The 72,089-nt window shown below is 38.4% G+C and overlaps 2 protein-coding genes and 1 long non-coding RNA gene across 8 annotated transcripts; 2 read left to right on the top strand and 1 right to left on the bottom strand.

Annotated features, from left to right (window-relative positions):
* Positions 1–15,779: 15,779 nt before the first annotated feature.
* On the top strand, positions 15,780–18,719 carry LOC107780442 (LOB domain-containing protein 25-like). Its single transcript, XM_075234425.1, has 3 exons — positions 15,780–16,140; positions 16,352–16,391; positions 18,040–18,719. Exon 3 carries the CDS (start codon positions 18,062–18,064, stop codon positions 18,524–18,526), a length of 465 nt encoding a protein of 154 aa, XP_075090526.1. The 5' UTR covers positions 15,780–16,140; positions 16,352–16,391; positions 18,040–18,061; the 3' UTR covers positions 18,527–18,719.
* A 4,961-nt stretch (positions 18,720–23,680) lies between these two features.
* Positions 23,681–35,587, bottom strand: LOC107780441 (uncharacterized). 5 transcript variants are annotated; one of them, XM_016600991.2, is made up of 20 exons: positions 35,411–35,587; positions 35,208–35,277; positions 34,347–34,516; positions 29,474–29,625; positions 28,569–28,882; positions 28,247–28,359; positions 28,036–28,144; positions 27,877–27,941; positions 26,686–26,724; positions 26,288–26,384; positions 26,084–26,171; positions 25,786–25,849; positions 25,623–25,699; positions 25,438–25,519; positions 25,121–25,200; positions 24,877–24,961; positions 24,728–24,796; positions 24,587–24,654; positions 24,463–24,511; positions 23,681–24,305 (listed from the first exon to the last, which is right to left on the bottom strand). In XM_016600991.2, the coding sequence occupies exons 5-20, from the start codon at positions 28,636–28,638 to the stop codon at positions 23,961–23,963; spliced, it is 1,500 nt and encodes a 499-aa protein (XP_016456477.2). In that variant the 5' UTR covers positions 28,639–28,882; positions 29,474–29,625; positions 34,347–34,516; positions 35,208–35,277; positions 35,411–35,587; the 3' UTR covers positions 23,681–23,960. The 5 variants fall into 5 exon arrangements, with proteins under 5 accessions (XP_016456477.2, XP_016456473.2, XP_075090528.1 ...); XM_016600987.2 differs by lacking the exon at positions 34,347–34,516 and having other exon boundaries at positions 29,474–30,029; positions 35,200–35,277; positions 35,411–35,576; XM_075234427.1 differs by lacking the exon at positions 34,347–34,516 and having other exon boundaries at positions 35,200–35,277; positions 35,411–35,569.
* A 166-nt stretch (positions 35,588–35,753) lies between these two features.
* Positions 35,754–49,659, top strand: LOC107829683 (uncharacterized). 2 transcript variants are annotated; one of them, XR_012701269.1, is made up of 4 exons: positions 35,754–36,153; positions 36,706–36,769; positions 48,455–48,511; positions 49,397–49,659. It is a non-coding gene; the product is annotated as an uncharacterized LOC107829683 (long non-coding RNA). The 2 variants fall into 2 exon arrangements; XR_012701268.1 differs by lacking the exon at positions 48,455–48,511 and having other exon boundaries at positions 35,803–35,940.
* Positions 49,660–72,089: the final 22,430 nt, after the last annotated feature.

The raw sequence follows: 72,089 nt of genomic DNA, 5'->3' as shown, positions 1-72,089 counted from the left end.
AAATGAAGAAAATAAATGCTAATTAAACTCATAATCTAAGATTAAAATGATAAAATATGATGTTTATGACCTAAAATAATCACCAACTTCCTAAAGTGGCAAAATATAACGGTTACAGCAGCTCCACCACCCGAAACTGCAGATCGCATTCGGCAGAAACTGAGAGGGAGATGTTCTTCCTCCTCTGAGGATCTGCGGAGGGGACCGAACAGTTATGCCCCAAAATCCCATGAACTGGGGACTGGGGAGGAGGGACATCCTCCTTTCGGACGATTGTGGCCAGTGGAGATGATGTAGCAGTTGGTGGTGGCGAAGGCAAAGTTGGTGAAGAAGGAGATGAAATTGATGGCGTTATAGGTTGGGAAGCAGATGCGGTAAAAGCATTACTAATTATTGGTTGCTCAATAACCGAAGACGTAAGAGGCCCGGTACTCAGCCTCACAGTACCGGGAGTAGCGACTGGGGCTCGAACACGAGAATTGGCATCCTCCACCATATCAAACTCCCCCAGAGCGCTTGGGCATCGTCATTGGTTGGTGTTATTAGCTCAGCAGATTGAGCATTCTGTTGAGCTGATAAAGGTTGTTGTCTTCTATGTAGAGAAGCCCCTTCATCACTGGCTTCCCTACCATTATCGATCACTACAGTGGCTGCAGTAGGCTCCAGCATGGAGCTCTTCGCCTTTTTATTTTTATCCTCGGTCGTAGAGGAACGTCACCTTTTTCTTTGCTTGTTCTACGGCCGAGGACTCCAAGAAGAAACACCTGCACTGGAAGCAATACCCACGACACCCATTTGAGTGAAGGCCTCCTGCAACAACCTCGCCGCATCCATGGGATCAGCCAAAACGTCCTCCTCGGGGATGGTAAGGGAATCCTGTGTAAGACTTGAATTCAACAAAGGGAAACATTAGCCCATTTTCTTATATGTGGGATTAAAACAAGATGAGTTCGAGAATCAACTTACCATAATTTTTGGCCATCCACCCGTCTTTGAGGGCCATTTTTTTCCATCAGTGGGTCTCGGGCGTGGTGACATCCAAAATCCTCTAGACCCACCAATACAAGCCTTCGACCATTGGTGGTGTCCATCGAGCTGCTAAAATAATTAAAAAAAAAAAGAAGGATCAATGATAGCATGGAACAACCTTTAATAGAATAAAGGACTGACGTTGCACTTACGTGTACGATTCTATGATTCAGGTTAGGATAGAGTTGTGACCGGGATGATGTCCCTGGTGGCAATTACAACAAACGCTCCATCCATCCACATTCATTGTCGTCATCCATGCTGGTGAGTAGAGCATGGTGACCACGTTTGCGTAAATTTATCATTCCCCCACGAAAAATCTTGGGGGAATAAAGGTTCGTTAGTCGGGCTAAGGAGAGCTCTTCCCCCGTCTCATGGCATAGACATTGAAGACATGAGACCGTCTGCCACACAGAATGGCTCACCTGTGCTAAACAGACATGGTAACAGAAGCAAAACTCCACGATAACGGAGTCACCCCCCTCCCTCGCTCAATGAGAGGACCCAAAGTGAAGGGGTACGTGTAAACGTACGTAAAACCCTTCTTGGAGAAGGTTACCCGCTCCGCTAGGTCAGGAGCGATGATGTTCAAATCTTGGAAACCACAGCCTTCCTTTACAGCAGGGATGCTAGAAGGACGGATAGAAAAGGATATACACCAACAGCCCATGTCCGGGAGTTAGCAGAATGGAACTTCTTTTCGAAATCCTTAGTTGTAGTAAGTTTTCTGGGGATAATGGAGCTCACCATAAGAGGAGCAGCATCATCATTACTTTCTTTGTTCTTTGAAGAACTAGAGTTTTTGGAAGAAGAAGCCATAGTTAACAAAGGAAAATAAGGGTTTCTCTGAAGAAGAAGGTTGAAAGCAAGAGTGAGTAGAGTAAAGAAAGTTTGAGAGAGTATGAAAAATTATAAAATATAAAAGAAGAAGATTGATGAGTATAAGTAAAGGAATAGGCGGCTAAAATCGTGGCCATGATTACCTCGATAACCGGCGAAAGTATTGTTGAATCATGGGATGACGCGTGTTCGAGGCATTAAATGCAGAGAGACGTGAGTCTAATCAACCGTCAGAAACTTTTCAGAGGGGGTCAGAGAATTTTCCGCCAAGAAAGGTATCTTTACCAACTTCCCAGTAACACAAGGATGCACCACAAGAAAGCAGGAGGACTATCTGTATAGGGAAAAATATGTTCATATTAAATACTCGCAGAATAGAGTGACACGTGGAACCGGAGACATATGAAAAGCAAGGCAAATGGAAATCAAGCCCGGGGGCAGTAATCTCGGTTGTCCCTTAAGGGAATGTTGCTCATAAAAACAAATAAAGATCTACCACCCGAGAACATTCAATGGAGAATATTCTATAGCATTAAGTATGTAGTCCATTACAGAGAATATGACATTCATAGCCTGTTGTTACACATTCTTCAATGGCCCCCATAATTGTCATATAAGAGTGGCTTGATCCTAGGTCCTTGTTCCTTAGGTGCAACTATAAATAGTGAATTCAACAGCCATTGCAAGGAGAGGAATTTTCTGACAAACTTATGCTATATACTGTTCAAAGCTCAATAACATTTTATTTTCTTGCTTCTTAATATCATTATTACTGGCTCCGGAAGCTCTGCTCCCAGAACCAAGATCTCTGTTGTCTTATCTCGAAATCAACGCTAAATCTTACATTCTTATTTAATTTATTTATTATTTTGAGATCAAATCGATTCGCTTGTCTATAAACCACGTATAAATTCAAGTGTACCGTTTTACAGGTAAATACAATTACAACTATAATAGAGTAGACAGAGCATATATATATATGCTAGCAAATCCTCCGCTGCTTGAGTGCATATTAGTGGTGACAAAATGGTTAAAAGAAAACAGTTATACACCCATATTATTCATTAAAAATGGGTTGGTTAATGAACTTTATAAAAACGGGTCAAATATGGATAAGAGCCATATTATCCATTTAGAAAATGGATAACCAATAGGTAACTAATGGATTTAACTTTTACATTTGTAAAGCCTCAAGTTGGGAGTTCCTCAACTTTGGAAGACGAGGAAATCTCCCAAAAGTGATCATATTCAAGAAGCCATGGATAATATGGATAATCATATTATCCGTTGGTTAACCCATTTTTTATCCGTATTAAAAATGGATTGGGTCGGATAATTTATTCATTTTTGTACGATCCATTTTTGACCCGACCCGCTCGTTTGTCACCGCTAGTACAGATGAAGAAATTTGTATGTAATGTGAGTATGTGACGGATAGAATGGGCCCGTACCAATGATACACAGAAGGCTACTCATACAAGAATAATATAATGCAGCTCTATATAATGAACTGATTGTTTATGGGATGAATAACGTAGCAATTGTTATGCTATACATTTCTTTTTTACTAGTGCATTTTTTTTTTTACTTCTCTATACTGGTTCATAGGTGGAGCATGGCTAGCCTTCTGTACGTAAGCGATATAAGGTATCATCGAGAGGCGTACCTAGGATTTTTATAACATGGGTGCACCACTAAAAAAAAAAAGTATTAAGTAGGATTTGATCTCTAATCCTCTAGGCAAATAACTCATCATTCAACCAAGTGCACCATTTAGCCTCTTTGGAGCATGGGTGATAACACATAATACTAGACCAATTCTAAAAATTATGTACATAAAATACATAGTTTGACGGAAAGATCATGGGTTCACGTGCCCCATATATTTGCCTATAAATCCGCCCCTGGTATCATCTATAACATTTTATATGTTAGTATGCATGCAATATGCAATTCATATGCAAAAAGAAAAATAACAATGTATAGCCGTTCTCAAAATAATAGCATATTTTTATATGTTTTGTATATATATACATTCTGTATGTTATATACAAAAATTACATAAATTTTATACACTTTTTCGATTACCGAATATAAATAGTTTCTAGCGCGGGCTAAAAGTGAAAAAAGCCCATTCCTTAATTGAAGAGCAACTAACTGGCTTAGAAAATATTCAACGCCCAAAAAGGTTAATCGACAACGAAATTGGGCCATCGAGTCTCCTAAAGAATTTACCTCGTGGACCAAGTTTGAGGGCTCAATAGAGTTCGGATCAATTTAGCCCATAACCCAGCTCCTTTATCATCAAGGTGTAATTTTTTATGGAAAAATTACGCGGCACATTAAACATATACAACGTTTTATCATTCGTAGTTATACTTTCATCAAATTTACCATTCATAATTATATTTGAATTTTATATCAAATCCATCAAATAAGAGATTAATTATTTGAATTGATATAAGAGAGCAACAAGCTCTCGTAGTTAGTTGGTTAGAACGTTCGCTTAGTTAGCAGAGGTCTTGAATTCAACTCACAGTAAGAGTATTTTATTTTTACGTATTTCTCGGTATTCTTAGCTAATCTAAAACCAGAAATTCAAGTTCAAGTGCTCATGTTGGGACCACAAACTTTACCGAAAGCTTATAGTCAAGCAAGATTAGCTGAACAATCCCTTCAACTACATGATGGACACACTCAAGTATTATTGAAGGGGACAAGAGTGATACTGCTAAACCCCAGTACTACTTGGAATAACAATTCTAGAGCTGATGGTGCTGGAAATCATCATGAGGTCAACAGGAGTGTTGGAAGTAGCAGGGCTAGTCTCCCTTGTAACAAATGAATATTACAAGGTTCTAGGAGATTGCCTGGGGATGAAATGGATGAGAAGAGGGCTAAAGGTCTTTGTTATTGGTATAATAAGATGTATACACCTTACCACAGGTGCACTAAGAGGAAATCATTGTTCATCATTGAGGTAGATGAGAATGAGGAAGGTTGGGAAATAGATGACTGTTTGGAGGAGAAAGAATGTGCATAAGATTCTCCTATGAATCCTCAAGTTTCTATCCACGCTTTAGATGGAACTTCTGACTCTAGAACTATAAGGGTCAAGGGAGGTTTGAAAGGAAAAATAATTCATGTGTTGATTGATTCAGACTCCACACACAACTTTGTGGATCTTAATGTGGCTAAAATTTGGGGTGTAAACTGAAAACTATTCACACATTCTCTATAGCAGTGGCCAATGGAAGCATGATACATAGTTCATTTATTAGTAGGGGAGTGTCATGGAAGATGCAGGGAGTTGAATTCAAGGCAGACATGTTAGTCATGCCTTTATGTGGTAATGATGTAGTCCTTGGTATTCAATGGCTTATCATCTTAGGTGACATAAGGTGGAACTTCAAACTGTTAAAAATAGAATTCACAATTGGTAGCAAGAAGGTGTCATTGAGAGGGAGCCAGCCAGGGAAATTCAAAGTTATTGGTGATGTTCACATGAGTAGGATGCTTAGCCAGCCCAAACAACTAAACATGGTGACTGTCACTTTTGTACAAACAGTACTTATGGGGAATGTTACCATAAATTCTGACACTAAGGAGGATATGCAGCAGTTGTTGGACAAATACTCCGACCTTTTGGTTGTTCCTACTAGCTTACCACCACATAGGGACCATGATCATAGAATCATACTCAAGGAAGGAGTGCCACCAGTGAACGTGAGGCCTTATAGATATGCTGTCAATCAGAAGGATGAGATTGAGAAGTTGATTACTAAGATGTTAGATGCTGGAATCATCAGACCAAGTGTAAGTCCCTTCTCTTCACCTATTGTTATGATTAAGAAGAAAGATGGTAGCTGGAGATTATGCATCGATTACAGACAATTGAATAAAATAATGTTAAAGACAAATTTCTTATCCCTGTAATTGAAGAACCATTAGATGAGTCGGGAGGCTCTAAATACTTTTCAAAAATGGGTCTTAGATTTGGTTATCATCAAATAAGAATGTTTGAAGCAGATATTGAGAAAACAGCCTTCAAATCCCATAATGGGCACTTTGAATTTGTTGTCATACCATTTGGACTTATTAATGCACCCTCTACCTTTCAAAGCTTAACGAACAAGATCTTCCAACCATACTTCAGAAAGTTTATACTGTTTTGTTTTTATGATATCCTGATTTATAGCCCTACTTGGGATGAACACTTGGTGCATTTGGAAGAGGCTGTATTGAGAAGTCATTGTCTGTTTATTAAAATGAGTACGTATTAGTTTGGATAGATAAAGGTGGAACACTTGGACCACATTATTACTCAGAATGAAGTGATGGCAGATGCTAACAAGGTTAGGTTAATGATGGAATGGCCATCACCTAAGACCATGAAGGAACTGAGAGGATTCTTAGGACTGACCAATTACTATAGGAGATTTGTAAGGGGATATATATGCATAGCTAGGCCCTTGAATGACTTACTGAAGAAAGAGGCCCTCACATGGAATATAGATGCAGAAGATGCTTTCAACAAATTGAAGCAAGCTATGAGTTCTGCCTCTATACTTTCCTTACCAAATTTCACTCAGGAATTTGCGATTGAAACTGATGCAAGTGAAATGGGAATTGGTGTTGTGTTAATGTGAGGAGGGCATCATTTGGCCTTTATGAGCAAAGGACTCGCAGAAAAGAACCAAACTATATTAGTATATGAAAAGGAAATGTTGGTTGTAGTGTCTACTATTCAAAGGTGGAGACCTTATCTTATTGGAAGACATTTTATTGTTAAGATTGGTCACCAAAGTCTTAAGTATTTGATGGAACAGAGGATTTCTACACCTAGTCAAAAGAAATGGTTAGCTAAATTGATGGGGTACGATTATACTATTATGTACAAGAAGGGTAAAGAAAACATAGTTACTGATGCCCTCTCTAGACATCCTTAAATTACAGCTCAAATGCACATGATTTCTACTATTACTTCTGATCTTTTGGAGCAGATCAAGGCATCATATGTAACTGAGGCCTTACTACAAAGCTTGATTGCCAAACTGGCAGCAGATCCACTAGCTGATGCTAGTTACGTGTTGCAGAATGGGGTTCTTTATAGGAGGGGAAAAATTGTAGTAGGCCCTGACAAGAATTTGAGACAGGAAATACTTCAGTTTCAACATGAAAGTGCTATGGGAGGCCACTCTGAAATGACTACCACATTACAGAGAGTTTCAAAAATCTGTTATTGGAAAGAACTGAGGAAAGACATTTACGCTTACAGCAGAGCTTGTGAAACATGTCAGAAATGCAAAGGGGAGACGGTTGCTTCACCTGGCTTACTACAGCCCCTGCTTATACCTGATAAGGTGTGGCAGGATATTAGCCTAGATTTTATTGAGGGCCTACCCAAGGCTCAGTCCAAATCTGCTATTCTAGTGGTGGTAGACAGGCTCAGTAAATATGCTCACTTCATTAGCTTGACACACCCCTACACTTCCATAACTATTTCCCAAGCTTTGATGGATAACATATACAAACTACATGGCCTTCCCCAAACAATTGTAAGTGACAAAAATGTCATTTTTTCTCAGCAAAGTTTGGCAGACTCTTTTCAGTACACACGGAGTTAGTCTGCAATATTCTACTGCTTATTACCCTCAATCAGATGGCCAATCTGAGGTTGTTAACAAATGTGTTGAAGCTTACTTGAGGTACATGTGCCATGACAGACCTAAGGATTGGGTAAAATGGTTGCCTTTAGCTGACTAGTGGTACAATACCACCTATCATTCATCGGCTAAAATAACCTACTGTGAAATTATGTATGGTCAGAAACCTCCCACACGCCTCCCATATATCCCTCATGAAGCAATGGTTGAAGAGGCGGACAGGAGTCTACAAGCTAGGGAGAATACTATCAGGTTTCTTAAACATCATTTATACTTAGCTCAGCAGCACATGAAGAACCAGGCAGATAAACACATGTCTTTTAGAGAGTTTCAGCTGGGAGATATGGTTTATGTCAAGTTTCAGTCTTACAGACAGTTGTCCCTAAAATTCATTCTACATTCCATGTCTCGCAGTCAAAGAAGTATCAAGGAACTGTTGCAGTGGCACCTACCCTTCCTGTGTCTCTATCTAATCATGGTTATGTAGTATAGAGCCTGAAGCAATCGTTGACAGAAGGCAGCTCACTCGGAACAATAGGCAAATAACTCAAGTTTTAGTGAAATGGTTCAACAGCCCTCCTGAAGACTGCACTTGGCTGGATTAGTATACATTTCAACAGCAATTTCCACACATTGTCCTTGAGGACAAGGACTCTTGAGAGGGAGGAATTAGTTACATACTTTTAGTAATTAGTGGCTAGCTGGGAATTAATATAGTAAGTAGGGACACTTGTGTAAATAAGAGGACTTCTGGGAGTTAGTTTGTTAGTTGGTTGTTACGAGTTAGTTACAAGTAGTTAGCGACTGTTAATTGGGCCCTAGTATATGAATCGTTTATATCCATCTCATTTGTATCGGTATCTCATTCATTCAGAAATAATATTGAAATTCTTCTCATAAATTCTCTCTTTCCAGCTACTTGGGTTGAATTCTGTTCACGGGTTTTTCATCTCTTAAACTCCTTAGGGTTCAATCAGTGTGAATTCATTACACACGTTACATTATAGTTACTAGACTCTAAACTATAGTGATTTATGAAAAATCTTTATGTTGAATCCATGTACAGCATCACCTAATTAAGATCAAGTTTTATGGATTAATTTTGAATTAAAAAATAAAATATAAAAAAGTACTACGGGTAAGATTGGCTTTAATTTGAGGACTCGCTTTCCATTAGGATGATAACTAATAGAAGAATCATGCACATGCCAAAGTCAATTCAAAGTACACGTTTATTCTTACACTTGCAAAAACTGGAAATGTTATGAATTGATGCTTGGGACTTGGGAGAACGTTTATGATTATGCGATTACACCACCCTAAATTAACATTCTTACCAGAATGTTATATCGAAAATAAAAGTAAAAAAATATTCTTCTTTAATAGTTTCAACTTTTAGATAAAATAATTGAAACTTCAATGTAGTACATGAGAACATATTGAAGTCTTGAGTTTGAATCTTGTCGTCACTCATGACAAAATACTTTCACGTTCTTAAATCAAAAAAAAGAATTATGTTGTGTGCATCTACAGGAACGTATTGTAGACCTGAAATAAATAAAAATATCTTATTTTTAGGCAAATGATTTTTGTTACCAGACTCCAAAAAGTTTCGATGTCGTTAGATTGTGTGGCAACGTGGTACCTTTAATTAAATGGTTTAACCTTCAGAACTCTAAGGGATCTTTGGTAGGATGTATAAAAATAGTACTAAATAAGGTGTGTTAGGGCATCTCCAACCCTCTCTCATTTTTTCATAATGCAGACATTATTTGCCAAAATGTGGCTCCAATGCTCCCCCATTTTGGGGGCTCCCTCATTTTTGCCCCCAAAATGGGGATGAATAGTGTTGGAGTAACACTATTCATCTCCTTCATTACTATTCATCCTTATTTTATTATTATTTTTATTATTTAACTCTTTTAATTTATCTCTTTATATATACCTAATTATATTTATGTAATATATTTATAATATTAATTTTACATCTTAACTTTGGCGTATAAGTTTGATAAATTAGTTTTCGTGCATTTATTATTTTTATGTAAAATTGTAAGTTAATTTTATTATAAGTTATAATTGTACAAAAAATATATATAATCATCTCAAAAAATGAATGGTACAAATATAAAATATTAGATGTTGCTAAAATTGAAAGGTACGAATATAAAATATTAGATGTTTCTAAAATTGAAAAGTAAAAATTAAAAATACATTAAATGAAAAGATGTTGCAATTTGCACTTCGTTGCAATTTAGATGTTAAATGAAAGGTGCGAATATAAAATATTAGATGTTGCAATTTTTAGCTCGATACAAAAAAAATTAAGGACAAAGATGCTCATTTTGCACTTTGTAATGCATTAATAGATCATTTATAGGAGCATACTAAAGGTGAAAGCTGAATATTTATATAGTATTTAATCTGAATTTTACCATAATGTAATATATATTTAATTATCTTGTATCTCAGTGATTTCACTTTTATTTGAATTATCCGTTAATATATATAATCTATAACATTTGCTTACAAATTATATTATTTAAAAATTTATGGTATAAAATAATTTTATATTAAATTATATGGGATGAATATGTAAAAAAAAATCACTACTAGAAATCCGGTAAAAACCGACCAAAATAATCGATCAAGATTGGTCGGTAATGGCCAAAAACCGACCAAAACGCGACCATTTACGTGTGGACGGTATTTTTGTGGTCGGAAAGGCATACCGACCAAAGTTGGTCGGAAATTACCGACCAACTTTGATCGGTCAATTAAATTCAAAAAATAATATTGCAAAAAAAATCGACCAAAGTTGGTCGGTATTTTAATTATGTAATAAAAAGATTCACCATCTGGGAATCAAACCGGGGTCTGTACTGTGGCAAGATACTATTCTACCACTAGACCATTGGTATATTTTGTTTTAAGACTGTCTTTTATTTGACTTATACTCTTTAATTGTATTTTCGCACGAAAATAACCGACCAACTTTGGTCGGTTTTATTAAAAAGTAAAATTACCGACCAAAGTTGGTTGGTTTTTTTAAATGACCGGCCAAATTAACCGACCAATTTTGGTCGGTTTTTTAATATTAATTTTTATTTATTTTAATTGAATAATCAACCAAAGTTGGTCGGTTTCTTGAAAAATAAATTTCGCAGGTCTCAAAAATAGTTTCCCACATTTTTGCGCCAAAGAAGACCGGCCAAAGTTGGTCGGTTTCGTAAAAAAAAAAAATAAAAATAAAATATTTTGAAAAACCGACCAACAGAGGCTGTTTCCGATAGACCCCCGACTCCCTCTTTCCAAGAACTCCTTATCTTGCTCTTGGGGTGACTCGAAATAAGAAAATAAAATTTAAATAAAAAATAATAATATAATATTGAAGAGAGAGAAGAATATAAAATGAAATATTCTTTTTTGGAGTAAAAAATAAAATAATTGTTGGAGCAACTTTACTCTATTTGGAGTTTACTCCATTTTGGAGAAGAAAATGGATGTGGTTGGAGATGGCCTAAATCCAAACATGGTTTCGTTTGGTACATTAAAGGTTTTGAATGGACAGTTTTATCTTTATACATGTATTAAAAATCATGGTATTGTTAATGTCATAGTTTACTATGTACAAGAATAATATTGAATAAGGTGTATTAGTTATGCATACATTGAAAAACACTACCAAACAAGGAATTAATAATACTAAAGATAATACATATATTATTTTGTACGTCTAATACATTCTACCAAACGATCCCTAAATGATTAATGTCCTTTTTATTTTACTTTTACTTTTTTTGCTAAAGATTAATGTCCTTAACAACTACCAAACCTAGAAAAAGCGTAAAGAAAAGAAGTGGATGTGATGGGCCAAAAACAAGTTTTTAAATCCACTCCTTATCATTGTAAATGTCATGCCATCATATTAAAATTATTGTTTGTGGAGAGGTACCTCCCTTTTACATAGACTCAACCAGAAACAAAGAACGTGAGCTCATAATTGCATAGGTGGTCGGCTAATATGAAAAGCCTATATCTTTGTGTTATATAGTCTATACTCGACGGTCTCTGTCAAAGCATATCGTATAATATATTCTATATTTCTATTATAGAGAAAATTGTCAGTAAAGTCCTAAGTTTCAATTTCTTGGACCCTCCTTCCACGCATGTACTATGGCCTTAATTTCCTTCCTGCTTCCTGAATTTTGAATATCTGTTCCCAGGAATATTATCAATTTCTTTCCGTTTAAGTAAAAAATTCAATACATTCCAAGTTAATTCAATTTAAGTGAAAAAGTACTCTTTCTTCATCCTTATTTTATACATTGCCATAGAAGATGCAGATTTAGGAACTGGAATGGAACCAATCGCATTCGTAGCATTGAAAATTATTAGGTTAATCCGAGCCCCATCTTTTTCTTTTCCTACTAAAACTAGCAGAAGCACTTATAATTAAAAAGATGTCAAATAGGGCTACTTGAACTCTTGAAGCCATAATCTACAGAATCTATTGTCTATCTACCAAAAGGCTAGCATCTAGATGTTACGCAGGAATAGACAAAATGCTATGGACCAAAATTACGTAAATAGATAATGTACTTGGGGTCAGAGGCGTATATTATATTATATTACATACAAATACTCTCAAAGGACCAATACTCCACTCCCTAATCATTAGAAGCACATTTCAATTTGATCTGTAGTTATCTTTATTCTTTATACAGAAACCCATTTCCCAAAGAGGGATTCTATTAATTTTAATCAAAGAAATATCCCAGCACTGGGAATTCAAGCTAATTATGTTTTTTTAGCAGTTTGCATTTTATAAAGTAACAATAAAATATGATTTTCCAAGAGATTGAGAATCTAATATTTTGGCAATTGAAGTTTTCATGACTTTATTAAAATAACTATAAGCTAAAGTTGCGATGGAATTAGATATGGCTAACCTTCATGATCATAAAGAATTGATCTTAATAATTGTATAGCAGTTTCCTTTTATTAGTAGTTATTTATAAAGCACGCATATAAAGTACATAGATTCATGTACCTCGAAAAAAAAAAATCTAATGGAAAATGCTCATTTACGATCATGAGAGGACACCAGATTTCCACAATCAGAATGGATTCCCACCTCCTAGAAAAAGAAGAAGCCCTTAATCAGTACTTCATCATTGCGGCTCGTTATTTAATTTAAGCTCTTGACCAAAAATTTAAGCCCTGCTTTCGGTTTTAATTTTGTACGGCCGACTTAGAAAGAGGAAAAATTAAAGAAGAACAACAATCAAAAAAGATAAGGAGATGTATTCTTGGGCTAGAATGCTTCCTCTGCGTCCAAAATGGTAAATCCGCAAGAGGATCTGATCGCCTAAAGCTACAATCAAAAGAAATTAATAGTATTAATTAGGGTATCCATTTTTGTAAAATGAAGTTATATTTTTGAACTAGACTTTAAAATCTTGAATCCGCCTCAATTAGTCACCGTTGTTATGTTTCAAAATGTGGATGCGCTACTCGATTTACCTTCTCTTGTTAATGACCATCAGGAGAAAATTTTGTATTACGTGTTCTTGTTAATGATCTTCTAGTGGTGCAGCTTCCCTAAGAAAAACCTCATGCAATAGTAGTAGCTAATTATGGAGTATTATTAAGAAGAATTACTATCGTTTTGACAACAAAAGAAAAACATACAGACAACTTGAGAGCAGTGTTTTAAAATGTGAGGGTGTGAGGCGAGGTCTTTTACTTAATACGGGACGAGGCGAAAGTTTTGAGACATGGGACGTAAGCTCCACGAATCTTTAATTTTTTAAATTTATGAATTAATAATATAGCATTATAACACAAAAAATATAAAAGGTACATTAAAAGTTCGAGAAAACTAAAAAGAATTAAAGAAACTCATATAAAATAAAATATCTAGCATGTTTTATAAGTATAAATAATACAATACTATTAAAGTTACTATGAAATATAAATTAACTACAATGTCTAAACTTTCAAACAATTAAAAATCATAATTTCTTAAAAAAATTTATCAAATTATATATTTTACCTCCTTAAAAGTAAATGCTCATTAAATTTTATAAATACTGTAATTTAAAATATTACTCATTCATGAGTAAATATAAAATATTTTTAAATAGTAAAATAATAAATGTATGATACTTTTGAGAGACATAGAACTAAGACACGAAAATCTATCAAGTAAAGATATAAATTTTGGTTATCTATTTTTAGAAAAAATATTCAAATGATATTCACTATCACGATGTTCTCAATTAGGAAATATGCAATACTATGGTTCGTTATTGGAGTTATTCACAATTTTTATATTTCTACATATAAAAAGAACTTTAATAATTTATTTGTTAAAGAATTTTGAGAGTCAACAATGCAAATTAGTGAATTCAACACATGATTTGCATAGTGTTCATCCGAACTCCCTTCGCCGAAAAATTATACTATATATGTAACGCAAAATCTATTTTTTACCTCTATATATTATGTTTTGAATCTCATTGACACAGTCCAAAAGCATAACTTAGTGGTCAGGAGAGTTCAAAACCTTTGTAAGGCCATTGGTTTTATTCTCACTAGCTATAACCTTTTTAACTTTTTCCTTTTTTTTTGAACCCCTTGGCGGTAATCCTGTCTCCGTCACCTAGCGTAAGTCTCACCGATCTAACCCTCACACATAAGTTTCAAGAAGTTTTGATAGTGCTCTTAACTGTACAGCTGCATCTACGACGTTAATACAGAAATTCAAAATTTTCTGACAACCACTGATAACATGCAATTTGTCTATCATGTTGGGACAGACCAGGCAAGGAAAAGAAAAGGAAAAGAAAGGTAAAAGGAATAATGAAGTGAAAACTGAAAAGAACAGAAACTTGAACTATTCGTGCAATTTTATCTGTCATCTCAAGAAGATTTTCAATCAGTGTTGACATTATTGTTCACATGCACATAAAGATTTAGTCACTGTTTCTATGTAAGACTTCAATAATAGAGGCGATGAGTGTTTTTAGGTGAACTCAATAATAGAAGCTGGTGTTTTGATCAATTAAATTTGAGGAATATCCATGTATTTGGTAGTGGCCCGGGAGTTTTCTATATGAACCTTTTACAAGAATACTTTCTGTCCTCTTCTTTCTATTGATCCGTAGCAGCTTTTATATTTGGGTGATTCTTCCTGATTATTCTTTAATGGTAGAGTCTCCCTTTTATACTATTATATTGATATTAGAGGCGGAGTTAGAAGCCTCAAAAGTGTATTTGTATTAATAAATTTATTAAATATGTACAGATTTTAAATTATAAAATTCAGTTATTAGTACTTGAAATGGTCATTCTAAACTTCAAAAATAATAAAGTTAAAATCTTAGCTCCACATGTGTTAATACTTTTTTTTTCTTTAAAAAAAACGTATATATACCTAGTACCCACTATCAATAAAGCGTCAATGCAACATCGAGCAGATATTAGAAAAATATTTCTTTTTATATGGAAAGACATGGAGAGTTTTCTTTATGAGTATTTTAGTCAGAGCTAAAATATGTCAATGACAAAATCATACATAGACTAATGCCAAATAGCATTAAAAGAGTTCTGTTTGAGTAAAATACAACATAGCAAAAGAGGTAATCATCAATCGGAGTTGCAAGAAGTCCAGTCATGGCCTTTGGCCTCTAATAAATTGTCGTGGGGTGAGAAATATGTTGATATGCATGATCTAGTGGAAAAAATTATCAGTAAAATTAACAGGAGACTATGAAAATAGTATGCGGGTACTTGTTATGTTCTCATAAGATATTAATATCCATAGAAATGAATGTTATGGTAACATCATTTTACACTATTTAATTTAATTAGCTATAAAAGATTATTACTCTAAATTCCACGTCACCGTATCAGATTTGCTATGAAAGGTTTTCTATTACTTATAGATCAATTTAATAACCCGATGATATGGTAAAAGGTGTAGCACTAATATGTATATGTATGTGTTTAATTATGAATACACAAACCCAAGCACCTATATTTTTCTTCACAGATTAAAATCTAAAGTCTAAACTGAAAGCAGAGCCTAGATACTAAACCAGGCCATTAATTGGAGTGAAAAATTGTTCCATCCATTCTTCTTTTGTTTTTACAGTAATTTATTGAAGCACCAAAAGTATGGTATTGTTGCATTTATAACTCGTTTGGGAATGTAAAAATTGTCGGACAAATTAAAACCCTTGGCCTCAATCTCTTGGACATTAATCAAGTCGGCCGAGGCTTTACAGTTACCATTGTTTAAATTATTGCATCTCCTATTTATTATGGTTGGTCCTTTTCTGCTTTTTTGCTTTCCGTTCAATCTCCATTCACTTAATGCTTATTGCCTTGTCTTTGTTTCTCTCTCATCATCTCCCTCAGCTTTTTGTTCATAGTGTTTATTGCCTGCTAGGGTTTTCTTCCCTTTCAAAAACTTCTACAAAAATCCAATACCTTTTTATAATCCTTTCCTATATAGCTCTATAATGGTGCGATCTCCTTAATCTTAGGAGAAGCAAACGACAAAGCTTGAAATATTTGGCACTACCAAGAATAATAGGTATCACTATATAGCTTCTTCTTTTTTCCTTTCAATTCTAGATCTGAAATCACTCTAAGATGTAGATCTATATATAACCGTTAACAATTTCTTTAGACGTTTTCCAAAAGATGCGTATTGGCATCTTTAGAAAGACAATCAAATGAAACACTTGTCTGACTTTAGATTTTGTAGTTTGATCTTTAAAGTCTTGTTTTGCGGAACTTTGCAGGTGGAATGTCGGATAAAATCTAAAAGACTTAGAAGCCGTAGTAAGTTCTCATGTCTCACTGTTTTGTTACTGATGACTTTGACAATTTCGGGTTCACTAAATTTTATATATTATGGCAATACACATATTATCCTTACCTTTGGCTTTGGAAGTAACTAAGCATGCTGCCAAATTAAATTTACCGAGTTTAGACATTTTTCTGTGAGCCTTTGAGCATGGTTTTAGTTTGATCCCATCTCCCTTTCGCTTATTAATATTTCCAAAAAAAGTTTTAATCCTATCCTAAAGGAACCTAATTTAATATAAAGTAGTAGATGCAACAATATGAAGAAGGCTGAATATGATTGAGTAGCAGAAGGAACTATAAATATGTTGTTGATTAAAATTTTGAGCTCCATATATGGAAACTTTAAATTTAGTCAAGGCCTGCAAGATGAAGAAATTAAATAAGAGAAGGATAACAATTTAGGTGTTTCTCATTACAGTTTCAAAAAGATTCCCTATAGAGGAAAATTGATGTTAAGTTTGATGTTAGAACCATTACAGAAATATTTTAGTTGTGTCATTTTTTCCACTGGCAAAGTAATAACGTTAATCCATTTTGTATGCTCGTGCCTTAAATCGATTTTGTAACACTGTTACTCTTGAGCCGAGGGTCTATCGGAAATAACCATTTTACCTTTTTAGGGTAGGGGTAAGATCTGCGTACATACTACCCTCCACAAATCAATTTGTGGAATTTCACTAGGTTTATTGTTGTTGTTGTTCTACCTATAATCATATACTATACATAGCCAAAGTCTGTGATCTTATAATTCTTAGATCATTGAATCTCATTTGCAATGACATGCTCATAAGAATTCTTTTTCTTTTTTTTAAAGAGCTGGAAAATGTTAAGAATTCATTTGATCATGCGAATTGAGAATCATGGAGATTCTCTTAGACATTTAATCACATATTCAAGATTTAAACTAAAACTTGCCTATATGAGTATTTATTTGTCAATAATGTTAAGGTCTGAAATATCTCTTTTTGATATGTTTGGCAAAAAAAAGACCTTTTTCATTAGCTTTAATCTTTAATATGCTACCGCGCATATTTACCAATGAATTTGTGTTATGTTGATTTACGGTGTAAAAAGACCTTACACTTTTAGGTTAATAAGTTGACCTACTATTATTTCTGATATTGTGACCTGAAATATTAAATTCTTCGTCCTAATTTATGCGATGATATTTCATTTTATTTTTTTTCTTAGAGAATGACTTCTTTTTATATTTGGATTTAACTTTAAATTTTTCATTTTACTTTTAATGAGATACTAGTTTATAGCCACATCTTGTATTCGATCGCAAATTTCAAAAATCTTTTTTTCCCTTAAATTTCATGCCGAGTTAAGCGCTATAACATAAATTGGAATGGAGGAAGTAACTTATAATTGGAATTTAAGTTTTGAGTATATATGTTTTAACAACATCATAGTAAACTGGCCTACAACAAAGGATAACTTTTCATATTTAGTGTGATATGGTAATGTAGGAAATAAAGTAGTGATGTTGTAACCGATTAAATTGATTTTACAATGTCAGTATGTATAACTTTAACCGACGTTGGTCACAAAATTTCATTGATAGAGTAAAGGTATTATACGTTGTAAATATATATAACTTGAACTTTGCATGAATTAGATAAGTGTTGTTTGTGAGCAAGATGTCTTCTTCAAGCAACTACTCCAATCCTCCATGCGCAGCCTGCAAATTCTTGAGAAGAAAATGTTTGCCAAGTTGCATTTTTGCTCCTTATTTCCCTCCGGAGGAGCCAATAAAGTTCACCACCGTACACAAAGTATTTGGTGCGAGCAACGTAAGTAAACTCCTGAATGAAATCCAACCACATCAGAGAGAAGATGCAGTGAATTCTCTGGCTTATGAAGCCGAAGCGCGCTTAAAAGATCCAGTCTATGGCTGTGTTGGAGCAATTTCAGTTCTCCAAAAGCAAGTTATTCGCCTTCAAAAAGAACTCGATGCCACAAATGCTGACTTAATGCGATACACCAATTATGAGTCAGGAGGAGGAACGGGTAGTGGAATGTTTAGTCCTAGTTATTCTTCTGCATGGAATAGTCGTATTTCAGGAGATCATAACAATGGATTTGACCATGATAGTGGCAGGTGATTGATCAGGATATTCTAGCTAGATATATATTGTTAGTATTTGTTAACTTTGTTTCCCGGAGGCGGAGGGGAAAGCAAACCTTAACGTATAAAACAATCCTATCAATTTGGTGGATTATTGAGTTTGTGTATATGTATATGTGGAGAAATATATGTTTCCAATATATATGTGAATTCTTATTTTGCACCATCTATATAGTCTTTTTTGGGACCACTCTCCTGTTAGTTCAGTGTGCTAAATTTCACTTTTAGTTGAATGTAGATTCTTCTTTTTAAAGATATATATATTTAGCCCACTAGCTATTGGGGACAGAAGTTAACTAGCAGCCGCAAAAAAAGGTCTTTTGTGCAAATGTCCCTTATTTAAGCTATATTAAGCTAAAAAAAAGATGTTCATGATTGGTTCCTAAGTGTAATTAGCTCGAAACTTACGTTCTAATTTTCATCTCATTCCTAATTACGTTCTTAATCGACTGAAGACACATATGTCCACCACCCTCCGACCACCTCCCCAAAAGAACCATGCATATCAAAATAATATAGAGTAGTTTAACATAAAATTTCAACCATCTTTGTTCCCAAGTCAATAGCGTATGAAAAGAGAAAAAAAAACTGTTTGAAATATCTGACTTCTACATTGGACATTTTTTTAAACCTTACTAATGTGTTTATGCTCGCTTGTGAACATTTTGGCATCTTGAAATAACTGTATGCGGCGTCGTCTTTTTCTATAACGACAGTAGCCTGAATAGTTGCCTACTCTATTAGGATCCGGAAAGCAAAAGCTCTTCTTAAATAGTTGCCTACACGGAGTAGCTAGCATACACAGTAGAAACAATGATTAATGGAGGTGTCAAATAAAATAGCAAGTAGCCGTGAAGTGAGGATAGCCCAACCCAGTCCGCTGTTTGGATTAGGGTTGAGCTAGAATTTTTTGAGCCCATTTAAAACTGAGGCTTATAAACACAGCGCAAGTCAGCCCGCTAGCCCCCGAGGCCGGCCAATCCTAGTCCATCAAATTTAAAAACCCGCAATACTTGGACTGGGCTGGGCCAAACTGGCCCGTTTTGACATCTCTATATATAAGACTCACATCTTCCCATTCTCTACTTAATTGTTTCATCAATTACATGATTCTGAAGAGAGAAAAATCAAGTAGAATAGAATCCATTGAAAAGATGAATTTATTACATAAATAAAGTAAAAGTCTCTCTGCTATATGATTGCTTTCCGAAATAAAAACAGTTAGAGTTTATATAATAACGGGTTAAACTTAGTTAAAAATAATATCTCTAGATGTGAATTTCGAAAACATGAGTAACATTAGACAGATCTGGAAATGTGTTGACTATAATATACATTAATTGTTCTAAAAAGGGTGTGCAATAACAGGGGGAGAACTAACAATAAATAACATTAAATGATATTTAAGTAAATAGGAGAAGTGGTTCACCCAATAAAGGATGAACTAGATGATTGTCCATCCTGACAATGATGAGTGACAGGTAAATCCTCGAATGTTCGAATTATTCTCGGATCTGATGGAAAAAGTATGGAATAATATGAACCAGAATCATGATAAAAAGGTAGTGCTTGTATCTTTATAAAAGAGAAAGAATATTTTCTCAAAAGTCTGATTTTATCAAATGAATGTCACATGCCCTACATCACTGTCTCTTTTTCTATATATATATGAGACATACCCCTAACTCACCCTAATAGTACAAGTGCAGAGAATATCCACTAAAATATTCTCATTAATATCCCATTTTGAAAACTAGCCGTTACAACTCTGCAAATGGTGTTCGATCTCGCCTGTTATTGATATCTCGACCACAAACCTCATTGCTTCATGATCGACCTCGACTGACCCAATCCTTAGTGCTATATTGCCCTAATTATTTTAGGGCTGATTTTGACCTATACAATTCTCTACTTAGTTGTTTCATCAATTAAATGATTCTGAAGAGAAAAAAAATCAAGTAGAATAGAATCCATTGAAAAAATGAATTTTATTACATAAATAAAGTAAAAGTCTCTCTGCTATGACTCCTTTCCGAAATAAAAAGTAAAGAGGGAAAAATATGACAAAAAGAATAGCATGAAATAAGTAAATTTATCAAATTGTTTATATTGATGTGAAAATATGCATCTGCCTTACTTTGTCGTGCAGAAGGGAAATTCAGACGCAGAGGCACGTAATGAAAATTGAAAAGTGAGCACCTCTCCTTCAGACAATATACAGCCAAAGGAAATGTAAGCAAACCAATTTTTTGAGTAAGACCCCGAAAGCACGTGCAAATAAGCTAGTACAATCATGAGATGTTATAACAATGGGTCTGATTAAGAAAGATATATGTAACTCTTAATTAAAAAAAAAAAGATTAAGTTAGAACGAACCAAGATCTAATAGGAAGCTATGAATCTATTAACAAAGTTCATATCACGATCTATTTGGAAGAATGTTTAATTGCTACATTCCTCTTGAGATTTCCATTTTTAAAAAATCAAATCAAATTCTCCAACTCATCCGTGAGAAAATCCTTTTAGATTTTTGGTTATATCCAGAAAATATTTTATTAGGAAAAATATGACTTCTCTCAGTTATGTGCAGAAGTCCTTTATAATTATTTTTAACTTTTAACTTTAATTTCTTGCTCAGATAATACGTAGATATTACTATTAATCTGTAATACTCAAAAATTCATCAAAACACTTTCGGTTGTTAATATCATTATAACGGTTAGGATCGGGAACCTGGGTAGTGCGAAATTTAGCCAAACGACATTATAATGACAATAATAAAGACAATGTAAGTTGATAATAACAACAATTAAAGAAGATAAAGAAGTCACAAATTTAACGTGGTTCGGGCAAGGTGACCCAGACACAAGCGGAGAGGAGCAATTTCACTATACCAATAAGAGTACAAAAGAGAGTACAAAATTAGAGTATACTCTAATTAATCTCAAATACCCTAAAAGAATAATCTCACAAGATCACTCCAAAGAAAGGGTTCACACAAGTGACTCCTAACACTCAACTCTCATACAAAACACTCTAAATAAAGGAGGAAAGGAAGAAACAAGAAATGAAGAGCAAGTCTTGTTGGTGCGTTTAAAATGAACTAATGTCCTTTCGCAAAAAAGACTTGGGATCTTAGCTGTAAAAGAAAAGATACAACTTGTGCAAATGATATCCACCACACAATACAATATTTTTGGGTCCCAAAGAATATTGTCAACAAAGTCTTCACTTTGCAAATGACTTTAACAAAGACTTATGTTGAGAAATTTGATCGAAGTGCAAACTTCGGAATGTGACAATTAAAGATGGAAGCTATCCTAATTCAAGAAGGCTTAGACTTGGCGTTGCAAGGAAAGGAGAAAAAGTCGGATAAAATGACGGACGAGGAGTTTGCCGTCATAGACAAAAGGGCAAAATCATGTATCTTCTTAAATCTCTCAAATGAGGTTTTACGTGAAGTTTCTGTAAAAACCACGGCCAAAGACATGTAGAAAAAATTGAAAACTTTATATATAAAGAGGACGGTGAAAAATAGACTTTACCTGAAGCAGAAGCTTTATACAATTTGTATGGGTGAAGGTACCTCTATTCTCTCTCATTTTGACACATTTGATTTCATTCTTATAGATTTAAGTAATATAGATGTTGAAATTAAAGATGAGGATCAAGTCATATTAATGCTTTGTTCTCTACCCCCATCTTTTAAGTATATAAGAGATACTATGCTTTATGCGAAGGATAATATATCTTATAAGAATATTAAATCTATCTTAAAATCAAAAAAATAGATAGATAATGATATTACTGGGGAAGCTAGTGGAACTCAAGCGGAAGTTGGCTTGTTTGTTAGGGGCAATCACGACTCAAAATCCATATACAATAATTTAGAGTGTCGCTATTGTCATAAGAAAGGTCACATTATCTCCGAATGCTATAAGCTAGAAAATAAAGAAAAGCATAAGGAAAAGAAATATAAGCAAAAAAATACTCACACTGCCGAAGCAAGTGTAGCTGCTAATGAGACTGAAGGAACTATTTTTTTAGCAACTAATAATAGTTTTAAATCTAACAATGAGTGGATTTTTGATTCGGGTTGTTCTTATCATATATGTCCTAATCGGGATTTATTTACCACATATGAATCTATTGGAGGTGGAGTTGTCTTGATGGGCAACAATGCTACCTGCAAAATATTTTTGGAAAAGGTACAGTCCGAATCAAAATGCACAATGGTGTGGTGAGAATTCTCACCGATATTAGACATGTTCCTGACTAAAAATCTCATCTCTTTGGGCACTGTAGAATCTCTTGGGTGCAAGTACGCAGGTGAAAGTGGAGTTCTGAAAGTTTCTCATGGTGCTCTTGTGATCACGAAGGCACACAGATCTGGTTCTCTGTATACTTTATTGGGATCTACTGTTATAGGCCCTACTACAGTTTCGGTATCAGATAACTTGTCTGATTTTGATGGCATTAAATTTTGACATATGCCCATTGGGGGCTTTTGCGGAGAGGGTGGAGCAAATTTACTATATCAGCCAAAATTAGGCCAATGTAGAGATTTGTAATATGGCCAATATTTTGGTTAATGGAGTTCATCTCACATAAGCATAAGCATATTTGCAAAGTAAAAACTTTGTTGGCAATATTCTTTTAGTGGTGAGTCAGGTAAATAATAGTACTTATTAGTCATAATTTTAAATTATATTTGTTTTCATTATGCTTATTAATAATATTTATTTTATGCGATTTTATTATTTTTATTGTTGACAAATTTTACGTTTTGTTCTATGAAGACTTTATGTGAAAAAAAATCAAAAAACCCAAGAAAATCGAGATTAAAAAAATCCGACTTTTATTGGTTTGATTTGGTATTTAAATTTAATAACCCGATACAATTAGTTTGGTTTGATAATTAGAAAATCCGAACCAACCCAACTCATGTACACCCTACAAGCAAGTGACGATCAGTAGTCGAACAAATCATTTATTTTCCATTTGATCTTTATAAATAATAGTTAAAATTCATAAAAATTTTGTAAATCTAAATTCTCACTCACAATTTAAAATGTGTAACAAAAATACAAAGTACTTAGACCTACTTGATCTAAAATTCCAGATCCATCTTGCATCTAATGTCTCAATTCTGCACTTGTACTATTACAAAGGGGACTACATTATTCATCAGATAAATCTGACGTTCTTTCCTATTACAGCCTACAAAAATCATAAATTTCTACATTTGAAATACAGCCTACAAAAATCATAAAAAACAAGCCATTAGTTTGCAAAGCAAAAACTTGGACGCCAGAAGCAAGCGAGTATGGAAATAAAGTTGTTCCCAATCTATCTGAACTTGTTGTGTATGTATATACTGGAAATCTAATCGTCAAAATATAATGCTAATCTCATTGACTGTGCACAAAGTAATCTCTAATTGTCCTCTTCAAAGAGGATGGAGGATTCAGAACCGAAGAAGGGCTCCTGATTGCGGCTTCTGGAGTTCTCTCAAAGTTTTCAACTTCAAAAATCTGAAAATGTTTCTTCTTCTGCGACTCTGGAGTGCTGATTTCAGGAGTCTTAGTTGAACTAGGCAAGTTTTCTGAATGACAGTCATTCTTGATGCTTTCTGGTTTTTCATCAGAGAACAGCTTGCGACGTTCTATGTTAGTAAGTCCCATTACTCTTCTTCGAATGGACGATGGAGATCTTGTGTTTGAGTAACAACTGCTTTGAATGTTCCAAAATCGCACCTGCCAAAGAGTTTGAAAATAGTGCATTGGAACCATCTTAATTGAGCAAGCAATCTCACAAACAAAAGATAAGCTAACGCAAACAACATCATATTCTTTTTTGTTTTAACATTATGGATTTGATCATGCTGATGTTCTGCTCATCTGTACAGCTTACCGTGAAATCATCTGATGCTGTAGCAACTTTTCCCGTCTCAGATGGGCACCTGTAGCAGTTGAATATTCAGATGATGGTTAGATTTGCTATAGGGACAAGTATCAATAATACTGAACAAACTTACCAGTCTACTGCTGTAACTTCTCCGTCATGGTTTTTCAGTATTAGGGGATCTGCTAGAGGTTTGTTCACCTGAGTCATGAGTATGTTGGAGTTAGTACCACATAAATGGAATCCAGTCAACCTTTGTAGTTACCAAACTGACCTGCCATATATAGGCATTTCCATCACTGGAACCACTGAGTACATGAGCTGCATCAGGACTTATCGCTGACTGAAATTCTCAAAAACTTCTTTAGTTCCACAAAGTTTATATTCCAAGTTATGATCATGGAAATTGACAATGTCACTCACCTTAACAAAAAATGAATTAATTTGGCATCCTGTGAAAGTTTTCACTGGCCCTTTTTCTGGCTGAAGCACATTGTAGAGATAGATTCTGAAGAAAGATGCAGATCCACGGAAGAAGAAAATATCAGATGTTTAAGCTTAATAAGAGAGAATATTAGGTTCTCTTTTTGTGCATAATAGGTGTAGTCTTCATATTAGCTGGCGAAAATTGTGACTTCGTGTGATATTCATCAGAACGTTGGCATACCTGCTGTCCATGCATGAAGCAGCAATAAACACGCCATTTAAATCTTGAGATATACTAGATACTCCATGTAATCGCTTTCCCTGAACAAGATCAAAAGCTGTTATAAATCAATCAAGAATTGCTAAACTATGAACGAGTTGGATCATTTGCCAATTAAAACCAACCGAACAAACTTAACATCCCCAATCATAAAGGAGGGACCAGGTTAAATCATAGTTATTAATGAAACAAATTTAGTGAAATGCTGCTCAATGTTGTGAAGGTCACAGAAAACATCGCTAGCCTATCATAACATGGCAATTTAACTTTATCATTACCTTATGGGATGACACATTAGGATGAGGGCATGCCTGGAGAATAGGACTCTTCAGGTTCCTGGTATCCCAAAACTTTATGACACTGAAATTTAAAAGTAAAAGCAGTGAATAATACAAATCACACGATAAACCCCACTTTGAAGTGCTTGCTCAATTATAGGAACATTGCAAGTTTTCTTAGACACCTGTCAACTGCTCCAGCAGTAGCAATGGAGATCTCATCTTTCAAGTAAAGGACTGAAGTAATGCTCATGGAAGTAGCCTGAAATAATTGCTGGAAGTAAGAAATAAATTGTGCATTCAAAAGTATAGAATAGGGTCATAAAGGAAATCTTCACGAGGACAAACCTTTCCACCTTTAACCCGCCTCTGACGAGGAGAAACGTGAGCCTTGTGGACTGCTGCAATTGACCTGAACAAAGAACACATTTGAGACTGGTTTAAACTTTAAAGCTGCTAACTCTACCTGTCTTTTTAAATTTGTAATCTAGTTGCTTTAATTTGACCTGAATCAGGTTGTTTAGTTGGGAAAGTAACTACAAAGTGTTGCCAATTTTGCTCATGCTAATGAAACTAGAAGCAAGACAGCAATTGATAATGCTCTTTAATCACCATTTTGATCTTACGGTTATAATAAAGTACTTACGGTATGGAAAATATGTGACTGCTGCTGCACGAGCTCCTCAAGTCCCATAGGGAAAAGGAGCCATCTCTTGAACCAGATACAATAATATCTATTTAAAAGTAAATCACATGTGGGGATCAGAACATGCCATATCTTTGAATAAAGAAAGCATGGAAGGGAAAAAGAGTGATTCGAGGAAGAGAAGTAGGAAAATCACAAACCTACCCTGATTCGTAGGATGAGAACAAATGGATTTCACACTCCCGGTGTGACCCATTAATGCTCTAACACATTGCTTTTCTTGTGCATCCCATACCTTTATCTGCTCACATACATCAAGATTACTTGTAATTAATGGATATTACCATACAAACTTTGTATAATGACCTTAGAGAATCATTAAGCTTCTACATAATTAAATATCACAGTCCAATTAGAAGGGTGAACCTTCACAAAAATTCTAATCAAATTCAATTGTATAAACACCACGATCGAGCAGTCAATATGCAAATGCTACTGTAACCAGATGCTTTGTCCTTAAAGTACATAGAACAGTTTAAATTGACAACCAAATATTAACTCAGTTTCTACTACATAAACAAATATCAGATATAGTCACTCACGCATTGATCGCCTGAAGCAGTTAATATATTTGTATCATCCTGCAAAGATCAAATGTATGTCGTGTTAACAAGATATAACTGAAAAATGATTGCAGGAAAACAAAAACACATGGAAATTATAGTAGTTTAGCAGATGCCTCTATTCATGTTTCAACATGTCTAAGCCAATATATCTGCCCGGCTTCATTTTAGGTTATCCTAGCAAAAACTAAAAAAGATAAATGAGGATTGAAGATTCAGGTATTCTTATTATTATTTAATTAACAAATTATGACAGATCTATCAAACTCAGACTCTAATACTAATATATTCTTTACAGAAATAAAAACATGGATGTCTGATTGGGCTGAAACTATCTTTTTTTTTTTATTTTTTATTTGATAACCGAGGTGTCCGGACCAGCTTGCGCGCACCTCGACTAATTCCACGGGGTACCTGCCACCTCCCACCAGCAACAGGTACCAGGTAAATCTATCCACCAAGGCTTGGATAGATGGGAAGAAAATACCTAGTATTTGCCTCCGTTAGGATTTGAACCTGAGACCTCATAGTTCTCACCCACTTCATTGAACATTAGGCCACACCCTTGGGTGCTGGGCTGAAACTATCTTATTTTCTTCTCTTCGAGCATTCAATTTATTTCTTCCCCAATCTTTGCTTGGAACTCTAAACTCCTTAGTGTGGATCTCTTAGGATGCAATGCCCCAAACTTGCTTCTCTTTCCTGAACATTTTTTGACACTCCCATATATTGGTTCTATCAGTTGCTTTAGCTCATGTCTAATATTCAGTAATAGGAATAAGTGTTGTCAAAGGCTCATTTAAGGTGCGATTACGCCCTGACACTCCGAAAAGCCCTCACTTAAGTTGCATTTCAATGTAGGCAAGGCACTAAGGCATGTGAATCATTGCCCATGAATTTTATCTTGAATCGACCAGTACTAAACAATAAATATTATCGGCAAGAGACATATTTTTATCAAGGAAATCATTATGAATGAATTTGTTGCTTTTTTCTTGCATATATATATATTGTTTTTTCTTCATTGCGCCTTTTCTAATAAAGCTTGCACTTTAACAGCACTTTGTGCATAAAGTGCCAATAGACCTACAGCTTTTTTAAAGCTTTTAGCCTTTGACAACATTGAGAAAATATCTTGGTTATCAAATTAACTTGGAAGCAGAGATGTACCTTGATCCAACATACATCAAATATAGCATTTTCATGAGCGACCCACTCTAACATCTTAGCTTTTTCTGTAAATTGCAAATTGATCAGGTAGAAGTCCAAGAAATATAACATCAAAGCAAAATTCAGAATTTAGAAAGAATTTTTTAGTTAATAATTTACCTGCATTTTGCTGGTGTGTTGATGGAGGAGGAAATTTCAACCTGGTATTATACAAGCTAACATAGCCACCCTCATCAGCAACAGCAAGTATATGTGAATTTTTACTTGTCTGCATAACAACAAAATATTAGTATATGACTTGCCAACGAGTCAAAATTAAAAAATATTTTACACTATTTGAATTGAGACTCGTTTGATTCATATATCTAACCTTGCAGAACGAGATGGCCATTGGAGGTGGCGTGTTGCCATTGTGCTCAACAGCCACGGCACCAATTTGGTCAACCTCAGACGATTCAATGCTGATATATGGTCTTTTTATAACTGGAGAAATACACAAATAAAGTAAGAAGAATTTGTAATCAAATTGATGAACTCATGTTAGTGACAATAGGCAGATTCAGCATAAAAGCAGTGGGTACACTTCATTTATTTACTTGGACTCGTAGATTTTAAATTATAGATCCATCTCTAACTAGGTATTGATATTTATAACACAAAAAGATACAGAAGAGAAGAGATTTGAGGGAAACCTCGGAATCCGTGAAGCTCTCTTGATTTGATATCTTGAAAAAAAGATTGATGCTTATTAGATCCTTCCATTTCTAATTTTAACAATGGGGCTGAGTCGTTATCACTTGAAACTCTTCGCTGTCGGCTAGAGATACTTCGAACTTCGAAGCTGTAAAGGGATAGAGTAGAGAAGAAGAATGTGTGCGTGCCTAATTGTCTATGTTGCAAATGGTCGGATTTTGGCGCGAGGGTTGTAATCCGACAAGGCGGGAAATTTACTTGAAATTTTTTCCCTCTGGCGCCTTGTTGCCGCGCGTGGAATTATGCAATTTCGCTGTATCAGAGTCCAAAAAATAAATCATGCTTCAATTATAATACGAGAATTATTAGTATACTCACAAATTTAATTTGGAAAATTTGTGCTTCTAGTCCCTTAAATATCAAAAAACTAGTTAATTTACCCGCGCTTCATGCAATTTAATATAATTTTTTTCTAAATTTAATATAGAAGCAATAAAAAATAAAAAATAATGAAAGACATAAATATGAAAAATTTAAAAGTCAAATATATAAGATAGAAGGTACATATCAAGATAAAACATAAAACAGATCAATTAAAAAGTATCACGTGTATTTTTTTTAGATTTATCTTGACAAAACTCATACACAAATAAACATGTCTAATCAACCTTTTTTTTCCTTCATAGTAATAAAGTTCCACATTCTACAAATTATTTATCTTTCAGATACAATCATCCTCTTTTAGAGCATAGTTGATGGAATATTGGCTAACATAACTGTAACATAAAGTGTTGTAGTATTCAATCTAATGTTTAAATATTTCCTCTTATCACTATGAAACTCTTGTGAGAAAGTTTTGTCACACACAGTATGTTGGATCAACCAAGAACATGTGTCCACTTACAATCATCATCAGCAAATTTGAAGTAACATCAGAGAAATCTGCTTATTCAAACTCCATTAGTCAAGTCTTTTCTTTATTATTGGAAAAGTCACATATATAGTCCGAGGGCTAGGACATGATCCCCATCTGCTGTCTTTTCTTTTTATACAAAGCTGCAAAAATATGGTTAGCGAAAAAAGACAAGTCTCATGTACAATTTTGCTACTATGATCAGTTAAGCTAGAAAAAAAGGAGTAAACGAACTATTATATATTTATACAAAGACAACAACATATGAAACTCCTTTTAACCTTCTAAACTTCTCTTGGATGCTTTTCAGAAGTATAATAGCAAGCCATGTGCTTCAACTTTAAGCTCCAATTAGCTTTGTAACCTGTAGGAGATTTGCTTCTCTAAAACAGTGGAATACAATAGCTCCCTCAAAATGTTGCAGCTTCCTCTTATTTCCTTTTACATGTGTGAATGTACGATTAAATTTCAAGGAGGACAAAACTCCAATACACAAGTCTCCTATTAGATTCCTTAAAACGTACTTGTTTGTCCTATTGTTCCAAGCCTCCAAAAAAAGAAAAGAAAAGCTCAATATTTTCCCCAACTTTACATATACTGCATAAAAACATATTAAAGATAATAAAGAACCATAAACATTCACACAATCTGTCACGACCCAAAATCCACTATAGGTCGAGATGGCGTCCAATCTCGCCGTTAGGCAAACCAAAGGTGAACTAACAACTTAATTATTTATTTTATTATTTTTTAAAATCATAAATCCTATTAGATAGGGAAATCAATGCATTAAAAATTGTAGATACGTACAATTTAAATGAAATATAAAGTAAAAGTGTGTCAATGGTTAAAAAAATCATAAACAAATTCTAGAACATCCCAAAATCCGGTGTCACAAGTGCATGAGCATCTACTAGGAAGTACAATAATAATACAACATCTGTCTGGAATACAAGATAGACAGGATAAAGTAAATAATTACGATGGAGACTCTGTGTGCTGCGAATCGTAGCATGTAATGCAACCTACCATAAAGTCCCCTCAGCAGCTGCGCCTACGCACCCAAATGAACATGCTAGATCATGCACATTTAGTGCAGAAGTGCAGCATGAGTACGTAAATCAACGCGTACTCAGGAAACTCATGAGTACGCGGATTCCTTATGATGTATTTCGCACGATTCTGTCGAGGCGAGCGGCCCGATTCCATAAGAGTATTTCATAGAACTGCCGAGGCGAACGGCCTGATCCCACAAGAGTGTGATACATAATCCTGCCGAGGCGAACGGCCCGATCCCATAAGAATATGATACATGATACTGCTGAGGTGAACAACCCGATCCCATAAGAATATGTTACTCTACCGAGGCGAACGGCCCAATCCCATAAGAGTGTGTTACATGATACAGCCGAGGCGAACAACCCGTTCCCATAAGAATATGTTACTCTGCCGAGGCGAACGACCCGCTCCCATAAGCGTGTTGTTGAGGCGACCAGCCACATCCCATTAGAATATGAAATTTTGACGGTTCACTGACCCCACTCACGAATATACTGTGAGTTATAAAGTTCAAGAAAACTATCGGAGGAATACGCGCAACGCAAAAGAAATCCGTAAAAGAAAGCACAATTACGGCTAATCAAGTAGCTCGTCAAGTATCTAAAATGGCAAGTCTGATACTCTACGCAAGTCTAGTCACGGGCTAAATGTAAATTAAAGCATTTAAACATGCAAGAATAACTCAAATAGTATAATTAAAGCATAGTGGGAGTGTAAGTCTACCCGAACATAATCAGGAATTCTAGCATACGCACGGACACTCGTCACCTCATGCGTGCATAGCTCCCACAACATATAGCACATAATAAATATAACACTTACGGGGTACGTTCCCCCTCACAAGGTTAGATAGGAGACTTAGCTCACTCCAAACTATGATAACCGGCTTCAACGCCTCTCTAACTCCTCAAACCGATGCCAAAAGATCCGAAACTAATCAAATAACGTGCAAAACCAATCAAAATATACTCCAACACTCGTAATTTAATAATTTATAATAATTCTCAACTCCGCTCGAAGAGTCAACATAGTCAACCCCCGAGCCCACGTGTCGGATTCCCAAAATTATTGAAAATAAATATTATCCATAACTCATATGGTATATATCCAGAAAATCATCCAATTCCGTCCATAGATCGACCCTCAAATCAAGGATTTACTATTTCTCAACTTTGGGGCTCAAAATCTCAATTTCTACAATCCAAACACGGATAAAAATAATAACCAACGGAAATAATCATGAAGAAACATCAAAATAAAGGTCAGATATTTACCCCATTATTGGGACGAGAACAAAGCTGCGAAATCACCTCAAACGGATCTCTAGAACTCAAGATATGCTCAAATACTAAAATGCTCGGTCTGTCCATTTAAAATACTATCCATGCGATTTTTGTTCTTCGTCTTTGCGGGACACCTTCGCGTTCGCAAAGAGCAATTTTTCGCGTTGACCGGTCAACCCAGAAATCCTTCTTCGCATTCGCGGAACCTCTCTCGCGTTCGCGAAAAACAAAGCTTCGCACCAGAATTCAGTAATTTTGTCCGACACGGAAATGTGCATAACTCTCTCATACGACATCGAAATTCGACGATTCTGGTTGCACTAGCTCCGTAATTATGATACGGATCTAATTGTTTAATCTAATCACAAATCATAGGTCGTTTGCTCAATATAGTGCCCTTTATGCCCAAAGAAACGACGCTGAAACATCAAATAAGAGCGCGACACAACCCAAACACATCCGAAACACACCTGAGGCCTCCGAGACCCCGTCCAATCACACAAACCAGTCCCAAAACATAACACGAACCTACTCGAGGCGTCAAATCACACCAAACAATATAAAAACCATGAATCGCACATCAATTCAAACCTAATGAACTAATGAACTTTTAAACTTCTAAAACTAATGCTGAACTATACCAAACCAACCCGGAATGACTTCAAATTTTGCATGCAAGTCTCAAATGACACAACAGACCTATACCAACTCCCGAAACCATAATCCGAATCCGATATCACTAAAGTCAACTCTCGGTCAAATCTATCAACCTTTTAAACCTTCAATCTTCCAACTTTTGCTAAAAGCATCAAATCAACCTACAGACTTTCAAATCCAAATTCGGACATACGCCTGAGTCCAAAATCATCATCCGGACCTAACAGAACCGTCAAAACTCCGATCCGAGGTCGTTTACTCAAAATTCGAACCTTGGTCAACTCTTCCAACTTAAAGCTTATGAATTGAGAATTATTCATCCAAACCAACTCTGATCTCCCCGAAAATCTAATACGACTACATGTGCAAGTCATAATACATGAAGTGAAGCTACTAAAGACCTCAAACCGCCGAACGTTGCGCTAGAACTCAAAACGATCGGTCGGGTCGTTACATAATCCGTTTAAATTTAACTTGAACTCTATAAAAACCAACCATCATATGAACTGCCTTTATGCTTTATTTAAATGTCAAACACCCAAAAAGGAAGAAAAAATGCATAATCCAGCAAACAAAAATTGCAACAGATAATAAGTCATCATGCGGTTATTTTTCTCCTAATTAAAATACAGAGATACACCATACACTCACCAAACATGAAAGAAAATGACAAAAATTTAAACTAAGAAAGAGGAAATTTACCCTCAGGGATTAGGAGAAAGAAGAGAAAGAGTTGGGATATTTCTCTATGGAAGTGCAAGGAAGAAAAAGAAGGAGATAGTAAGGGGCAGAAAACTATAATCAATATTTTACGACATTGTTGTCGAACTTTGTGCCCCAAAAGGCATTACAATTTTGCTGGAAAAAAAGAAGAAGCTTTCTCTTATCATTACAATGTTGTAGCTAAGTTAAATGCATATATCGTTGCAAGCATAACACAAATGAGCAAAGTGTAGAGAAGAAGTTGAACAACTATCCGATACCAATTTCCGAGGTTATGATGAAAATGTAAACAGTCTAAACTCTATATGAGAGACTTTTTGAGATTAAAATCTAAAACGTAAAAAAACAATTCTTTTAAGATAGGTGCAACGCCACCTTCTAACCCTTCATGTTTTTGACCCACTACTGAATTTATGCCCTTAGTATTTCATTAACTAACACAAAAAATTTATTAAATTTTCTAAATTATTTTATAAAAATGTCTTCTAATGTTGTTTCTATTCTCGGGTGATTTTCCTTATTTATTCAATTATTTGCACAACTCCTCAGTTAGAACAAAAACATCCCTACACTTGTTTCTTTAGCGGAAATTTATCGAATTCAAGCTTCTATTTCAGGCTGCACTAATGGCTATAGTTTTCCGAACACTCTAGTATACTTCTATGATGGCCTTACCACCAAATCTCAATCAGGACTATTAAAACATAAAGTAGTGATGTATAAATTGATATACTATAATGATTCAGATATAGAAGTTTTAAAAATAATTTAAATATATGCAATAATGGAGTAACAAAAAAATCCTCTTCTCCTATTCACACCAGACTCCATCATAAACACCTAACTTCTCTATCTATATAGTCATTAAAACTGGAAGAATACATAGTAAAAGGAGAAAGAAAGGTAGAAGGGTAATACGAGCAAAAACCCAAAATATAAAACTGAAATTGCTTATTTAAGGAGAAAAAAGGAAAAGTAAACTGCTATATTGCACTACACTGATGACAATTCTATTCGCAATACTCATATTATTCAAATTACTAACAACTGGCACGACCTAATAGATACCTAACTTCATTGCAATAGTTATCATGTAAATACAACAATATCAAAACAAAACGTCACAAGAAAAACGGAATAACCTGCATTTTTGAAATTCTCTGCAGGTGTCTAGAAGGAGTAGCCACTAATATAACATTAGGGAATTCTCTCATCAATTCAACACGATGATTACTTCTCTCGTTGATTCTACTAAGTTTTTGATTAGTTCTCCCTTTTCTTCTCGACTTGTGTTGTTTCAAGTTCAATTAACCTTAAAAGATAAGAAGATAAACAATGTAAGAAGAAGGAGCAATGATGCCAATGGCACGCACTGATCAACGGAAAATCAGTCTTAAAGGGTAAAAAAAAAAAAGGAAAATAGTTATCCTTATTACATACCAAAGGAAAATTAAGCACTGATATATACCCAAAATATTAGTGTTGTACAATCTTGTAAATAGGAAAAAAGAAAAAGATCACTAAATGATACATGATTGATAATAATAATAATCAAGGAAAAAACTCCATAGTACTATAATGTATAATAATAATCGTTCAAAAACATTAATGGTATTCACCAAGATATCAAATATCTTTTTTTTTTTTGATAATCTCGTAGACAAATATATATGATAGAATAAAAGAACCAAAAAAGAAAAAGTAAAAAGAGTGAAATCTAAGAAAGTACTTAAACTCTTCCTACGTTTTCTCGCTAATTTCACTCTCTGACGTTATCGACTTTAAAAAGAAAACCTTAGTCATACACTCATACTCATGTTCTTCTGGTTGGAGTGAAGCTGGCTTCGTGCGCAGACACCATAATCTTAATCAACTAAAATCAGATTATGAAATTACTTTTTCTGTGCTTCTATTCTCACACACAAGTGGGTTTAAACAGAGATCCTACAGCACAAAAACTATAAAGCTACAAAATTTACAAAAGGAATGTCATACCAGATTACCAGTTCTTAGTTTTCATCTTATCATTTGCTTCAAATTTTAAATCCTCAGACTCTTGCTACCTTGAAAGGCCTACCAAACATGAGAGAGATAAGGAAATTATAATAACAGAGAGGGGAGATTTACATATGGCAAGTAGTAGGAAGGGTCGGAACAAAAAATGAAGGTATTAAGAAAAATTGAAGAAACAAAAGAAGAATTCTACCAGTGGCGAGGGGAGGAAGAAGAGGAAAAGAAGAATGTTTGCAAGGATAGGAGATTTGCAGGGAAGGAAAAGAGGAAGCGAAAGAGCCATACTTAAGATTGGAGAGAATTAAAAGAAATGGCGATTTTGTTTGTAAAGAAAAGTAGCGACTGTTGAATTGCTTTTTTTTTTTTCCTCTCATCATTTATTAAAGGAAAAAGGCAAAAATTTGACAATAGAGATAAATGCGAAAGATGGACGATGAGAGTGCCACCTCCCCTCCCCTTAGCCACTACTTTCTAGATATATATTACTACTATTATAGAAACGGCTAAGAGAGGAGCTTGGGGTAGTAAGGGTATTTCGGGAAATTTCAATTATTTTAGCTTTCTAGAGACACGTGTTATCTTTGATTTCCAGCTGCGACGTCTCAACTCAAACTGAAGGCCCATACTACTCTTTCTCCAGATTTTCATGACTTTCTCAACTCCTCTTCAATTTTTCTTTGTCTCTTCTGGTCTTTTCTTTTGCGGCTTCGAAATAGTAATCATGTCAGTTATGTTTTGCCTGGATTTTCGCTTCCTTCACCCCAACTTCTGTGTATTTCCTTGAGAATAAGGGCATTTGTTATATATGTGTTTGAAAAAAATTCTTCAATGAATCAGACTTTCTACTCGATTTCTATTATTGTCTTTGGATTTAATTTCTTGGTTCGGGGGTAAAGAATAATCTGATAATTTTGATTTTGGGTAATTTGATTTTAGGTAATTTTGATGGCATTCTATTTTCATCTCTCTGTAATTTGTTCTGCTTCTTCAACTTTGCTGTTGTATTGGTTTGGCTATTTGACTTAATAGGTTTCATCCTTTTTGGTTCTCCGATGTGTTTGATTTTATTATTAAGAATTGGTTTTTGTGATTTGCCGGTAAACTGTTTGGAGTGGATTTTATTATTAAGAATTGGTCAAAAAATAAATTTTCTTTGGTGTTTCGTGGGTTTAACGTTTGGAATAGAGAAATTAAGCCGAGGATTATAGAGAGGGTTTTTGTCTGGCACTGGAAATTTGGGATTTCAGCGCTATTTATTTCTGAAAGTAGCACGCCTGGAAACAATGATGCATGGTCTGGAAACCTCTATGTGCATTAGAATTAGGGGTTAGAGGAAGTTCTTTGAATTTCTTTGTTCTTTGTAGGAGTTTTAATGTTTTAGTAGATATGATTGCTGCTGCCATAGCCCATATTTAGTGGTGCACGTCTCCGGTGCGATTCTTTAGCTATTCAATTTTATCATGTTGAATAACATTTCTCTTTTTCTAGGTGACTATCTCCCAGGATGACATCGTTATTCTTGACTTTGCTGGTTGGAAGACATAGATGAAAGGTGCGAATAGCATGTTTAGCTCTTGCATATAAACTAATATCAACCTATTCGACATAATTACTATTCAAAATGTGTGGTTGAATATATGTTGGTCTTCTGCATATTGACATATAAAAAAAGATTTGGTCTTTCATTTTGCTCCTTTGTGGCAACCGTCAGAAATAGTGCTTGTATTTTAGGAAAAGAGTACAGTACCTTTCATGTTTACATGAACTCTTAAAGAGAGGCTTTAGCCAAACCAGAGGTAAATTTGACTACTGTTATTATAGAAATACTTCATCTGAGATTTTTCACCTTTTCACTCTTGGACTGCTATGAGATCTCAACATTTTTCAAACTATATCTGAGAAAAAATATCTTCCTCAATTTGACAACTAAGAGAGAAAATATTTTCCAGTTATTGCATTTCATTGTAGCTGAAAGTAAAAAACTTTACAAGCTCTTCACAATTTGAATTATGTATTAAGCTCACAAATACCTCTTAATAGATTTTAATATTGTCACATTTTGGTTAAGACTCCGCTGAAAGTGCAGAAAACAATATGTTTTCTTTGGCAAGAACACAGTAACAGAAATGTTAAATGTGGTTGCTGCTTCTGCTAATCAATTTGGTAATTTCAACGGAAATAAAAATGTCCATGGATCTGCTAACGTAGTATCACGACCCAAATTAACCCTCCGTAAGGTGTCGTGATGACATCTAATCTTTACGACTAGGTAAGCCTAATATTGCGAAAAAATATAAAGAAAACACAACATTTTAAAGATAAACAACATATTATAAATAGCCAAGAGTAGTACCACTCGGCATATACAAAATAATTTCCCAAGACCCGGAATATCACTAAGTCACAGGCTGCTATAATCTATGTAGCTCTATACAAAGGTCTGAAGATAATAAGGAAAGTCTCTAGACGAGGGAGTAGAAGGGGACTCTGAAGATCTGCGGACGCAAGCAGAAGTACCTTGAAGTCTCCTAGAATCAGCAGCACGCACTAACTCCAAGGCTGATAGCTCGTACCTGGATCTGCACACGAAAACATGTGCATGAAGGGCATGAGTACACCACAATGGTACCCAGTAAGTGCCAAGTCTAACCTCGGTCGAGTAGTGACGAGGTCAGGTCAAGGCCCTACCGGAGTAAATATAATAAATTAAATAGTAAAAGATATAAGTGAAATTTACGGTAACATAGTTAAAGAAATTCTCGAAAATTAAACAGTTAAGGAAGCCCTCGGCTCCAAAATAAGGTAAACACAGTGGGAAATCTCCCGGGATACCGTCCCGTAGTTCCGAATGAATATGCAGTACAGGGGGATCTCCCAGAATACGTCCGTAGTCCCAAAGTAAATATGCAGTGCTGGGGGATCTCCCGGAATACGTCCGTAGTCCCAAAGTAAATATGCAGTGCTGGGGGATCTCCCGGAATACGTCCGCAGTCCCAAAGTAAATATGCAAGACAGGGGGAGAGGATCTCCCAGAATACATTTGTAGTCCCAATTTAAATATGCAACGCAAGATGAAATGGCAGGTATGGCATCGAGTTATACATTTTATACTGAACACAGATAAGGGAATATGGATTTAACTAAGCATGGCACACAGAATGTCAAATAGGCAGTTAAAACACGTAAGCATGATCTTCTAGTCTAAACTAAACAATTAAGCATATTAGAGCAATTTAATAAGAGAAGCAATTTATGATTTAAAAAGGATAAACAGGATTTTTGCAATAACAACCCGTGTACGTACTCATCATCTCACGTACACGGTACCCACACACCAAATAATATCAAGACATCCTAAGGGAAAAGTCCCCAACACAAGGTTAGGCAAGCCACTTATCTCGAACCGCTCAAATCACCCCGATAACACGTTCTTGCCACGAGTATCCGACTCCAAATGGCCCGAATCTATTCAAATAAATTGCATAATGTAAATATAACTACGAGTAACTAATTTAGCTAATTAATTCGAAGCTAAAGCGTGAAATTAGGAAAAACGCCCAAAAAGTCACACCGGGCCCACGTATCAGAATCGGGTAAAAGTCACAAAATACGAACACCCATTCACTCACGAGTTTACTCGTACCAAAATTGCTCAAATCCGATACCAAAATCTCGATCAAAACCTCAAACTTTGCCCTAAGAATCTTTCTCAATTTTTCACCCGAAATCCGAAATTAAATGATGAAATCAACCATAGATTAGTGGAATATAACCATAAAGGAGTTAGGAATCATTACCCAAAAACTTCCTCCGAAAATCTCTCCAAATTTCGCCTTCTACCGAGCTCTCAGTCAAAGTTTTGTGTTATGAACTCAACCCTCGTTTTTGAACCTTAAATTCTGCCTAGGTGCGTTCTTCTTCGCGAACGCAATGAACAATCTTCCACTGGCCCAAAAGTCCTCCTTCGCGAATGCGTACCTTCCACTGACGAACCCTTCGTGAACGTGGGAACCTCTTCGAGAATGCGTAGGCTTAATGCCCGAAGCTTCCTCTGCTTCGTTCCTCTACGCGAACACGAGGACCATATCGCGAACGCGTAGGCTTAAGGTCCGACACCTTCGCGAACGCGGGAACAACATCGCGAACGCGAAGAACAACTTCTCTGCCTTTCCCAGGTGCTCTACGCGATCGCGAGGCACCTCTCGCGAACGTGATGAAGGATTTTTCTGCAATAAAACACCAGAAATCTGCCATTTTTCTAAGTCCAAAGATGACTCGTTGAGCATCAGAAACACACCCGCCCCGGGACCTCGACCAAACATATCAACCAATCCTAAAACACCATACGAACTTAGTCGAGCTCTCAAATCACATCAAACGACGCTAAAATCACGAATCACCCTCCAATTCAAACTTAAAGAACTTGAAACTTCAAAATTCTACAACCGATGCTGAAACCTATCAAATCACGTCCGATTGACCTCAAATTTTGCGCACAAGTCATAATCAACATTACGGACCTACTCCAACTTCCGAAATCAGAAAACGACCCAGATATCAAAAATTCCATTACCGATTCAAAACTCAAAAAAATTCGACTTTCGCCATTTCAAGCCTAAATGAGCTACGAACCTCCAAAACACAATCCGGACACGCTCCTAAACCCAAACTTACCTAACGGAGCTAATAGAACCGACGGAATTCCATTCTGGAATCGTCTTCACACAGTTCTGACTACAGTCCAAATTCTAAAGCTTAAGTTCTCATTTAGGGACTAAGTGTCCCAAACACTCCGAAACTCAAAACCAATCATCTCGGCAAGTCACAATAGCAGAAATAGATTTGGGGAAAGCAGTTAATAGGGGTTCGGGGCTCTAACTCTCAAAACGATCGGCCGGGTCGTTACATCCTCCCCCTCTTAAAACAATCGTTCGTCCTCGAACGAGTTTAAAGACATACCTAAAACTGTTAAAAGATGAGGGTACTGGCTGCGCATATCCTGCTCGGTCTCCCAAGTCGCCTCCTCGACCGGCTGAACTCTCCACTGGACCTTTACTGAAGCAATATTTTTTGACCTGAGCTTTCTGACCTGCCTGTCCAAAATGGCTAATGGCTCCTCAACATAAGATAGATCTTTGTCCAACTGGACTGAGCTGAAATACAATACATGAGTCGGATCACCGTGATACTTCCGGAGCATAGACACGTGGAATACCGGGTGAACTCCTGCTAGGCTGGGAGGCAAGGTAAGCTCATAAGAAACCTCCCCAACTCGCCGCAATATCTCAAAAGGACCAATGAATCTCGGGCTCAGCTTGCTTTCTTCCCGAACCTCATGACACCGTTCATAGGCGATACCCGAAGCAAGACCCGCTCACCAACCATAAATGCCAAATCATGAACCTTACAGTCTGCATAACTCTTCTGCTTGGACTGGGCTGTGCGAAGTCTCACATGAATCACCTTCACCTTATCCAGGGCATCCTGGACCAAGTCTGTACCCAACAATCGGGCCTCGCCCGGCTCAAACCATCCCACAGGGGACCGGCACCGCCTACCATACAAAGCCTCATACGGTGCCATCTGAATGCTGGACTGGTAACTGTTGTTGTAGGCAAACTCTGCAAGTGGCAAGTATTGGTCCCATGACCCTCCGAACTCCATCACACAGGCACAGAGCATATCCTCAAGAATCTGAATCGTGCGCTTGGACTGCCCGTCCATCTGAGGGTGAAAGGTCGTGCTCAACTCCACCCTAGTACCCAACTCCTGCTGTACGGCTGTCCAAAACCGGGATGTGAAATGTGTACCTCTGTCTGAAATGATAGATACTGGAATACCATGAAGGCGGACAATCTCTATGATATAAATCTCAGCCAACCTCTCAGAAGAATAAGTGATCAACACTGGAATAAAATGAGCTGACTTGGTCAGCCGATTCACGATCACCCAAATAGCATCGAACCTTCTCAAAGTCCGTGGAAGTCCAACTACAAAGTCCATGGTGATCCGCTCCCACTTCCACTCTGGATCTCTAACCTCTGAAGTAATCCACCCGGCCTCTGGTGCTCATATTTGACCTGCTGACAGTTGAGACACTTGGCCACAAACCCAACTATATCCTTCTTCATCCTCCTCCACCAGTAGTGTTGCCTCAAGTCCTGGTACATCTTCACGGTACCCGGATGAATGTAGTACCGCGAGCTATGGGCCTCCTCAAGAATCAACTCCCGAAACCCATCTACATTGGGCACACATATCCGACCCTGTATCCTCATCACACCGTCATCACCAATGGTCACATCTCTAGCATCACCTCGCCGAACCCTGTCCCGAAGAACTAGAAGATGAGGATCATCATACTGGCGCTCCCTGATACGGTCATAAAGAGAAGACTGAGCAACCTCACAAGGCTAGGGGCCTCTCAGCAGCCGGAAGATATGCCAAACTCCCCAAACACTCTGCCCGGCGACTCAAGGCGTCGACCACTACATTGGCCTTCCCCGGGTGGTACAATATAGTGATATCATAGTCTTTAAGTAGCTCCAACTACCTCCGCTGACGCAAATTAAGGTCCTTCTTCCTGGACAAGTATTGCAAACTCCGATGGTCAGTGTAAATCTCACAGGGAACACCGTACAAATAATGACACCAGATCTTCAGGGCGTGAACAATAGCTGCTAACTCGAGATCATGAACCGGATAATTCTTCTTATGCACCTTCAATTGTCTAGACGCATAGGCAATCACCCTACTGTCCTGCATCAATACCGCTCCAAGGCCAATCATTGAGGCATCACAATAGACATTGTAGGACCCCGAACCTGTAGGCAATACTAATACTGGGCTATAGTCAAAGCTGTCTTGAGCTTCTGAAAGTTCTGCTCACACTCGTCGGTCCACCTGAACGGAGCACCCTTCTGGGTCAGCCTGGTCATAGGTGCTGCAATGGATGAAAATCCCTCCACAAAGCGACGGTAATACCTCGCCAAACCAAGGAAACTGTGGATCTCCGTAGCTGATGACAGTCTAGGCCAACTCTGCACTGCCTCCACCTTCTTCGGATCTACCTTGATCCCATCACAAGACACTATGTGGCCCAAGAATGCCACTGAATCAAGCCAGAATTCACACTTAGAAAATTTTGCATACAACCTCTTCTCCCTCAAAGTCTGAAGCACGGTCCTCAGGTGCTGCTCATGATCTTCCCGAGACTGGGAATATACCAGGATGTCGTCAATAAACACAATGACGAAGGAATCAAGATAAGGCCAGAATACATTGTGCATCAAATGCATAAAGGCTGTTGGGGCATTGGTCAGCCCAAATGACATGACAAGAAACTCATAGTGACCATATCTGGTCCTGAAAGCAGTCTTCGGGATATCTGGCTCCCGAATCTTCAACTGATGATAGCCAGAACGCAAGTCAATCTTGAAAAACACCCTGGAACCCTGCAACTGATCAAATAATTCATCAATGCGAGGCAAAGGATACCTGTTCTTCACTGTAACCTTGTTCAGCTGCCGATAATCTATACACATACGCATAGAACCACCTTTTTCTTCACAAATAAGACCGGAGCACCCCAAGGTGATACACTGGGCCTGATGAAACCCTTATCAAGCAACTCATGTAACTGCTCCTTCAACTCCTTCAACTCAGGAGGAGCCATACGGTAAGGAGGAATAGATATGGGTTGAGTGCCCGGCAATAAATCAATGCCGAAATCAATATCTCTGTCGGGCGGCATGCCCGGAAGATCAGCTGGAAACACATCTGGAAAGTCCCTCACTACTGGAACTGACTCAACTTTAGGGATATCAATACTGACATCTCTCACATAGGCCAAATATGCGTCACACCCTTTCTCAACCATTCGCTGTGCCTTAAGAAATGAAATGACCCTGCGAGAAGTATACTCTAAGGTACCTCTCCATTCTAATCTCAACAAGCCTGGCATAGCCATCGTCACGGTCTTAGCGTGACAATCAAGAATAGCATAATGAGGCGACAACCAGTTCATGCCCAAGATAACATCAAAATCTACCATACTGAGTAATAACAAATCGGCTCTGGTCTCAAAACCACTAAGAGCAATCAAACACGACCGATATAGGCGGTCCACAACGAGAGAATCTCCCACAGGAGTAGACACATAAACAGGGGAACTCAAAGAATCCCGAGATATCCCCAAATGTGGAGAAAAATAAGAAGACACATATGAATACGTAGAGCCTGGGTCAAATAATACTGATGCATCCCTATGACAAACAGGGACGATACCTGTGATGACTGAATCTGAAGCAACGGCCTCTGAACGGGCTGAAAGGGCATAGTTCCTGGCCTGGCCTCCCCTCTAGGGCGACCTCGACCTCCCCGACCTCCACCTCGAGCTGGCTGAGGAGGTGGGGTGGCAGCTGGTGCTGGAAGAATGGCCGGAGGACCCGGTGGAGCACGTGGAGGCTGATAAGTCTGTGGAGGTACACCCCTCCTGGCTATGGGGCAATCTCTAACCAGGTGACGAGTATCACCACACTCAAAACAACCTCTCGGAGGACGCGGCGGCTGAGACTGACTCGGACCTGGCTTGCTGGACTGGCCGGTAATAGCACCTCGAGTAGGAGGCATACTGGATACTAGCGGTGCATAATAGGGCTCCTGAGGTCGAGGAGGGGCTGGAACACCGCTGGCTGCTGGAAGAGCTGAATGAACAGGGCGACTCACAAAACCCCTACCATAGCGTGCTGCTGGTGCACGAGCTCCTGAATAATGACCAGTCTCTCGAGACCTCTTGGCCTCTCTCTCCTCTCTGTTCCGGGCAAACATGCCCTCCACCCTCCTGGCAATGCTCACTGCCTGCTGATAAGTGATGTCCATCTCCAACTCCCCTGGCCATACTGGTCCGAATACTGGGGTGGAGTCCCTTAACGACGAACCCTCTCTATGACTGTAGCAACCAGAGCCGGCGCATGGCGAGCTAACTCATTGAAACAGACTGCATACTCCGATACAGTCATAGCACCCTGACGCAACTGCTCAAACTCTGCACGCCAAGCGTCCCTGAGGCTCAGAGGAACATACTCACGTAAGAACATCTCTGAAAATTGAGTCCAAGTGAGTGAGGCTGCCTCGTCCGGACTAGACTCCTGCACACCACCACTAATATGCCGCTCCCTTAAGCTGGAAAGCGGTGAAAGAAACCCCACTCGTCTCCACAATGCCCATAGTGCGGAGAATACGATGACACTTCTCAAGAAAACCCAGAGCATCATCTGAAGCTAGTCCGCTGAAAGTAGGAGGGTGGTACTTCTTGTACCTCTCAAATCTGAGCTGCTCTGCCTTAGAAGCAGCTACCCTGATCTCATGCTGAATCGGAGCCACTAGGGGCATAGGAATATACTCTGGGGCCCGATCAACCTAGACCCTCTGCTCAGGAGTGCGGGCTGTGGGAGTCTGTGCCCCTCCCCCGGCCTGAGATGTAGCGGGAGCTATCGGAAATAGTCTAGCCTGAGCCAGAGTGCTGAACATGCTCAAGAACTGAGCTAAAGTCTCCTGGCGGGCTGGAGTAGCAATAGGGATCTCTGGCGCTGGCCTTCCAGCTCGAGCTGCTGGGGGCTCCTCTGATGCAGCTCTCGCAGGTGCTCGGGCTGCACCACGTGGTCGTCCTCTACCCCGACCCCGACCTCTGGCGGTTCTGACAGGGGGCTCGGGTGCCTGATCGTCGGTCCTCCCGGTACAGGTCCTCACCATCTATGAGAAAGAATAGAATAGAATCTTAGAATTTTTTGATGTCAATAACTCGCACGATAAGGAAATCAAAGAAATATGATTGTTCTTAACAGTTACATAGCCTCCCGAAGATAAGTACGGACGTCTCTGCATCGATCCACGAGACTCTAATAAATCGGCCTGTGACTCGCGACTCCTATTAACCTAGTGCTCTGATACCAACTTGTCACGACTCAAATTAACCCTCCGAAAGGTGTCGTGATGGCACCTAGTCTTTACGATTAGGTAAGCCTAATATTATAAATAGCCAAGAGTAGTACCACTCGGCATATACAAAATAATTTTTCAAGACCCGGAATATCACTAAGTCACAAGCTGCTATAATCTATGTATCTCTATACAAAGGTCTAAAGATAATAAGGAAAGTCTCTAGACGAGGGAGTAGAAGGGGACTCCGAAGATCTGCGGACGTAAGCAAAAGTACCTTGAAGTCTCCTAGAATTAGTAGCATGCACTAACCCCAAGGCTGATAGCTCTTATCTGGATCTGCACACGAAAACATGTGCACGAAGGGCATGAGTATACCACAATGGTACCCAGTAAGTGCCAAGCCTAACCTCGGTCGAGTAGTGACGAGGTCAGGTCAAGACCCTACCGGAGTAAATATAATAAATTAAACAGTAAAAGATATAAGTAAAATTTACGATAACATAGTTAAAGAAATTCTCAAAAATTTAATAGTTAAGGGAGCCCTCGACTCTAAAACAAGGTAAACAGAATGGGAAATCTCCCGGGATACCATCCCGTAGTTCCGAATGAATATGCAGTACATGGGGATCTCTCGGAATACGTCCGTAGTTCCAAAGTAAATATGCAGTGATGGGGATCTCCCGGAATATGTCCGTAGTCCCAAAGTAAATATGCAGTGCTGAGGGATCTCCCGGAATACGTCCATAGTCCCAAAGTAAATATGCAGTGCTGGGGAATCTCCCGGAATACGTCCGTAGTCCCAAAGTAAATATGCAGTGCTGGGGGATCTCTCGGAATACGTCCGTAGTCCTAAAGTAAATATGCAAGACAGGGGGAGGGGATCTCCCGGAATACGTCCGTAGTCCCAATTTAAATATGCAGCGCAAGATGAAATGGCAGGTATGGCATCGAGTTATATAGTTTATACTGAACACAGATAAGGGAATAGGGATTTAACTAAGCATGGCACACAGAATGTCAAATAGGCAGTTAAAACACGTAAGCATGATCTTCTAGTCTAAACTAAACAATTAAGCATATTAGTGCAATTTAATAAGAGAAGCAATTTATGACCAAATAATATCAAGACATCCTAAGGGGAAAGTCCCCAACACAAGGTTAGGCAAGCCACTTACCTCGAACCGCTCAAATCACCTCGATAACACGTTCTTGCCACGAGTATCCGACTCCAAATGGCCCGAATCTATTCAAATAAATTGCATAATGTAAATATAACTACGAGTAACTAATTTAGCTAATTAATTCGAAGCTAAAGCGTGAAATTAGGAAAAACACCCCAAAAGTCACCCCGGGCCCACGTCTCGAAATCGGGTAAAAGTCGCAAAATATGAACACCCATTCACTCACGAGTTTACTCGTACCAAAATTGCTCAAATCCGATACCAAAATCTCGATCAAAACCCCAAAATTCGGCCTAAGAATCTTTCTCAATTTTTCACCCCAAATCCGAAATTAAATGATGAAATCAACAATAGATTAGTGGAATAAAACCATAAAGGAGTTAGGAATCATTACCCAAAAACTTCCTCCGAAAATCTCTCAAAATTTCGCCTTCTACCGAGCTCTCAGTCAATTTTTTGTGTTATGAACTCAACCTTCGTTTTTGAACCTTAAATTTTGCCCAGGTGCGTTCTTCTTCGCGAACGCGACATCATGATCGCGAACGCGATGAACAATCTTCCACTGGCCCAAAATTCCTCCTTCGGGAACGCGAGGGGACTCTCGCGAACGCGTACCTTCCACTGACGGACCCTTCGCGAACGCGGGAACCTCTTCGCGAATGCGTAGGCTTAATGCCTGAAGCTTCCTTTGCCCCGTTCCTCTACGCGAACGCGAGGACCATATCGCGAACGCGTAGGCTTAAGGTCCCACACATTCGCGAACGCGGGAACAACATCGCGAACGTGAAGAACAACTTCGCTGCCTTTCCCAGATGCTCTACGCGATCGCGAGGCACCTCTCGCGAACGCGATGAAAGATTTTTCTGCAATAAAACACCAGAAATCTACCACTTTTCTAAGTCCAAAGATGACTCGTTGAGCATCCGAAACACACCCGAGGCCCCCGGGACCTCGACCAAACATACCAACCAATCCTAAAACACCATACGAACTTAGTCGAGCTCTCAAATCACATCAAACAACGCTAAAATCACGAATCACCCTCCAATTCAAAGTTAAAGAACTTGAAACTTTAAAATTCTACAACCGATGCCGAAACCTATCAAATCACGTCTGATTGACCTCAAATTTTGCGCACAAGTCATAATCAACATTACGGACCTACTCCAACTTCCGGAATCAGAAAACGACCTCGATATCAAAAATTCCACTACCGGCCCAAAACTTAATAAAATTCGACTTTCACCATTTCAAGCCTAAATGAGATACGAACCTCCAAAACACAATCCGGACACGCTCTTAAACCCAAAATCACCTAACGGAGCTAAAGGAACCGACGGAATTCCATTCCGAAATCGTCTTCACACAGTTCCGACTACGGTCCAAATTCCAAGGCTTAAGCTCTCATTTAGGGACTAAGTGTCCCAAAACACTCCGAAACTCAAAACCAATCATCCCAGCAAGTCCCAATAGCAGAAATAGATTTGGGGAAAGTAGTTAATAGGGGTTCGGGGCTCTAACTCTCAAAACGACCGGCCGGGTTGTTACACGTAGTGTACGTTTATTAGCAAACTAAAGTGCACTCTAAGTGAAAGTATACTTTGGTGTAAAGCAAGTAACTTTTGACTATTAAAGGACTAAATTTTAATTTTATCCCGCAATGAATGTGTAAACTTCTTTATAAGTATTCTTTAATTTTTTTCAGTTCCGGCTAAACAAATGACCTATAATATTATTCTTGAAAATCATGGATCATTTCAGGAAATTAATGTGATCTTAATTTTTGGTGAGTGCTCTATCTAATTAAGGTGCATATCTGTTTTAGTTTCTTCATCTCTGGTGTTCTTTTTTAGCTTGTAGGCTTTGGTCGTCTGTTATTATCTGCTTACTTTTCCTTGGTTGTAGTTTGATCCTATGTTGGGAATCATGAATGCTAATTAACACACTTTTTGTTCATGAGAACTTGAGACCTGAATGTGTCGATTCTTCCATATTATACATTAGATAGGACATAACGAATAGTTTTATTGCATTCCATTTGACAATTCATAGCTAACATGATTACATAACTAATTATTTTAATTTGTGGCGTTTGATTATTTCGAGTTCTACAGATGGTGCATTATTGGTTAAACCAGCTGAATAAATGGACTAACTCTTTGAATTTAACGGTACTTTTTGGAACTCCTACCAATCTGAATGTTTAGAAGAAAGCTTTAGTTCATTTTGTAATTTAAATCTAAACATTAACATGACTTAAAAACAGATGTCACTCCTTCCTTTTACTTTTCTTGCGCATATTTCTTTCGCAACTGGTTAATAGTAGAATCATTTGTACAATATCAGGTATCTATATCATTGATAGTAGAATTATTTCCTGTTGATGCCTTCTTGACAAACACACTGGGCGATACTGTACATGTCTATACCAACTGTGTTACCTTTTTGGCTGGTTCTAAATTATCAACATGACCCACAAATGCTTAGGCTAGAAACTGATCCGTAAAGATAAATCTCCTAATTATTTAATTGCTAAATTTTTTTCAGTGTTGGTAACGTTTATTTGACATAATAGTTTATCATCTTTGTTGATAATAATTCTAATTGCTGCCATCTTACACAGCTCCATTTCAACAGGTGCTACGGGAAAGCCATACTTTTTTTGGTAACATATGAATTAGAAATGAGTTACATTTTTGTAAGATGTGTAATATTCTAGACACAAGCTCATTCCTTGTTGAAACAGTATAGCTTTATTCCTTGTGAAATTGGCCTCAAAAAACGACTTCTATTCCCTGCTATTATTGCAGTCATAGTCTACCATATGGTAGTCGTGTATATAAATGAGGATGTGCGTTCAAAAGGGCATTAATATATAATTTCTGTGTTTCTAAGATAATCTTACGGATGAATACATCTCACAAGTTTATCCTCAGCTCTCCAGTTAATAATTATTGCACGTAGTTTTTGTGGGTGTTGGATATCATTGAGTTTATTTGAGCAGATTATACTCTCTCATGTGAATCATTAACACGCTTAATTCATCTTCATAACAGAGTAGAAGACACTCAGCTGACAAACTGCTAGAGGCCACTTTAGTGCCTGCAACAGTACCAACATGCCTGATGGTTGGTCCAACATAATGAAAAAGCTGGATGGATAGGTGAAGACAGTGGCCATGTTGCTAAATACTGTTAAAATCACATTTTGTATGTAGTATAGTTATGACTGTTAAATACAGTCTCCCTTTAGCCTGTTATACTTTGCTTTATAAAGCATCCTAACAAAACCTTTAAGTATACAAAAACATATTCCATAACATGTTTCTTTTCTATGCCCCACGATAGATTTAAGCTATATAGCTCGATTAACAAAAATACTAAATAGTAGTTGGGCCTGGGCATACCCTCACTAGTAAATATATAGATATATAGATTATGATTGTGGTCATTGTACTATTTGGTTAAATACGTTTAACTTTCAATTAATTGAAATATGCATTTTTTATCCCTTTGCATGTGAATGAATACAAATTAAATGAACTATTCCTATATATATATATATATATATATATATATCTTTTTTTATTAAACTCCTCCCAAATTAGGAGGATCTACAGTGTTTTTACACTTTTCCTCCAACGTGACTCGAACCCAGGACCTCACGGTCGTAGGTGAAAGGTGTTTTTACCAACTGAGTAAGCCTCACTTGTCCTATTAACCATTATATGATTTAATTATCCATGTATAATATTTAGTTTGTATTATTACTCCATATATGAGAGTAGGGGTATCAAATGGACGAGTTTGGCTGATTTTGGGCGGGTCGAAATAAGCTGAGCCAATAAATGAGGGGGTCAATGACCCGCCCAAAAGTTCCTTGGGTTGAAATGGACTAGGTTTTGATAAACTAAAATTTCCGTCATAGCCCAATCCCGCCAACTCTTATCAAGATTTAATTAATGTGTGTTGTTTTCTTTGAATTGTTTAATTATCAAATAAGACTTTTTTCTTTTATTATGGTCATGTATAACATATAAAAAGATATTTTAAAGATATTTTAGCAAAGTTACTCATGGATCAAATTGGACTAAAAATTAGTCAAACTTTAGATGAGTTGAGATGAGCTGAGTTCAACAAATGGACGAGTTCAATGACCGCCCAACCTTAAACGGGTTAAATGGGTTTGGGCTTAAATTGCCACCCCTAATAGTTTGTACAAATAATCTAAATGTCATAATAACACATATATTACTCAACTGAAGGTTAAATATGCGTATCATTTATCACAAGGACCAGAATAAGAATTTATAAATAACTAAGGTACCAGATGCAAAACATTTTCCACTTTACGCAGTTTGCTGCAAGAATGTTCCTTTGCCAAAGAATTTATAATTCTACCTAGCTAGTAGCTACTTGTTTCCTTGCAATACACATCTAGATACTTTTATTAATTGTGTCAAAGATGTCCAGTTGATTTGAAATTTTGTCTTCGATACTGTATGGAGTAAAAGTGGTTGATAACATATCGGGGCGGAGGGAAAGCATTAATTATGGGTTCGACGAACCTAGTAACTTTTGCTTAAACTCAATATTTGTGTTAAAATTTTTATAAAATATGTATAAATATTTAATTACGAAACCAGTAGCTAAGACGAGTTATGGGTTCAGTGACGGATTCAGAACCCATAAACTTCAAATTCTAGCTCTGCCTCTAATAACAGATAGTCGAATGGTAATATGACACATGCAACCAAAGATAGGCAAAAGACAAGTCGGGAAATAACTAACAGATAGTCAAATTCATTCTGTACGAAAAGTTATACTTTACTATTTTTGTTCTCGCACTTTACAATTTAGCTCTCAATTTAATAGCTTTATCATTGCTTTATCATTATTTTCGTCTCTGCTCTCGGAAAGGCTGAGTTCAAAATCAGGTTTGTTATTTTCTTTAATTTCAGTCGTTGAATCTTAATTTTAATCTTATTTCTTTATCACTTTTTGAATCAAAATGATTCACTTGTCTATAAACCACGTTATAAATTTAACTGTACCGTTTTACGGGCAAACAATCTGACGCCCACCGTGGGCATAGACAGCTGCGCAATCACTTTGATTCATTCATTTATTACTAACAAGTTCTGGTTCTTTCCTTAATAAAAATCAGATCTTGCAACTAATGATGTCTAAACACACACAACGTTGAGGTACCCGAAGAACGGTCCCAACGTGATGACTCAATCAGTGAGACTCACAATGAAGAGGACGATACGACCCCAGTTCGAGAAGGTCAGTATCCTTGGCATGTGCGGGAACCAACTCCTGATGATGCGGATGAGGGACATATCGTGGAAATGGTCAGACTCCTGAGGGTACAACATAAAGCAATCATGGATCACCTTTCAAGGCAAGATTAGGTGATGATGGAGTTAAAGCAAGCATTGGCAGGTGCCTCCAATAACACGAACGGAAGGGACCGATCCCCATCCACCCAGTGTTCCTACGAATCAAACGGCTCAGATAATCGATAACAACACCCCAAGGGGTGAAGTTGGTTTCGACGAAGCTGGAGGGACCGAAAGCGGATCTGGGAATAACAATGAGAGTGATCCTTTCAAGACCGAGCTTATGAGGTTCATGAGAGAAATGAACGAATGGATGGATCAAAATGCGAAGGAGTTTCACGCTCGGATGGATCGAATTCCAGGAGCGCCACCGGTGCTAAAAGGTCCAGATTCGAAAAAATACACACAGTTGTTGTTTAAGCCAAGTGCAACACCAGAACTAATTCCTAAGAGATTCAAGATGCCGGACATACCGAAATACGATGGGACTTTGGATCCCAGGAGCACATCACAACCTACACACGACAGTGAAAGGAAACAATTTAGCTCAACATGATATCGAGTCGGTTCTGTTGAAAACGTTTGGTGAAACCCTCATAAATGGGCCCCTGACAAGGTACTCTCTCTTACCCGAGCATTCAATTGATTCTTTTGAGATGCTTACAGACTCGTTCATTAAGGCCCATGCCGGAGCAAGAAAGGTTCAGGCCACAAAGGCAGACATATTCAGGATTACGCAGGGCGAATCCGAGCTGCTGTGAGAATTTGTGATCTGATTCCAAAAACAAAGGATGTTGCTACCGGCAGTTCCAGATGATTGGGCAGCAGAGGCATTCACAAAGGGGCTAAATCCACTGAGTTCCGATGCCTCCCGAAAACTGAAGGAGGGCCTGCTCGAGTTTCAGGCAACCACATGGGTAGATATCCATAACCGTTATGAGTCAAAGATAAGGATAGAAGACAATCAGCTTGGGTCTTCAGTGTCAACCAAGGGAAGAGGTCGATACAAAAATCAGGACAAGTTTAAGAGTGACTTTGATGTAGATCGACGGTCCTCTAGAGGTTGTTTTTTAAGTATGAAAGGACCGATGAGCGTAGCAGCAAAGGGTTTCAGTCATCGGATATGTTTGCTTCCGACAGAAGAGCCGATCGTGGCCAGAACAGTAGGTCATGATATGAGAAGGAGGTGTATGGGCCCGAGACTCCGCATATAACAGACTATCATATTATAACTTTAACATCAGCTTGGTAGAGTTGGTATCGGCAATGAGAAATATCAAAGAAGCACAATTCCCGAAGCCAATCCGATCAGACCCTAGCTAGAGGGATCCCAGTTTATGGTGTGAATACCATGGAACTCACGGCGATAGAACTGGGGACTGCCGACATCTTCGTGAAGAGGTGGCGACATTGTCGAAGAATGGCCATCATAGGGAGTTCTTAAGTGACCGAGCCAAGAATAACTATGGCAGAAGCCGGAGGAAACGAATTCAATGGTGTTACCCTTTCAGCAGCAAAGAAAACAAAAATATCGGTGACTCACAACAAGAGACACCGGGAAGTCACGGAAGATGATATCACCTGCACATAGGAGGATGTTGACAGAATTCTTCTGCTACATAATGATGCTTTAGTAATCTCTCTCAATGTTTTAGATTTCAAAATTAAGCATGTTCTGGCTGATCCAGGAAGTTCAGCAACCATTATCCAATGGAGAGTTCTAGAACAAGCGAAGTTAACCGGCAATATTGTTCCAACGATAAAACTCTTAGCTAGCTTCAACTTGACAAGCGTGATAACCCAGGGAGAGATTTTTCTGCCCACACACGATGAAGGGGTAACAAAGAGCACTCTATTCGAAGTGTTGGATGAAGATATGGGTTACAATGTAATCCTTGAAAGGCCGTGAATATACGAGATGAAGGCCGTACCCTCAACATATCACCAGTTATTGAAATTTCCAATGCCAGAGGGAATCAAGAAAATAAGAGGAGACCATACGGTGGAGAAGGAGATAAAAGTGGTGACTGTTTCTGGCAGAAAGGGGAAGGAGTCCAACAAATAGCAATTACAGGGACCAATGCCTTCTCCCTTTCTGAATGAAGATGATAACAGCAAAGAGTCATCGAAATTCCATCAGGTTCTAAGATATTTTCAGGTACTAGAGGAGACGGATGCGACCAAGTCGACCGCGAAATAACTCGAGCATGTGTCCTTATTTGAAGTGTTTTTGGAAAGGAAGTTTCATCTAGGAACAAGGTTAAATCCCGAGCTCATGTTGGGATTTATAAATTTTCTTAAAGCTAACATTGAATGCTTTGCGTGGTCGCACTCGGATATGACAGGTATACCATTGGAGGTAGCAGTACACAATCTAAGTCTGGATCCAAACTTTCCACCAGTAAGGCAAAGGAAACGCCCGATAGCAGAAGTCGGGAATAGGTTTGTTAACGAAGAGGTAACCCGATTGCTCAATATTGGTTCGATTTGGGAGGTAAAGTATACAAAATGGTTAGCTAACGTAGTTGTAATACCCAAAAAGAATAACAAGTTTAGGATGTGTGTAGACTATAAGGATTTAAATAATACATGCCTTAAAAACTCATTCCCGTTGCCGAATATTGATCAAATGATTGATGCTACGGCCGGACACGAGCTAATGAGTTTTCTCGATGCTTATTCCGGGTACAATCAGATCAACTTGGAAAATGGAAAGATTTGTACAAGTTATATGTTTCGTCACCACTTTGTGGAAAATTGTTAGGTATGAATATGTTTGATACCTGTGACTCAGCAGCAAGGGGAAGGAGTCCAACAAATAGCAATTACAGGGACCGATGCCTTCTCCCTTTCTGAATGAAGACGATAAAGGCAAGGAGTCATCATAATCCCATCAGGTTCCAAGATATTTTCAGGTACCAGAGGAGATAGATACGACCAAGTAGACCGCGGAAGAACTCAAGCAAGTGGTCTTGCTCGAAGAGTTTTTGGAAAGCAAGTTTCATCTGGGAACAAGGTTAAATCCCGAGCTCAGGTTAGGATTTATAAATTTTCTTAAAGCTGACGTTGACTTCTTTGCATGGTCGTACACGGATATGACAGGTATCCATTGGAGGTAGGGATCCACAAGCTAAGTCTGGATCTAAACTTTATACCGGTAAGGCAAAAGAAATACCCGATAACAGAAGTCAAGAACAAGTTTCTTAAAGAAGAGGTAACCCAATTGCTTAATATTGGTTCGATCCGGGAGGTAAAGTATCCAGAATGGTTAGCTAACGTAGTTGTAGTACCCAAAAGAATAACAAGTTTAAGATGTGCGTAGACTATAAGGATTTAAGTAAGGCATGCCCTAAAGACTCATTCCCGTTGCCGAACATTAATCAAATCATTGATTCTACTACCGGACACAAGCTAATGACTTTCCTTGATGCTTATTCCGGGTACAATCAGATCAAGATGAACCTGTAGGATTAGGAAAAACCTCTTTCATAACAAACTTTGGCACATATTGCTATAATGTGATGCCTTTTGGACTTAAGAACGCCAGATCCACTTAACAGAGGCTCATTAATAAAATGTTTGAGAATCAGATAGGCAGAACAATGGAAGTATACATTGATGACATGTTAGTCAAGTCTTTGAATGTAGGGGATCATTTGAAACATCTTCAAGAAAATTTTGACATTCTAAGGAAGCATAACATGAAACTCAACCTGGAGAAATGCGCGTTCGGGGTTGGCTCTGGTAAGTTCTTGGGGTTCCTGGTCTCGTAAAGAGGGATCGAGATAAATTCCAATAAAATCAAAGCTATCAAGGATATTTCGAACTAATTAACAAACATGAAGGAAGTAGAGAGGCTGACCGGAAGGTTGGCGACTCTCAGCAGGTTCATCTCAAGATCCTCAGAAAAATGTCATCACTTCTTTTGACTTATGAAAAAGAAGAACGATTTCGAATGGACTCTGAAATATCTACAAGCATTGAAAGACCTAAAATGGTACATTTCCAGCCCTCCATTACTGTCAAAACTGGGGGAAGGCAAGCAGTTGTTGATATATCTAGCGGTCTCAGAAGTAGCGGTAAGTGCCGTTTTGGTCCGAGAAGAGGAAGGTACTAATGACGTCCACAACACACCTATATAGGAGATACAATACGGTCGTATGCAATAATAATTACCTAACTATAAGTCGGGGTCGAATCCACTGGGAGTTATGATGGGTGTTAGGAGTATATTTTTGAAGCAAGCAAATGGGTTATCGAAGATTGCACTTCCACAACAAGGTTTTGTTTTCTATTTCTATGGTTACTCTAATGAATGCAAGTTAAATAAAATAGATTATAGATAAATATTTTTGAGGTTTTTCCAATTGTATTAAAGGCTTAGGGTTGTGACCATAACCTAGGTATTTGCCTAATAGAATAAAGATGTTTATACTTATTTTGTTGATTGGGGTATATTATAGCTCTCAACTCCACGTTACCCACTCAATATCTCTCAGTCAGAGAGTGATTTTTCCCAATTTGGCTTTCTCAAGTCCAAGTGGGTGTCAACCAAAATAGTTGATAAGAGTTCAGGTCGGGTTCTTACTTTCTCTAGTTTGAACCCTTTAATTAAGTTAATCAATCTCTCAATTAACCCAATTCCTTGTTAGCTAAGTTTTTCTAGACTAGGTCCCTCTTTCTTATGTAGAGACTAAGTCAAATAGGCATGAATAAATATTTGCAACCATTAATTCTAAAATTGAAGCATGAACTAAGCTAAATAATCAACACACAATCATAAACAAACATAAAATCAATCACTCATAAGGTTTACACACTAGGATTGGGTCATAACCCTAATAAAAATCTAGCTACTCATAATGGGATTTGAAGAAAATAAAGATGAAAAGCTAATTAAACTCATAATAAAAGATTAAAATGATTAAATCTAATATTAAAATACTCAAATAAGCTTAAACTTCCTAAAATAGCAAAGAGAAACGGCTATAACAACTTTGTATGTTTAAACTTGACCTAATTTTGTGAAACTTGTCTATTTATAGAGGGCCAAAAATCGCGGACAAAAATGCCCCTCGGGAGGTTCTGCGGTCGCACAATTCAATGTGCGGTCCGCAGAATTCTTCAGTTGGCAGGCAGGTGAGTTCTGCGGCCGCACATTTCTGGACTGCGGCCGCACAATTCTTCTGCGGCCCGCACTTCACAAAGGCTATTGGACTTGGTCTTTTTGCATACTCTTTGATCTTTGACTCTTAAGCCCAATTTTGTGGCCGCACAATTCTTGTGTGGTCTGCACTTCACAAAGTCTCCTGGACTTGGTCTTTTTGCATACTCTCTGATCTTTGACTCTTAAGCCCAGTTCTGTAGCTGCACAATTCATGTGCGGTCCGCACGTTGCTGAAAGTCCTGTTGGGTATTTCTTCTTGTTTTGAGGCTGCAGATGGAATTCTGTGGTCTGCAATTTCTTCTGCGGCCGCAAAATTCCTTCTGCAGACCGCACATTTGTGCTTCTGCACCCTTTATTGTCTTGTGCTTCGGAACACTCTTTTTGAGTCGGATTTCATCTCGGGAGACCAAACTTCTAGTATTCCTGCAATTTGCACAATTTCATTAGTTTCGGGAATACAATTCAATACTTTCGGACTAAAACAAAAGTTAAAAGGTGCTAATAAGTAGTCAAAATCCCCACTTATCAACTCTCCCAAACTTAAGTCTTTACTTGTCCTCAAGAAAATAAATTAGTTCCCATCTCCAAAAGTTAAGGGTCATTTCAGGGAGTCAAAGGTGAGCCATCCACACATCAGTTGGGACCAATAATTACCCACACTACTTATGTATTATCAACAAGGCGACAAGTTAAACATTCATGCACATATAGTTCTAATGTGACATTTGAGCTTCAAGCATTGACTTTACTCATCAAGGACTCTTGCTCTATCATGTAGGTCATGGTGAACTCCAAACTCTTCCTCCTCTACTTTTCCATTTGTCTATCTCACTTAAGAAATTTAGAACTCAATCCAAATATTTATGAAAGGTTCACTCATCTCTCTCAAGAGAATGTCACAAGTACGACATCAAGTACTATAGGCTTGCCTCTCATGTAGATCGCCACTAATGTAAGCTCACTCGGTTTGAAATCAAGTAGGACTTCTTTCGAGATGTAATGAAGGCTTTTGGGTTAGGGTAGGACACTGTATGGGTAAGTGGTTACACCTTTCCTTAAGCACTTCATCTTCCATTTCTCGGCTCACACTTCGCCAATTCTTAGAGGCACTTTCTTTTCATTGGGGACTAGAGAGACTTAGCATCACTCTTTATTGATCATTTCATTCTTTTTCCCCCTTTTTGATTTTTCCATGTTTGGGATCATTACCTCTTTTTGAATCTCTTCAACCCTTCTACTTATTCACTTTTTGTATCTTTCTTTTTGTTCTTTTCTTTTCTTGCCTTTTCTTCTCATAAGATCATTTCTTTTCTCTTTTTATGCCTTGATACCTTTTTCAAGTTCCTCATCTCCCCCAAAACTTACGTTTTAAGCCATTTTTTTCACAAGAGTGTTAAGGAAAGCTCGGGTGCTAAGAGACGGTCACGACCAAACGGGTAAAGGCTTGTAACATGGTTATCAAATGAGAAAGGCTATAGGCTCAAAGGGATTGACTAGGGATAATGACATTGGTTGGCAATAGAAAACTCAAAAGGGCCAAGGAGAGCCTACAATTACTTCTAAAACCAAGCAAAACTTAGGATTTCACCTTGAAACACATTCGGGGCAAGTTCTAGACCCCTCGCACGGATACTTGGACTAGCAACAATTCATCTCATCCCTCACGCAACTGGATTGTAAAAGAGGACAGAGTCGAGGTCCCACAATGATCACATTTAAGTTTAAAGATCACTATGGTCCAATTAAACCACTCGATGATTTTCAAAGTCAACACAAGAGTCACAAAGTCACTAACTAGAGCTATTTATTTCAAAAATCTTGTTTCTAACCATAAACACGTAATTAAGTGTATTGGTGCCAATTGAAGCATGGTTAACTCTTCGGGCATGACTTAATTAGGTCTTTTTATTCATTACTACTACTATTATTAACTAAACACAAAAACAAACTCATTCCCTTAAGAAGGTTGTTACGAAATCTATCGTTGGGATGAGTCACCCGGTTCACACAACAACTACCTTCGGAAAGAACCATAGAATTAAGAAAAACAAAGGCTTATTATCTACTAAAATGTAAAAAAAAGCTACTAAATCAAACAAAGAAGCTACTAAATCAAATAAAGAACTAATAAAGAAACAAAAATAAAGAAGCTAATAAGCAAAAACTACTGAAGATAGAATGAATATACATAATGAGAGAAAGAGAGAGAATATATATACATAAAAAGAAAAGAGAGAATAATATCAAGTTATTACAGGCCAAATGTCTCAGAATGTATCAAATATAATAAATAAACTCCACCCTTGAATAAAGATAAGCATTGTCCCCAATGCTTAACAAAATTAGAGTAAAGGAGGGAAAAGAGTGAAGAAAACTCCCTATGGCTCCTTGGACATCACTGTATCCCCAACACTTTCATCGCCATCAGGCTCAACCAACTGAATCTCATCATCCTCAACTCTGGGTATGGCTGGGTTGGCAAACATCTGATGCACTGGCTCAGCAGCGTCAGCAACAAGGTCTGACTCTTCAGACTGGCCAGGTAGCGCCACCGGTGCAGATGGTGCTGTAGGATCTGGGAAAAATGATTTGGGTCAAGCAACATGTCAAGGGGAGATCTCCAGTTGTAGCAATCCTGGTCACCTGTCTCCGGAGCTTGTCCACTGACTTCTTGCTGGCATCTTCTTTACTTCTTTTCCCAGCTCTTCGATCACTGACCCGTGTTGTACCAAGGTAGCCATAATAATGTTCTGGTTCTCTAGGAGCTTTTTCAATGTCTCTTCAACTGTCAGGGGAAGCTGAGGTGCTGAACAGAAGACTGCGCTGCAAAAATACTGGATAAGTCAGAAAACTTTGCAGTGGCTTTCTGCATCCAGTTGTTGAGGCTCGCCAATGTCTGGGAGACTCGTAGCGCAGAAAGTGGGACAGTAGGCATAAGCACTAGCTTCAAAGCCGAGGTGGGAGCTGTGGCAGGAACTGCCGTAGGGGTATGGAGGATGGCGGAGGCATTGATGCGGCACTAGAGGAAGGCTCGACTGAAGTGGACAGAACATCAACTACCTTAGCAGCTACCATAGCTGGCTCATCAGACTGGCTCGCGGTGGTAGGAGGTCAAACTTTCTTCTTCGGATTGTTTGCATCCATCAGTGAATACTAAGTAAAAGGCTAATTCGGCTTCACCTTTGTGTCCTAATCCCTCGGCTCTACCCTTGCATCCGTGAGATGTTCTGTAATAGTGTTGGGATACGAGTAGGACGAATCATCTTACCGAGAAATCACTGAGATGTTGGCCGACATCACGACACCCACATTGATAGGGTACCACTATAATAGAAGCAACCAGAACTACCCAAGGAATTAGAAGGTAAGTCTCATGATGGCTCGGGTCTAGTCTGCTACAGATAAAGGTTTGCCACCCCTTCGCCTCGAAACTCAGAGTGCTCTGGTGGATGGGAACCCCAGCGGCAATCCATGGTGGTGGTGGCCCTGGTGCTGCTAGAATCTCTACTAACCAAGGTCGTGCTGTGTCTCCCAATGCATACTTCTCCAAATATTCCTTTGGCTCAACATCTTTGAAGCCCAAGTACGTGTTGAGTGTATGCTGATCAAATCTCACATTTAGGTTACATACTTTGGTCACTTTTGTCCCCTTTTTGATGTAAGCCATATTTGCATAGAATTCACGGACCAGGTACTCTTTGGCGTCCACTACACTTTGAGTGAACCACATCCACCCCTTGCGCTCCCTGAACTTTCTCAACACTGCTGGGTTATACCTCTCCAAATATTTCAATAGAAACTACCGCTCAAGGGTTAGCGACCTCACTGGCCACCATGTACGAAAGCTGGTGAAGGCAGACAAGCTAACAAATTGGTCCTCCCAAACCTCTTTCTTCTTCGACCTTTCAAAGTTGACAACTATAGCATCTCCCCCTCTGCCATCATCGAGGATATCCTGAACTGGTGTATCTTGTGCCTCAGGGACAAGTGAAGTCGATGGCTCAGAAGCTTGACTAGCACTCTCTGATTCCTCAGAAGTGCTTTGAGATGAGGACGGTTCGTCCCTGAGTTGGTATCTCCCTGGCGTCATTGACTGTACCACCAACTGCTCCTGAACAGAGTCTGAGTTGCCCTCTGATGCTTCCCTAGATGGGACATATGAGCTTGTGTCGGAGAGATCTGCACCTCTCCCCCTGCCGATTGTAGATTTCTTTGTACTTATCTTTTGTTGGCCAAGGGGCAAGACACTCTTGCCTCGACCCCGAGAAGGTTCACCTCTCCCTTTAGATGTGTCATCGCGTCCTCTAGATCAAACCATTGTCTCTATCAAGAAAAAGTGATTATTAGTTGCAATTCAATGTTCAGACATACACAAGAGATATGCAAGTAAGCTATAAACCAGAAGACATAGTGAGGGTACACAGTCAAAGCATGCATGCAGGAAACCAGATCTGCGGTCCGCATAATTTGCTTGCGGTCGCAGATGATGACTTGCGAACTGCACAATTTTGTTTTGCGGCTGCAAAAGTCGAGTGCGGTCCGCACAATTCCAATTGCGGCCGCACATTTGAGACCCAACAAATGCCAACTCTCTGATGACTGAGAATTGGCTGATGTGCAGCCACAACACGTTTTCTGCGGTCCGCACAATTAAATTTGCGGCCGCATATTGGAGTCTCAAAATAGGGACTCTCTAATGACAGTAAAAGTGCATTTCTGCGGCCGCAATGGAAATTCTGCGGTCCGCACATTTTACCTTGTGGTCGCAGATCCCTTCTTCACTATTGCTGCCCTAAAATCTATTTCTACGGACCGCACAAATTTAGGTGCGGCCGCAGAATTCAAAAATTACGAACATTTCAGTTGTTTCACTCTAGGTTTTTCAATTTCGTGCACAGTTTGACATGACAACATCATAGATGCATGAAAATATGTTGACCCAGTCCCTATAGAGAATGCATTATTTAACCCATTATAGATTTACCCCCATATAGATACACAATTGAATTCTAATGGCAAATAGCCTAAAAATAACTAAAAATCTATAAATTAAAAGAAAACGACTAACTAGAATTTGAAGCATACCAGATGAATGAGTGTAATGAGTGACTGATGAAGGATGTTGTGTGTGTGTACAGATAAAATCACCAAGAAATTTCAAGAGGGCAATATTTCTATGCTTAAAGAGTAAAAAAAATGTAACAAATGCCCATGTTCCTCTATTTATACGAGTTGGTCGGCTAAGGGAAAGAGGAGCGAGTGCGGCCGCACAATTTCATGTACGGTTCGCACTCTATTACCTGGTGACCTTAACTCAACACCTCATATGCGGTCTGCAGAATTTTGTGTGCGGCCGCAGATTTCATGTTGCGTCCGCAAATTTCCTTTTGCGGTCGCATATCGACCTTTTCTCTGACATACTAAACTTCAGAGAGTTGACATTTTCAACCTTTCATTTGTGCAGTTCACAAGATAATTGTGCGTTCGCAATGCACTTTTCCTGCAGCAACCATAAATGTGCGGTCTGCACAAATCAACCGCGGTCCTCAATTCTTGCAACACTTAGCCAGATTTTTGTCCGCAATTCCTGTAAGTTGCACTCAGCCCTGTAGCACACTTCAAATCAAATTAGCAAAAATATAACACCTAACTACAAAACAAAAAAAGGAAAAGAAACATGGGTTGCCTCCCAAGAAGCGCCCGATTTAACGTCGCGGCATGACGCAAAATACCATCAATTGAAATGAATGACCGCCACGATGTGGCTATCTCCAACCTTTCCCAAATAGTGTTTCACCCGGTGACCATTGACTCAGAATACTTAATTATTTTTGTTCTTCAAGTCTAATGCACCAAAAGGTGTCACACCCGCAATTTCAAAAGGATCACTCCATTTAGACTTTAGCTTCCCGGGAAACATCCTCAACCTTGAGTTAAACAACAATACAAGATCGCCCACCTTGAACTCTTTGTTCCAAATGTATTTTTCATGAATATATTTCATCTTTTATTTATACAAGGACGAACTTGCATAAGCATGGTACTAGAACTCATCCAATTCATTCAAATGTGCAACCCTCAAGTTAAGGGATACATCCCAATCAAGGTTCAACTTTATTAAAGTCTACATGGCCTTGTGCTCTAGTTCCACCAGAAGCTGACAAGCTTTTCTGAACACCAATTGGTATGGCGACATTCCGATAGGTGTTTTGTAAGCCGTCCAATAAGCCCATAATGCATCATTAAGCTTCTTGGACCAATCCGTCTGATTAGCATTCACCATTTTGGACAAAATACTCTTTATCTCCCGGTTGGAAACTTTCACTTGCCCACTATCTTGTGGGTGATAAGGACTCGTGACTTTGTTAGTAACACCATACTTGCTAGGCAAGGTGTCGAAAGCCTTGTTGCAAAAATGTGACCCCCATCGCTTATAATAGCACGTGGAGTACCAAACCGTGTGAAAATATTCTTCTTCAAGAAAGCTACCACACTTCTCGCCTAATTGTTGGGTAAAGCAACGGCCTTAATCCATTTGGATACATAATCAACCGTGACCAAGATGTAGGTGTTTTCACAAGAACTCACAAAATAACCCATGAAGTCAATACCCCATACATCAAAAATATCAATCTCCAAGATGGTTGCGAGAGGCATTTCATTCTTCTTTGAGATTCCACCGTCCCGTTGACATTCATCACATCTCTTCACTAGCTCACTTGCATCCTTGTAAAGAGTGGGCCAATAAAAGATGCAACTAAGCACTTTGGCCGCCGTTCTTGCGCCACCATGATGACCACCATATGGCGAAGAATGACAAGCCCTAAGAATTTCACCTTGCTCTTATTCCGGTACACATCTTCTAATCACCCCATCCGTACAAATCCAAAAGTTATGGTTCATCCTAATAATAATCTTGACAATCCCATTTGAGCTTCTTCCTTTGGTTTGACGAGAACTCATCCGGAATGATTCCACACAGAAGAAAATTTGCTAGATTTGTGAACCATGGCACCACTTTCATTGAAATAGGCAAGAGTTGCTCATCGGGGAAGGAGTCATTAATTTCAAGGCCATCAAACGGCTTTCCCTCCTCCTCCAAACAAGACAAGTGGTCCGCCACTTGGTTTTCACTCCCTTTTCTATATTGGATGTCAATATCAAATTCTTGCAACAAAAGCACCCTCGATCTAATCAATCGAGCTTTAGAGTCCTTCTTTCTCATAAGATACCGAAGCGCCACATGATCCGTGTGGACAATGACTTTTTCACCCACCAAGTAAGGTCGAAACTTCTCAATTGCAAACACAATGGCATGGAGCTCTTTCTCCGTAACGGTATAGTTGACTTAGGCACTATTCATGGTCTTAATAGCATAGTAGACCGGATGAAAATTTTTGTTTATGTGATTCCCAAAAATAGCCCCAACCGCTACGTCACTTGCATTACACATGAGTTCAAAAGGGACACTCTAATTTGGAGCGGTGATGATGGGAGTAGTTGTTAACTTGAACTTCAACAATTCAAAAGTTCTCATGCAATCATCATTGAATTTGAACTTAGCATACTTCTCAAGAAGCTTGCACAACGGGTTCACCACCTTTGAGAAATCTTTGATGAAATACCGGTAAAATCCCACGCGGCCTAAGAAACTTTGCACACTCTTCACCGAAGTTAGAGGTGGAAGTTTAGAAATCACCTCAATCTTTGCCTTGTCAACTTCAATTCCATTCTTTGAGATTTTGTGGCCAAGTACAATGCCTTCCTCGACCATGAAACGACATTTCTTCCAATTAAGCACTAAATTTGTTTCTTCACATCTAGCCAACACTTTATCCAAATTTGCAAGACAGTCATCAAAAGAATATCCAACCACAGAGAAGTCATCCATGAAAACTTCAAGGTAGTACTCTACCATGTCCGTGAAGATAGCCATCATATACCTTTGAAAAGTCGCCGGTGCATTGCACAAACCGAATGACATCCGCTTGAAGGTGAAAGTACCATAGGGGCATGTAAAGGTTGTTTTCTCTTGATCTTCCGGACCAATAAGATTATGGTTGTAGCCCGAATACCCATCAAGAAAGCAATAGAAAGCACGACCGGCCAATCTATCAAGCATTGGTTCTAAGAAAGGAAGTGGAAAGTGATCTTTCCTTGTGACTTTGTTGAGCTTGTGATAGTTCAGACACACCCTTCATCCGGTCACCGTTCTTGTAGGAATCAACTCATTCTTGTCATTGGTGACCACCGTCATGCCCCCTTCTTTGGGACACATTGAACCGGAGAAGTCCACGAACTATCGGAGATGGGTAGACAACCTCGGCATCCAACCACTTGATAATATCCTTCTTGACAACTTCTTGCATAGCCTCATTGAGTCTCCTTTGGTGTTCAATAGATGGTTTGGAGCCATCCTCAAACTTGATATTATGCATGCAAAAGGCGGGGCTTATCCCCCGAATATCCGCCAATGTCCACCCAATAGCCTTCTTCCTCTTTTGTAGCACCGCCAATGTGGAATCTACCTGTACGTTAGCTAAACAAGAGGAAAGAATAACCGGTAAAGTAGAACAAGGACCAAGAAATTCATACCAAAGATGTGAAGGCAATGGATTCAACTCCAAGGTAAGAGGCTCTTTAATAGAAGGCTTTGTTGGAGGAGTTGTCCTATTTTCAAGATCCAAGGACAATTTCTGGGGTGCATAGTTGTACGACCCCATTCCTTGCAAAGAGTTCACACATTCCATGAATCCATCCATCTTGTCATCATCAAACTTGAGCAAGACGGCCTCCAACATATCACTAACATTGATTGTAGCACTTGTGTCATCAACAATAACATCGGTCACAAAGTCCACAAAACATCACACCTCATTGATATTTGGTGTCCGCATGGACTTACACACATAGAAAACCACTTTTTCATCACCAACTCGGAATGTAAGTTCTCCGACTTCAACATCACAAAGAGCCTTTTTCATCTACAATGACAAAATGCACTGGAAGAATGAATTTATCAACATGAACCAAGACATCTTCAATCACTCCCAAGGGTCTCTTCATAGTACGATTGACCATTTGCAATCTCATAGAGGTGGGTCTTGGTTTCCCAATCCCCACAATCTTGAAAACCGAATATGGCATCAATTTGATACTTGCCCCAAGATCACAAATAACTTTAGCAAACTTGGCACTTCCAATTGTACAAGGAATCGTGAAAGCACCGGGATCCTCCAACTTAGGATCCATTGAATGCACAATTGCACTCACTTGATGAGTGACTTTGATTGTTTTAAAATTTATTGACCGCTTCTTTGTCACGAGATCCTTCATAAACTTTGCATAACCAGGCATTTGATCCAAAGCTTCAACTAATGGCACATTGATTGAGAGACTCTTCATAATTTGAATAAACTTCTTGAATTAGTTTTCACCAGTTTGCTTGGCAAGTCTTTAAGGGTATGGAGGTAGAGGCTTAGTCAAAGGTGCCTTAGCCTTTTGCACTACGACTCTGGTATGTCAATAATATGATCCCTAGACGGGTTTACCTCCTCTCGAGTCTCTTCCACACTATCATCAATATCAATCTGGACTTATCATTAAGTTGCACCTCATTACTCGGGATCTCTTCTTCTTGCACCACTTGCTCATCATCCACAAGTTGCCTTTGACTTGAGGTGGGTGCATTCCCACCTCTTCCACTTCTTGTAGTAACGGTCATGGAATTCCCCATGTTGTTTCCACCCTTTAGGTTTACTACCATGTCACTTGGTAGTGCCCCCTTAGGACGAGAATTTAGAGCTTGAGAGATTTGCCCTATTTGAACTTCTAAGTTGCGGATTGATGTGGTGTGTGAGGCAAGTTGGGCATCAGAATTGGCATTCTTTTCCATCATTTGCTTGAACATGTTTCAATACTCCCCATCTTGTTGTTTGAAGAACTTGAACCATGGGAAGGATAAGGAGGCGGGTTATTCGGTTGTTGATACATTGGGGGCCTTTGAAAGCTCGACCCCCGGTTGCCTTGATTGTTGTTCCATCCTCCTTGATTGTTACCCTCCCCCCCCCAATTTTCTTGATTATTTCCACTCCAATTTCCTTGATTGTTGTTGTTATGCCAATTCCCTTGATTGTTACGACCACTCTAATTTCCTTAGTTATTAAAATTCCACTTGCCTTGATTGTTTTGAGGTTGCCATTGTTGTTGGTTTGGGCCTTGGAAGTTGTTTCTTTGCCCTTGAAAGTTGTTCACATATTGCACCTCCTCTTCTTGTTCATTATAAGAATCATCTTGATCAAAACCACTATCTTCTTGCACATAATTCTCCACTCGATTTTATACTTGTAGACCTTTAGTCCCCCTCTTATTCACCTTCATGTTCACTCCCTCCATGGCATTGACTTGCTTGGGATTTTGCACTTGATTTAGTTGGGCCTTTGCTAGTTTCGTCATGGTGGTTGTTAACTAGGCAATGGCTTGCCCATGGTCTTGCAATTCTTTGTGAAGGTGAATCATGTTTGGGTAACCTTGTGGAACATTGACCCGGGATTGCCAAGCGAATGACATTTCTGCCATCTCATCCATAATCTCACACGCCTCTGCATAAGGCATAGTCATGAAATTCCCACCGGCAAGTTGATTCAATACACAGTGGTTGGTTATGTTAATCCCACGATAGAAAGTTTATTGAATCAGATTCTCCGTCATGTCGTTGTTGGGACATTCCTTAACCATTGTTCTATAGCGTTCCCATATCTCGTGTAGTGGTTTATTTGGCTCTTGCTTAAATGTCAAAATCTTATCTCGAAGTGTATCCATGTGCCCCAAAGAGAAGAACTTAGAAATAAACTTTTCTACCAACTCATCCCAAGAGTGAATGAAATGGTTCGGCAATCGTTCCAACCAATCTAAAGCTTTTCCCCGTAGAAAGAAGGGAAAAAGCCTTAGCCTCAATGCATCCTCGGAGACATTTATTTGTTTGATCCCCAAACAAGTGTCCACAAACCCCTTCAAATGTTTGTACGCATTTTGAGTTGGAGCACAGGTGAAGAAACCCCATTTTTCAAGCAAAGTGAGCATCACCTTGGTGATTTGAAAGTTGCCTGCCCTAATACGGGGAGAGACTATTGCACTTGCATATCCTTCATTGGGTAATATTCGTTATGGAGACGCTCCTGGTAGAGGTGGGGGTGGAGCGGGGACATTGTCATGAGGCACTCGGCCTCTTCTATTGGCTTGAGGTTCAAGAGGAACCTCATAAACTAAATCATCCTCGACGTCCACATCCCCCAAAGGTAAGTTTTTGAGTTCATTGTTCGCCATGGTTGTACCTACGATTTCTCAAATAAGTTAGTAACACAGAAGAAAAAGAAGATATTCCAAAAACACACCCACATATATAGCTAACACCGTTTTAACTCCCTCGCAACGACGCCAAAAATTGATGATGTCCACAACACACCTCTATAGGAGATATGATATGGTCGTATGCAATAATAATAACCCAACTATGAGTCGGGGTCGAATCCACTGGTGTTATGAGGGGTGTTATGAGTATATATTTTAAGCAAGCAAATGGGTTATCGAAGATTGCACTTCCACAACAAGGTTTTGTTTTCTATTTCTATGGTTACTCTAATGAATGCAAGTTAAAGAAAATAGATTATAGATAAATATTTTTGAGGTTTTTCCAATTGTATTAAAGGCTTAGGGTTGTGACCATAACCTAGGTATTTGCCTAATGGAATAAAGATGTTTATACTTATTTTTGTTGATTGGGGTATATTATAGCTCTCAACTCCACGTTACCCACTCAATATCTCTCAGTCAGAGAGTGATTTTTCCCAATTTGGCTTTCTCAAGTCCAAGTGGGTGTCAACCAAAATAGTTGATAAGAGTTCAGGTCGGGTTCTTACTTTCTCTAGTTTGAACCCTTTAATTAAGTTAATCAATCTCTCAATTAACCCAATTCCTTGTTAGCTAAGTTTTTCTAGACTAGGTCCCTCTTTCTTATGTAGAGACTAAGTCAAATAGGCATGAATAAATATTTGCAACCATTAATTCTAAAATTGAAGCATGAACTAAGCTAAATAATCAACACACAATCATAAACAAACATAAAATCAATCACTCATAAGGTTTACACACTAGGATTGGGTCATAACCCTAATAAAAATCTAGCTACTCATAATGGAATTTGAAGAAAATAAAGATGAAAAGCTAATTAAACTCATAATAAAAGATTAAAATGATGAAATCTAATGTTAAAATACTCAAATAAGCTAAAACTTCCTAAAATAGCAAAGAGAAACGGCTATAACAACTTTGTATGTTTAAACTTGACCTAATTTTGTGAAACTTGTCTATTTATATAGGGCCAAAAATCGCGGACAAAAATGCCCCTCGGGAGGTTCTGCGGCCGCACAATTCAATGTGCGGTCCGCAGAATTCTTCAGTTGGCAGCAGGTGAGTTCTGCGGCCGCGAGGCAATGTTCTGTGGCCTCACAATTCTTGTGCGGTCCGCACTTTAGAAAGGCTCCTAGACTTGGTCTTTTTGCATACTCTCTGATCTTTGACTCTTAAGACCAGTTCTGCGGCCGCACAATTCATGTGCGGTCTGCACATTGCTGAAAGTCCTGTTGGCTATTTCTTCTTGGTTTGCGGCCACAAATGGAATTATGCGGTCCGCAATTTCTTCTATTCTTATGCAGACCGCACATTTGTGCTTCTGCGCCCTTTATTGCCTTGTGCTTCAGAACACTCCTTTTTGAGTCGGATTACATCTCAGGAGACCAAACTTCCAGCATTCCTACAATGTGCACAATTTTATTAGTTTTTGGAACATAATTCAATACTTTCGGACTAAAACAAAAGTTAAAAGGTGCTAATAAGCAGTCAAAATCTTTACTTATCAGGTACGCAATTTCCTGTTTACTACGTTAGTAAAATATTGTCTGGAGCGGAGACTCATTATCCGTACCTCGAAAAGCTGACCTTAGTTCTCATTGTTGCCTCCCGAAAGCTTAGGCCTTATATTCAGTACCATCATATAGTCTCCGTGACAACCTTTCCCTTAAGGAATGTCCTTCACAAGCCTAAATTATCGGGCCGTTTGGCTCAATGGGAAGTCAAAATTAGCGAATTCGACATTGAGTACAAACCTAGGACTACAATCAAGTCACAAGTTTTGGCCAATTTTGTGGCTAATTTTAGTCCGGGTTAAAGCCCTTAGCTGCTAAGGAAGCAGTGTTGGTGTCGGAGACGGCATCGGAAGTTTGGACCTCATTTACGGATGGAGCTTCCAATGTAAAAGGGTCCGGTCTCGGGGTAGTTCTAATCACGCCCTGGGGGAAAACTCTCGGGCGGGCCATTAAAACTGTTCCATTAACTAACAATAAAGCCGAGTATGAGGCTTTGGTTGCAAGACTGGTAGTAAACCAACTATATGGGATTAGTCTCCAAGGCCATCGAAGTAAAATGTAACTCCTAACTAGTAGCAAACCAATTGTATGGGATTTTCGACACAAAGTAGGAACACATGCAATAATATTTGAACAAGGTTCAGGCGTTGCTTGCACGATTCAAGGAATGGTCAATCATCCACATTCCAAGGGAACAAAATGTGGAAGCAGATGCATTGGCTAATTTGGGGTCATCCACGGAGAAGAAATGATCTGATCCCGGTACGGTTTTGGTGTTGGACGTGGATGGCTAATGCAAGCAAAATTCGACCAACTTGGTCTGGGACTGGAGGAACGAGTTCATCGAGTATCTCTGGCATAGTAAATTATCCGAGGACCCAAAGGCGTCCCGGGCATTATGGACCAAAGCAGCTCGCTACTGCCTCGTAGATAGGCAGTTATACAGGAGGTCATTCCAAGGACTGTTGGCCTGGTGTCTAGGGGCCTCGGAGTCGGACTACGTGATAAGGGAAGTCCACGAAGGAGTTTGCGGGAATCATTCTGGTGCAGGCTCATTAGTTCTAAAGTTGATCAGGCAGGTTACTATTGGCCCCGAATAGAATATGACGCAAAGGTATTCATTCAAAAATGTGACAAATGTCAACAACATGCACAACTGGTGCACCAACCAGCAGAACTTTTGCATTTGGTATTGTCCCCTTGGCCATTCATGAAATGGGTGATGGACATAGTTGGTCTTCTACTACCGGGCCCCGAAAAGGTAAGATTTCTTTTTAGTTTTAACTGATTACTTCACTAAATGGGTTGAAGCAGGTACTTACCAAAAGATTGATGAACGCGAAGTGGTCAACTTCATATTGGACCACATAGTTTGTCGATTTGGAATACCGAAGGAAATCGCTTGCGACAACGGGTCACAATTCATAGGTTCAAAAGTCACAAAGTTTTTGGAAGGATTAAAAATCAAGAGAATCACATCCTCACCATAACATCCAAGTGCTAGCGGACAGGCAGAATCGACCAACAAGGTAATTATTCAGAACCTTAGAAAGAAGTTAGAAGATAATAAGGCAAGTGGCCTGATGATCTAATGGGAATTCCATGGGAATATCGGACAACGACGGAGTCAAGCACGGGAGAAACACCTTTCCCTCTCATGTACAGAGCGGAGGCTCTAATACCGGTGGAAGTGGGGGAGCCGACTTTGAGGTTTTCCCAAACGAACGAAGAAGCAAACAACGAAGCGTTGCTGGTAAAGCTAGACTTGCTCGACTAACACCGGGACTTGGCATACGTGCGAATGGTGGCTCAAAAGAAAATGATGGAAATGTATTATAATCGCAGGGCCAATCTCCGTTATTTCAAGGTAGGAGATTTCATTTTGAGGAAGGTGACTCAAAGCACTCGAGAAATCAATGCCGGAAACTGGGAGAAACGTGGGAAGGTCCTTATCGGGTTTCAGCTATCACCAGTAAAGAATTGTATGAGTTGAAAAATCAATATGGAGTCAAATTACCCAGCAATTGGAACGTGACTCACCTCAAAAGGTAATATTGCTGATGGTTCCTGTCAATATTGAAAGTATGTGCTACACTATTTTTCCCTTTGGCTAGTTTTTGTCCCAATCAGGATTTTCTGGCAAGGGTTTCAACAAGGCAGCGACGGAAGCATACTACGAAGGAAGCGTCAACGGCAAAACAAAGACCTTTAAATACCAAGGCACTAAAATTTTCACATCGATGGTAAACATCTATGAGGATGGTTAAATAATCTTTGGATCGATGGCAAGCCTCGCCTTCCATTATTAAAACAAG

The sequence above is a fragment of the Nicotiana tabacum genome, chromosome 17, assembly GCF_000715075.1.
Source record: "Nicotiana tabacum cultivar K326 chromosome 17, ASM71507v2, whole genome shotgun sequence".
Taxonomy (NCBI): Eukaryota; Viridiplantae; Streptophyta; class Magnoliopsida; order Solanales; family Solanaceae; genus Nicotiana; species Nicotiana tabacum.
The sequence above is the reverse complement of the archived record's forward strand: the minus strand, read 5'-3'. Positions and strand labels throughout refer to the sequence as shown.

What these genes read in the sequence shown, in the direction of transcription:
- LOC107780442 (XM_075234425.1), top strand. Translation starts at nt 18,062, where the DNA reads ATGTCTTCTTCAAGCAACTACTCCAATCCTCCATGCGCAGCCTGCAAA.
- LOC107780441 (XM_016600991.2), bottom strand. Translation starts at nt 28,638, where the DNA reads ATGGAAGGATCTAATAAGCATCAATCTTTTTTTCAAGATATCAAATCA. An exon ending in TGGCCATCTCGTTCTGCAAG is followed by an intron (nt 28,145 to 28,246) that starts GTTAGATATATG and finishes GTTGTTATGCAG; the next exon opens with ACAAGTAAAAATTCACATAT. An exon ending in CAGCATCAGATGATTTCACG is followed by an intron (nt 24,306 to 24,462) that starts GTAAGCTGTACA and finishes ACTCTTTGGCAG; the next exon opens with GTGCGATTTTGGAACATTCA.